Genomic DNA, 72,089 nt, shown 5'->3' with positions numbered 1-72,089 from the left:
TATACCTGCTGAGGAGCCATAATAATGGTGAAGCTGGTCCTGGGTTGGTTGTGTTCCGGTTCAGGGGGGACCTGGCCTGGCAGGTCAGGGTAGAGTACTCCTATGTGGAGTATAATGAAGACTGATTTGGATATGGCTGGATTTAAACTGAGGTGGCATTGTGAGCAAAAAATGATGTATTGGGATGTGGCTCTGAGTGATTGTAAGTGTCTGAGATTAATATAAGCATTCCATCCATTACATTGTTTTTGCATAAGTACATATAAGGCAAACAGATTTTACCACAGTACAGTAAGAGGGCATTTATTTTCTCACACTACCCACAAGTGATACCATGTCTGAAAACTATTGTTGAAAAGCACACACATTTAATTCACATTAAAAACATAACAATAACTTCACTTTACCTGTTATTTTATATGTGAATGTCTAAGTTTTTTTTAAATATGCATTAGTATCAATGAGCTATTAGCTGACGAAATCAAAACCTAGCATTAACAAAGTTTTTTTCTGTACTTGTTTGGTTTATGATGGTATGCTGCATAGTCCTCTTATATAATCTACTTCTGTAGTGCCTGGCTTGGACTACTGTAAGGCTCTGTGACCACCTCCCACTACGGTCTGCTCTTGCTTGAGTATCTGTGAAACCGATCATGTGTGCAGGTCTTTCAGATGTGCATAGTGGGCACTTGAGTTAGGGCTTCACCTTGCACCAGTCACCCTGCCACTGCACCGCACCCCACTATCTTTAGCTGTACAGACCAAGGTCTAGGCAGAAGGTTGACTTCCCTGATCCGGCCCAGGTTCCATAATGCTTATTGCGCATGGCCATTGTGCATGGCTTAGTTGCTACGTGATTTTTTTGGTACATCTTATATTTTAGAAAGCTGTGCACTTCAAAAATACTAAGCCTTACTAGAAATCTAAGCATGTATGATTAACTACATAGACCTTTTGCTTCTTCATTTTCATTTGAAATATACTGTGTAGAAATCATATTTCAAACCAAATTCACATTTCACCCAAAAATGAATCTTTCGTTTGTATGGAGTCAATTAATTGCTGGAAAAACAAACATGCGAAACTTATTATGATTACGACAAATCCCACATTGACTGCAGGGATGACTCACAAAGGTAAACTGTGCATGAGTTCACATAAACTTCACATAAACTTCTCAGGGATGAAATTCACCATTTTCATTTAGATGTTGTCACCTAGATGTTGACTTGCGAGACTCAAGAACCTCATACTAGGGAATGGGTAGTCCTACAAATTAATTTATGAATGAATAGTTACTACTAATAAGCTTTAAGCTGTTTGTAGAGGTCTCTGCCACAAAGATGTAGATCTCCCAACAGAGTGTAAAGATCATTTTAACAAAGCTATTTTGTAATTAAAAATAAATATTATTTGTATTTTAATTAAAACATTTTAATTCACACATCCTAAACTCATGTTTACTTGGACTACTCCAGTAGCAAGGGACAACACACATGTACTAAATCTTAAAATATTATTACATTTTAAATTAAATATTTTTTACTTGTATTTACATTTGTTTCATGAATTTATATTAAGTTAAAGGTTAATTTTCCCTTCTTGTCTCTTTCAGTTTCATGTCTGTTCAATGTAACATAGTCTCAGGTGCTAGTGATGCATTATTTTCATTCTGATTTAATATTTTAATTAAAACGTTTTAATTCACACAACCTAAACTCATGTTTACTTTGGACTACTACAGTAGCAAGGGACATTTTTACTTAAATATTTGTACTTATATTTACATTTGTTTCATGAATTTTCATTAAGTTAAAGGTTAATTTTCACTTCCTGTCTCTTACAGTATCATTTGTGTTCAATGTGACATTGTCTCTTGGGCTAGTTATGCATAATTTTCATTCTGATTTAATATTTTAAAAATAATTTACAATATATTTTATCAAAATATGTTTACAAAAATATGATTGTATAATATTTTATTTTTAAAGATGTTAAATACTGGTTAATTAAAAATGTTATTTAATTTCATTTATTTTATGCTTCCCCACATGTTATTGCGTAGAGTACATTTAAGCCTGTTTTGTCATTAAAACTATGATTGAAGATTTAAATTATGTGAATTGCAATTTTCATACTCTTATATTGGTGTGTGTTTTGTATCTATAAATAGTTCCCTAAACCCTTCCTTCAATTCTGTTCTCAAGTTTCCAACCACTCCCCCTGGTCCCTCCCACATTTACTTCTAAATTGTATTCCTGTAGGTGTGGCTATCTCTTTTACTGAGAAATCTCTGTACAGAAAAGATAGAAGGGGCGGATACGGAGATCTCTGGCCCGAAGTTTGTTAATAAAATTTTAAAGTATGCAAAGTACTGTTACTTGATGCAATCCAAAATATCTTTTATGAACAGGCCTTAATGTTTCTCAAAATGCAAACAAAAGAGGATCAAGTTGTATGTATTGGAATGTCGATCTTTTTGCTACAGTTTATTTAATCTTTGTATAATCTATCTGACAGGCCTTCTACAGTGTCAAAGCCAATTGCTTTGAAAACATGTTTATTTTTTATGCATACTTGAATTTGAATTCTACCATCCAACTACACGTTTTCAAATATTTTGACACTAAGAAGATTTTTACTGTTATAAAAGTTTACCATATTTATATTTTCTCAACTCATTTGTTTATATCTAATGCATGTTATACGTTGCAGCAATTCAAATAACTATGTTCCTTATCAACCTGAAAGCAATAAGAACGGCACACTAACAAAATAAACATTGAATCAGACAAGTCTTCTTAGAGTACATTATTAGGGATGAGCGCACAAGCGCTCTGTCCCTGTTGGTATCTCTCTGTGGGCTTTTAACCACACCCATGTCATGCCCATCACTTTTGTTGGTTCGTGGGCTTGTCTTTTAAAATTAGCTTGATTTCAATAGTTAAAGGCATGCATAAGTCATGCTTTTTTCGGTGTTTGGCCCTCCTCAAGTGCACCGGCCAACTACTGAAAACATACGAGGCTCCATGTTTTCCGTATGTTTTCTGGGCTACTTTTTCTCTTTACTCTGCTGGGCACTAATCGACCGCTTTTCATGACTACCAGTTTAATTCTATTGTTTATCCTAGCGCTCCTTCGCAAATTCAAGGTTTCATAAAGTGCGAACTATGCAAAGGCGAAACCTGACCGGTCTTTTTGTTCTGATTAGTCACCTTCAAGCTCATGGCGTGGTGCTTTAAATCGTCTCCCTTATGTGAAATTGAATTACTTTTCATTTCCAGTTTATGTGTGTAATAGCTCTAACTCGAGCAAACGCGAGACCCATTGCATTGCAAATGCTTGTTGATTTTACATAGTGCAAACTATGGAAAGGTGAAACCCGACCAGTCTTTTTGTTCTGATTAGTCACCTTCAAGCTCATTGCATGGCGCTTAAAATCACCTCCCTTATGTGAAACTGAATTACTTTTCATTTCCAGTTTATGTGTCTAATAGTTCTAACTCAAGCAAACTCGAGACCCATTGTATTGCAAATGCATGTTGATTTTGTTGAGGCTTAAACAAAGGTCGTGCTTACAGTGTCTACTTGTAGTAATTTGACTTTTATTTAAGATGCATCTAAAGGAAGTACCAGTTCACGTTGCATGCTTAAGCAAAGCATTTAGATAGATAGATATTTTTGCACTTCATATCTTCAGTTTGAATACATCAAATAGTGAGGACATGGCAAATACTGTACTGATACCAGGGATATTTTTTAAACTAAAAAGCTAAACTTGTATCCGTTTTGTCCGTGCTGCTCACTAAATTGCATACCTCAATGTTCTAAGAAAAATCATCTTTGTGAATCCATTTTTGTACATATTTATTTATTTACTTATTAATGTATTTATGTTTTCAGTTTGAAAAGCTGTTTTTTACATTTACCTGTCCTCAAGAGTAACATTCTGGCTGCGTTTTCCACATCACTTCAATAGGGATCTCACTTTAGACAACTCCTTTCGGTAGGTCATGACATTTGTAGAGTCAGTTCGGGGCAGTAAAGAACCATCAGGAATTTGAAGTCACAACTACTTAGTGCATTCACATTTTATTGCAATAAAATAATAAACATAATAAACTGGTCACATATATATCCATTTTTGTGCATGTTACTCTAGTTACAGTATCATGATATTGTTTCCATTTCCTGATGACATAGCGATGTGATGGTTGAGATAAGAGGGATAACTATTAGGGTCAGGTAAATTGCTCCTACCTACATATGGACTTATCTTGCTAATAAAACTTGCATATCTAATTTGTTTATGCAGGTCAGCTGTAACATGCAATCAGATGATGAAGGCTGCAAAAAGAACATATTATGGCAGATAAAATGTACTCCACTGATAAATGGAACAAAATCAGCAATCTGAGTATTAAACAGTGTGAGGTAACACTTCACGGATGTGTGTCAAAATTAAAAACAAATTCATTTTGCATTAAAAGTGTTAGATTTATCGCACTTATAGGTATTTTGCAGAGGTTTTATAAAATTTCTCACTGCTGCTTATTGTCTGAATATGATAAAATATGTTTCTAATTACAATTAAAAAGTAAGCAGGGTCTTCAAACCTCGGATTCCTTCAGGTGGAAGTTTTAACATAACTATTTTGACTGAAATATACCTTTTACTAACGTCTGCTAGGAAAAGATACAATCTACATTTTGTACATGTTAGACTTGGCATCCTTGGCGTGTTCTCCTTTAACTTTTTGCCTCTGTTTCCCAGGTTGTTGATGTGTGCTGGACTCTGTTTTTGCTGTTTTTGTTACTCTGAGCACTTTACCACTGCTATCCAGTGCCGAAGTGCAAGTGCTCCTATGTAAAATGTAATTTACAAGAGCGTCTCTAGTACAGTGCACTAGAAGTGCCCAGGGCCTGTAAACCAAATGCTACCAGTGAGCCTGCAGCACTGATTGTGCCACCCACATAAGTAGCCTTGTAAACATGTCTCAGACCTGCCACTGCAGTGTCTGCCTGTGCAGCCTTGTGCTGCCAATTCGACTTAGCAAGTATACCCACTTGCCAGACCTAAACATTCCCTTTTTATACATGTAAGGCACGCCTAAGGTAGGCCCTAGGTATCCCCATAGGCAGGGTGCAGTGTATGTTAAAGGTGGGACATGTACTAATGTGTTTTACATGTCCCAACAGTGAAATACTACCAAATTCGGTTTTCACTGTTGCAAGGCCTATCTCTCACATAGGTTAATATGGGTGCTGCCTTTAAAAGTTATTAAAGTGCAGATTCCCTTTGGGATCAGATAGAAATATGGAGTTTAGGGTCTCTGAGCTCACAATTTAAAAATGCATCTTTTAGTGAAGTTGGTTTTTAGATTGTGTGTTTGAAATTGCCACTTTTAGAAAATAGGCATTTTCTTGCTAAAACCATTCTGTGACTCTGCCTGTTGGTGGATTCCCGGTATGGGTCAGTTTGACAGTTGAGTTGTTTTGCACCTCTCACTAGCCAGTGACACAAAGGGGTCCGGGTGTAGCCTGCATAACCTGATGAGCCATCTGAGCTGGAGGAGAGGGGAGTAGTGGTCACTCACACCTGAATGCGCTGTGCCTGCCCTCACACAATGCAGTCTCCAACCTCCTGGTGTGTGGCTAAGGCCTGGCCTGGACATGAAAGGATTTTACGGACACTTGAGACTTTACTTTGAAGTAGGCCTACTTCAAAGGCAGAAAGGGGTATAAGAAGAGAACCCAACACCCCAGACTTTAGATTAATTCAAGGATTCAAGAGTAACCTCTGCCTGGAGAAGAGCTGAAGAGTTAAGGAGAAGTGCTGCCCTGGCCTGTGACTGTGCTGCATTGGGCTGTCCTGCAGTTTCTGCTTCTGCCTGTGCTAGGGGACAGAGAGTGTACTTTGTTGCCTTCCTGCTTGAGAAGTGACTCCAAAGGCTTGGAGTAGAGCTTGCCTCCTGTTTTGAAGCCTCAGGGACAGAAAAGTCTTCACCAACCAGACCTGAGTCTACTTGTTATGGAATCTAGCTTGCCAGAGGGTGCCATTTCAGGTCCTGGACACCTGGAAGTGAATTCCTGGAGAAAAAACAGTCTAGTGACACCAGACGACACCATGCAACTTCGCAAAGGATGCCGCTGCCCGAAACCGTGACCCCGCTTTCCCCCAATGCCATGGACCTCGCTGAGCGCCAATCTGACAACCCTGTGAGCTGACGCTGCTACCACGGAACCGCGATGCCACCTGTCCCGAGGCCATGACCTTGTAGAAGTCTGACGAACTTGTAGGCCCTGTGTTGCTGCAACCGATGATCCTGCCCGACTTCATTGACACTGGAGTGTCATAAGTCCAGTGTCTGTGATGATCCGATGCCATCGCAGATCTTGCAACCCTGTGATGTCATCGCAAACCCACGAGGTCAACCTGCAGAATCGTGACTCCGCAGGACTTCGCATCTGCTGTAATCAAGGGACCGACTTCGCATCTGACGCCGCTTCACCTCCACCACCCTGTAGACAGGACCCGACACCGCTGAGCGACACCGCAGTCCTTCTGCCCTGTGGCACTGAAACCGACGCCATTTTGGACCCAGCGAAGCCACTCTCCCAAACTCCGTGTACCGGCCTGTTTTCCACTTGTTTCTTAAGGTACTGAACCTGGGGGTCGAACGACTCCATGAACGGCGTCATTGGTGTCACATTGCAGGTGACGACTCCGTTACGATGCCGCATTTTAACAACTTGCAGTGTTTTTACCTCAAAGCCTCAAAGCACTGTTTTCTTCTTTTTAAGTGCTAAATACATATTTTTAACTGTATATTGTGGACTTTTATCGTATTGGGTCTTGTTGATTTAGATAAAATATTTACTATTTTTTTTAACCTGTGTTGTGTCATTTTGTAGGGGTTCACTGTATTACTGTGTGTGTTTGTACAAATACTTAAAACATCATCTCTGAGTTAAGCCTGCCTGCTCGTGCCAATCTACCAAGGGGCTGGGCGGGTGTTAACTGAGTGTGATTCTCCTTTACCTCGACTAGAGTGAGGGTCCTCGCTTGGACAGGGGATAACCTGACTGCCAACCAAAGACCCCAATTCTAGCAGTAGAATGTAAGAACATAAGGGAAAACATTGCATACCTTACATTTTTTATCATCTACACAGCAAAAACCGGAAGCATGTCACGTTTTGACCAGAGGTTTGTCCAGTCGGAACTTAATCCTTTGCATCTTGCATAGGCCCTGTGGGGATCAAGGAAAGTTGCTATTTTTGCACTTTAGCCTTTCTGGTGAATGGTGACCAACTGACCCAATCCAAAACCTATCCTGATCAGAAAAAAAGGTCCTGTTACTAACACACACTGCTAGGTCATATCTGGCTGTCATTAGTCGTTATGCCACTTCTTTCCTTTAGATGATGGGTAGCAAAAGACCTAGAGGTGTCTTTGAGAATATGGAGTGGGAAAAACTTGTTCAGACAGATTGAGATTTCACTTTGATCCTCTGAGTGGCCAAAATGTGTTTTTATGAAAAGGGCTTGATTCAGATACAGGGAAATACCTATGCAAGTCTTAGGACTGGCATTTTTTTTTAATTCTAGAATATGCCACTGTTCTTTTACTTTAAGGAAATGTTGTGGGGAAGAAGTTGGATCACAGTGCAGTAAAACCGAGGCAGAAAATACATATGACATTTAGCTGCATTTTTCTAAAATAGGAATGTTGGCAGCCTGCAACTATCCCCTGATTTTATGGACATGTGAACTGCTCTTTGAGCTGAGGAAGCAAGTCTCTTACTTACCTGCAGGAAATAAGATCCAGGTTCAGCTTAGTGACTCATGCCGACCAGTACTAATGTTTGTTCTAAGTTGGAAGAATGTGGAAGAAATACTGAGGACCCCCAGGGTGGTAACCCTGCTTAGAGGAAACATCAAAATAGTTGTATCTGGAAATGTAGCTATGTGCCTGACTGCAACTAGTGAGAAGGTGTTTCCACCACTTTAACCCAGAGCCTTCTGTCTGAAAATACACCTCTGAAAGTATGGAGACTGTTAACATGCATGGGAAGAAATTATAGTAATTTTTCTGAAAGTTAAATCTTCAAAAATGTTCTCCACTAGATGACTATGACATTTGTGTGCACACCCAACAAGCATGAACCCTCCAAAGTTATATTTTATTCATTGTCCTCCCTTAATCTTTTTGCTGCACAGTTTGAGGCTACAGTGACAATTTAGAATTAAGATGCCTGACCTTGAAAAAAAACGCATCTTGCTTCCTTGGCTTGCTGCCAATTTTCAGAAAAATTAAAAAGCTAGAGATTAACCATTTACAAGGGGTAAAGCTCTAAAGTGTGACAAATCAAAATGGGGCCTCAACCGTTATATTTTCCCTGGTTATCCTGCTACATATTTACCCTCAAATTGCAGGCTCCAGTTGGACTTGGAAACAGCATAGCTACTGCTCTTTGCTTTAACAATGAGTTTCGACTTTCAGAACAATGACAACATCAGAAGGTAAAATGTCATACTGGGATGAACCTTGAAGCTTTGCCCAAAATTGCTACATTGCTGGTCAGCTGCAAAATGAGCCTAGTCCCTTAAAGTGAACCAACATTCTGAATCCATTCTTGCTCCACTGCCAGTCAGCTCCAGTGCGTATACAGGATCTCGTCAACTGAACCCTATTGACTTGCATTGGATTTTTAGTTCCTATTTTCCTTTCTTATCTGTTTTACGGCCATTTATTTAATTGAATGTTGTTATTTTGAACTAAATCGATTTGGGAATTGTTTACTTAATAACTTGTACCACATGTAACATTCTAAGAGCAAGGTATTGCTGCTTTTGCGGTACCACCATAGGTAAGCTCAGGATACTGCACAGTAACATTTTATTTGTTAGGTAAAATAATCTTTTGACTTGTGGGGACTCAGCCACTGATTACATCAAGACTTTCTTCTCTTTACCTTTTAAATAATCTGTTTTCCCATGGTATAAAATAAAATATATGTCACAATAAGGTCAAAAATGGACATACAAGGTTTTAAAACTGAAACATCCGAAAAACATAAAAACAGCCCAATTTGCACAAAAAGTAGTAACTTTCACATATAAATGAAGGTTTACATGTTTTTTAAGATGTATTACTTTTTAGTATTCACCAATATTCCCAGGTTTAAGCCCGAAAAGCTGCACCAAGTTAAGGCCTTCAGTTCACACTTCCCTTGTGCATTTCTTCCCACTATACACATGTCTAAGAGTGAAGACGTAAGTCCACAAAGGGTGAATGGAGCTCCTTTAATATATGGGGAAAACCTATTAGGAGGGCTCTTCTCCTACATCACCACCATATCTGGTTTTGTGGGTTTTTCCAAACGTTCAAGGCAAATCGAGCCTTGTAATGCCCACCTGCCACCTCTTCAGCTGGATGCATGAGTGCAGATTTCTTTGTGGGTCTGGTGGAGATACCCATACTCATAAAATCATTTAAGCCCTGTAGGAACACCTCTGTGGATTTCTGGGAGGTGTAAAACAGGCTAGATTTTGGTTGAAACGAAAAGTTTCTGACCTAATTTACCTTTGTGAATTGGGCCCACAGTATTTGTTAATTTAAATTTTATGCTACTAGTAGGAAGTGTTGAATTTGGAGATAGGAGTGGTATGAAGAAAGTTCTGGCATGAAACCTAGCAAGTCAAAGAAACGGAGCCTGAATCACAAAGATACACTTACATTTTTGTTCAACAGTTTACAAATGTTTGCTATTCACCAAGGTATTTTAATAGTAGTGTCTTTACAACTGAGTCAGTACTATCTTTTTATGCGCAGAGACGCTGCAGTAAAGATAAAATAACTTTGTGCATAGAAAATAATCGTAAACCTACACAAAAGTGTAGGTTTACCTTTGTGAATCAGGTCCTGAGTTTTGAAACACATATAACACGAGCAAGAATGTTATTTATGTAGCATTCTTTTAACATAAAACTAACAAAAGCCTTCATTCTGTCTCATTTGGATCTGGTTTGGCATACCAATAAAGAATTATATTAAAGACAGTCGCTCTAATAGTTGCAAGAAAGCAAGTGGAATTGCAGAAGTGGGAAAAGCTATATCGGAGATAGATTTGACAAATTTAGGTGAAATCAATGAATTTGGCCAATAGAGCTCATACTTTTAAAAATGTGACTTTGAAACATTGCTTCACCTTCCGTTATGGATGTTTCCTCAAGAAGCTCCTAAAGCGTGACCGCCATCATGAAAGAACAAGCATTTACAATGCATCGGGTCTCGCGTTTGCTCATGTTAGAGCTGATCGCGTTGTAAACTCCTAACCCGACTTTTCACCTATCGGGCAAAAGTGCATTTATGTACATAACCCAAAAAAGTGAAATCAAGTAGGTAAAGCGCTCCACTTCTGCCAAGCGAGACCGGGCTCGTAAATTAGAGAAAAAAAAGTCCACGAGCCCGAGGGAAAACAGCGAGCCTCGCATGTTTTCTGTACTTGGTCGGTGCACTCGAGGAGGGCTAGCCACCGGAAAAGGCATGCCATATGCGTGCCTTCCACTAATGAAAGCAAGCAGATTTTATTAGGGAAGCCCACCAACCAATAAAAAACACTGATGTGAAGTTGACAGGGCTCCGAGCCCTTTTATAAATACAAAAGAGTCTCGCTGTGAAACGCATGCGCGAGCGCATGCAACGCAGGCTCGACTCTAAAAATGTGTCAGAGAAGGCAGGAAGAGTACTTTCAAAGCCGAAATGCCATCTTTAATAAGAAATTCCCAGAGCCATTTGAATCCTGTGCCTTCAAAAAGACTGCTACAGGTTGTTGAACAACAAGTCCATAATGCCGTGAGTGGTTATGTTTTAATGACCCATTTTTCAAGGCTAAGCTTTAGTTTACCACAAGTGGCGAGTGGTCTCAATATTGTGACCTGAATGTTGAGGACCAATCCTTCAAATAACTTAAACAGTTGAGTTTTGAATTTCTATCATTTTGTGTGTGTAAATTCAGCACCTGACTATACAACTATAACGCTTTATAATCTTATAATCTTTGGGGATTTTCCAGTGCTTTTAAAAAAAAATTAAATCCTATTTCTTAACTATAACAACCCTGCAACCTTTGGGGTTTTTGAGAAGAGATATATATATATATATTCTTTAATACATGGAAAAGCTGGGACACCATTGTGCTGCTGTGAATTTATTGAGTTTTGTTTGCAGGAAAATCATTCCCCTCCAACATGTTTCGGCCGTAGCCTTGCTCACGGATGGAGTGGGAGTACCATTACATGTTTAAATACCATAGACAGAGGACTATGATTTGTGTACACTGCAGTATACCCCAGAACGATTGCTGACATCTTAGAACTATGTTTCTATTTAGTCTTGTCATATATAATTTGTATTATATATAAATAAAATAATTACTGTAGGATTATGAATTAATGTCCACCTATAATGAGTTGAGTTTTGTTTACATTTAAAATACATTTTTATTGTAAAAAAATCATTGATTAGCTGTAAACTTATTTGAATGTCAGCATTAAATACAATTGTAATTTGTTTAGTTCTTGCATATATCACACACTCCCTGAATTTCTAATAACGCAATTACATTTCTTCCCACTCATGCCCCTGCGGGCAATGCCAATGTTGTTTCCATATATAATTCTTTATATGTGAAATTGCAGAAACAACTACTTTGTGTGATCATGGTTATTTTTTTTTAATTTTTGCGACATTTAGAACAAATAGAAGCCTGGCCCTTTGGAAAAATCTAAATGTTTATCAAGCCCAAGTAGGTATTCCTGACTGGTTGTTGCATGTAAATTGGGTTGGTTAAGGTAATAAGTCTGCAGAGTAGCTGTCCGAATATATAATTGTAATCATATTCGAATCGACTATAAGATATTGGCATGGGTGAATAATTCATTTTGCCCCACAATTATATCCAAAATGCTGACCCTAATGGTCAAATGGTTCATCATGATGTTCAGACCACATATGCTCTTTAATCAAACTCGAAACAGTCCCACCAACTTTCAGATTATCACCACCTGTGTGAAATAAAAAAACATATACTGAAAAACATTCCCGCACTAATACTTTACTTTTTTTTGTTAAAATCTTTAAAAACACTTTCTAAGAAGCTCCATGCATCTCTCAGAATTTATCCCAAATTAATGTTTAATTCCTCATTCGTATTTAATCACAGGGGATCGTTTGTGTCAAAATGTATGATATACTTTAATTTCAATATTCCTAAACCATAATCTCTGACTCCTCCCCGAATATATATCTCCAACTGGTCTATCACTACAATGATAATCATGAAAATGTCTCGCTACCGGATAGCTCTGTTACTAATTCTTTATGTCTCTCTTATGTTCCATCACTCTTTTCTTTGCACAGTGAAGAGTCTTTACCACATACATTTCTTCACATGGACATGTTAGGCAGTATACACAGTAATATGTGTTACAGTTGTAGTGTCCTTTAATGTAATGCTCTTTGTTGTTATTTCCCACTCTTAGTTTTTTGTAGTTCTCACTGTTTTACAGGCACAACATTTCATACAGCAATAAAAACTAGATGGAAGCGTATTACACCTTATCATTTCCCTCTTATGTGTCACTATATTGTGACTGATTTAATCTCTAGGAGATTTGTTCTTACGAAATGTAATGTGGTGTTTTGTGTATATAATTTCTTAGTATTGGGTCAGTTTGTAAAAATGTGCCAACTTTTCTCTAAGATTTTCCTGATGGTATTGGATTGGCTATAATAAGGAGTGATAAATATCACTGTATTGGTTTCCTCCCTGATGTTACTGGTCTTATGTAGTAAGCTTTCTCTAGAGATTTTATCAACTTTCTGTTTGGTTTGCATAAGGGCATTTGTGCTGTAACCTCTTTCTTTGAATCTCTTACACATGATGTTACTCTCTATTTCATAATCCTTTGTAGAGCTACAAATCTGTCTTGCTCTTAGTAGCTCTCCATAAGGAATACTGTTGATTAAACTAGATGGGTATGCACTCTGAGCATTCGGTAAGCTGTTCCCAGCCATCTTTTTTCTGTGCAATTTTGTGGTCAAAGACTCTTTCTCCACCACTCTTTCTCCACCACACCCTCTACATCCAAATATTTAATGTATGAATTACTGTGATTTGCAACAAATATTAAGTTGTAATTTTTATGATTAAGCTTGATCACAAATTCCTGAGCTTCATCACTTCGCCAGATTACAATTATATTGTCTATATAGCGACACCAGAGGACTACTCTTTCTTCGAAGTCTAAAATCTCCACTGATACTTGTTCCTCCCACCAGCCCATACATAAGTTGGTGTAGCTGGGCAAAAACAAGTACCTATTGCAGTGCCCTTTAACTGTGTGTATATTTGATTATCCAAAATGAGAAAGTTGTTATTCAGACAGTAGCTAATCATATCACATAGCATTTTGGAATGGAAAAGCAAAGAGACAGATCTAGCACGCACATAGTGCCTGAGTGCTTTCAGACCTAAATCATGGTGAATGCAGGTAAAAGAAAAATTGGTAGCATCCTATGTCAAAAGCAGGTAATCATCCTCTCACTGTATGTCTTCTACACTTTTTAAATAATGTGTGATGTTTTTCACATATGATGGTAATGTTTCTACAAATGGTCGAGGATAATGGTCAAAATATTTAAAGATGTTTTCTAGCAAGGCACCTATGGCTGACCTAGGAAGGATTCAGGTACCGGGCCAAGACGCATTAGAACATCTGAACAAAACATTGTAAGTAGTGAGTGTACATAACCTAGTAGCACTCACAGCCACGTATTAAGTGGGGTTTAATATGTGCCTGCTGCAAAAGAATCTGTCTTTATAAAACTGAGCCCTACATATCGGGTGAGCATATATAATTTGCCCTACAAATGTACTACACAGGAGATTACTGGATCAATGTAATCTCTAAAGTACATTCCAGTTTGTATACAGTAGATATCCCAGTGACCAAAGAGCTTTTGACAGTGAGTTGCATTAGGTGTAGTGATTGACATAATAATCACAGGACTAATATTTTGATTCATAATGGACCACATGCATGTGAATAAAGAAATTGGAGATTGCTTAGACACCAATATATGGAGACATAACCCTACGATGCCTATATGTGTTGGGGATTTGTGCAAAGGGTACAAATACACAGGCCAAATTGCAAAGGTTTCACTGTCTTTATAAGGTCACTGCACGTTGAATTATACATGGAACTATGTTGTATATGCTAGTATTATGCTTAATACTATTAAAGATAGTATTAAGAGTTTGGGTTTCTGGCTGGATACTCAACTCACTATGGAATGCCATGCTAAGAAACTAACCTCCTCTTGCTTTGGTGCACTAAGAACCTGTAGGAAAATGTTCCCTTTCCTTCCGCTTTTAGCTAAGAGGCTTATTGTTCAGGCCCTAATTCTTTCTCGTTTGGATTATGGCAATGTTCTGTTTATGAGCTCCCTGAAATATGTCCTGAGGAGGCTAAAGGAAATTCAGAACGCCGCTGCCCGCCTTCTGCTTGGAATCCCGATCTATACCTCAGCAAAATCTGCCCTGGCCACCCTTCTTTGGCTACCTGTAGAACAGCGTATAAAGTTTAAAGCAGCCTGTCTGGTTCATCGTGCTCTCCACAACAAAGGTCGTGTTTTTCTTAAACAGATTATCACTTCCTATATCCCCCAACGTTTGCTCAGATCTTCCTCTGCATCCCTGATTAGCGTACCCCGCTATAAAAGAGTGAGATGTACAGCTCTTTAAATATGATGAGAATTTTGATTAAATATGCAACAAAAGATAGGGCAAACATTTTGGAGAATATTGAGAAAATCAAATACGGAACTGTTGACAATGATATCTCAAGAGGCCTATGAGGACTTCATGAAAAATATGGAAAAGAAACTAACCAAACTGGAAGAAGAAATTACAAATAAAGGAAATTTGTGCGTGACTTCAAGGATTATCAAGCAAGAAGAATCCTAACTATCCACCATAAATATGATTACATGTACATGGAGGTCTCAAAGGGACAACTTTGCAGGATAGGTGGGGATAAAGACCTACCATTGAGGGAACAAGATGAAAGTGATGTCTTGGATAGCAATCTCTCTGATGTTTCAGAATCCACATTAGTGAGAGGCCTGGTAATTCAGAAAGCTATAAACAGGTCTAATATTTTAAAGCAGTTCCAACTCTTAAATCAGGGAAGGACAGAACAGCACAAGGAATCATACTTTCAGAGAGGCAGGGGAAGAGGATCGAAAGGAAGAGGGAAAGGAACTGGAAGGCAAAAAGGAGGTGATCAGAGAGGAGATGTGGGGCCCATGGGGATGACAACAAGGGCTCTGAAACCAGTGCAATGAATGTGTTAAATTTGTCTTCTAGGACATTAACAAATTATTAACATAAACACTTGTCTTTGGGTCTTTCATTCTGTCCCATCAATGGTTTTGATTATTCACAGACTAGAATTGACTTGTTTAAATAAACAAAAATGGCATCACAACAAGTTGAGTGAACAAAAACTGATTAGGAGTCTGAAATTAAGTAATTTAGAAATGTAAAAAATGTGAAAATCCTTCATTTGTTCCAACCAATTTGGTTTTTTTTGGAAGTGAGATGGCTATGTACCAACATATCCTTTAAGGATAAAATATTTTCATACATAATCAAGGGGGTGTTCCATATTTTGTCTTTCAGTACTGGGTCCTGTAATGGGACTCCCTACCTACATTTTCTTAAATTTGTCTTAATTTCCCAGACTGATTATTGTATTGGTTATAAACTTCACTGCTTCTCCACCCTCTTGTTTTCTTTCTTAAAGGGATGCTGTGATCCAAACAATACATCTTCTCTTCTCACTTTGTCTGCCCTGTCACTGGCCTGTTTTAATGCTTTGTAGGGTAGTTCCTGTTTTTTTAATATTCTTGACATCTCTTGCTTTACTGCTGAACAAGTTTGTTCCAAACTACATTTCCTTTTTGCTCATAAATATTCGCTATATAGGATACTCCACCTGAAGCTAGGGGATGTAGCTTACAGCATGCAAAATTGAGTTACCTGCCATTTTCTTTTTAAACAACTCAGTTATTAACATTCCATCAATGACAGATACCCATAGGTCTTTACACTCAATTCCTTTCTACCTGTACACTATTGAGAATTTCAATTTGACATCATTTTTGTTTAATTACTCGTGGATAATTTTCAAATCAGTCTCACTTCCCTCCCATACAAAGAACACATCATCTATATATCTGAGCCAAATACTGGCATCCAGTTCACCAAATCACTACTCTGGAGCACCTGTTCCTCCCACCAGCCAACTACCAAGTTGGCATAACTGGGGGGTAAAGCAGGTGCCCATTGAAGTACCTTAGACTTTTTTAAACCATTCATCTTCAAACATGAAAACATTTTCCGTCAAGCAGATTTCAACAATTTTAAGAAGCAAGTGTGTGTGTTCCAACTGGCCCTTAAAAATGGTTACATGCTCTTATAACATCAGTATGTCTAAAGCTTATATAAAGACTTTCTACATTTAAGCAGACCAACCAACACTCTTTCCCCAGTGGAGATTCTGTACCTTCTACAGGAAATCTTTTGTATCTTTCACATAGGAATTCAATTTTTTACAAAGGGAGAAAGAAATGATCTATAAATATGGACATATTTTCAAATACGCTGTTGTTCGAGGAGACAATTGGATGCTACAGTGGATTTACCACACTTTTGTGTACTTTAGGGAGCAGGTAAAAGGTCAGATTCATAGGTGTTTCATTCATTAAAAACTGTTCATCACAATTTAACAAGTGGTCATCATACCATTCTTGTATTAACTCAAAGTAACTCTTTTGTAGGTCACCCAGATGTGTCTTGCTGATTAGCATTAGGAATTTTTTAATTGTCTATGGTGCATCATTCACGTAAGCTGTTTGGTCCATCAGGGCTGCATTCCCTCCCTTGTAAGACGGTTTTAATATTATACTTTGATCCCCCTGTAAGGATAGGACTGCCTCCCATTGGGCTTTTGTCATATTTCTTCTTCATGGGACATCACTGATCAGTCTCAATATGTCATCAGCCACTAACTCACCAAACACATCAATATAGTCCCTAGAAGTTTGTGGGACAAACTTACACTTAGCTTTAAAAGTTGTTTCACAAGTGGCTCCCTTATCTATGCCTAAAGCACCCGGCAATTCCGTTACAAACTGAGGGTCTAATGGATCACCACTGTCACTTGAACATTGTTCCACTTCAAACTCACTCATTCCATCCAACATTTGTAATATTTCTATGTCCCCAATCTCTAATGAAGATGTTCTTTCTACTTTCCTTGAAAGAACCTGAGTAGATTTCATTGATTTTTTTTAAATGTGTTGACTTTAAGCCATTTTAACTTATGTAAAAATGTATACAAATCAATGCATGTCTGTGCACAGTCCAATGGCCTATCTGGGCAAAAGGAAAGACTAAATTTTAGAACCTGCTCCTCAACAACAGTAAGTTCTCTATGTGAGAGATTCATTACCGTAAGCTGTGACACTGTGTCTTCCGTCACTGTTTCCTCTGTCCTTGACCATGTGTTCCCATGCCAGCTTTGTTGCCTTTTCCTGCTTTGTTCTCTTCTGGCTTTGTCTTTTCTGCCTCTGCCCCTTCCTCTTGGTCTCCCTTATAATGAATGTTTGTTGCTTGTTTGTAAGACACAACACTCCTTGGAAAAAGACATCACTTCCATTTGTCGTGTTGGCAGACTTTCAATAGATTTTAAATGGGAAGTCAGATCGATGCTGGATTCTCCTCTTCTTTTCTCCATTGCCCCTAGTTTTGTGTCCTTAGCCAATTCTATTCTAGCTTTGTCAAATTTTCTGCCAAGTGTTAAGATGTGTCCTGCTTTATAATCGTGTTTATCATGTTGAAACTTATGCTGTTTCCTCTCCATCACCTCTTTCTCATTTATCTTACTCCGATCTTCCACCAGTTTCAGTACAGTATTACTTTCTTCTTGATCCGTTTCCTTCATGAATTCATCCATTAAGGTTTGGATTTGTGACATCAGCTTTTTGTGTTCCTCCCACACATTTTTAATTAGAAGCTGTAACATTACTCTTGAGAAGGCATTCGTATGCCCCACACCCTCCTTCAAGAGATGTGGTTTCGGATTGGATAATGTGGGTGTAATCAGAATTCATAAACCACAGGCAGTACATTCAACCTCCAAATAATTCTGTAACAAGGTAACCTCCATAGCCTAGAGCCACTGGCTCACCTTTTTTCATTGGAGTTTCTCCAGTGCATTTCCTCTCTGTTTTATACTGTCACTATTGCTCTTCATTTGTGCATCACTCAAAGCTTTCCCATTAATGCAGTCTATAGCATTAAAGATTAAAGTAGCAGAGGCCTCCCTGTCTTTCAATACTTCCTCAGCCATAGCTTGTTTCACCACTCAATGTCTACAAGCTGTCAATTTGCGTACTCGGAAATTGCTGTACACGTACCCTGCACACACTGCTGTTCATTCATGTTGCACTGTAGGTCAACCCCACAGGCACAGGTCTTAGTGCGAACTTGGCACAATCATGTCCAGCCGCGGGCCTTGTGTTTCATCTGATATTTATCAAGGTTAATTTGGAGAGCCTTCTCCTGTCAGGTTCTGGTCATCGGGCGTCTTGTCGCAGACAGTCCCAAAGAGCACAGCAGTAGTAAAACACCCAGCCAAATGGGTTGAGGCTCAAAGGCAGACGCCGCCGCTGTAATATTTCAAAAGGCAACTCTCCACATTTCCAGGTTCTAGTAACATGCTACACTGGATACAGCTTTGTTTCCATAAATATGTATGTATAAATATATATATATATGTGGATATATACATATATATATGTAAAAAAACAAAGGTTACAGGGACGTTATAGGTAGGTTCAGATTTGAAATGCACAGACCACAGTAATTCAGCTGTCAGAGTTGTTTCAAGTAACTATAACTTGTGCCCTACAGTAACTATTACTTGCCCCCTTGCCATTAACAGTCTTCCCATCAATAATTTTATTGTAAATGTTACAGTGATATTATCAATGATCTCAAAGAAGATGTCATGAGTGATGTAATAACTGGGGTAATTTGAAGTGCATGGTGAGGGCGTGAGTTATAGTTTCCTTAGGAAATGAGTTATGTCCTAATTTTACTTTCTACAGCACTAACCACTATTTTTCTGGCAAAATGAACCCCCTCAATTTGTCCGTTCCTAAATGAAAGTTTTACAAGTTTGATTTAGTCAAGATGGCATAAGGTGTTCCACACCTTTGTCATAAATAAGACTGTTAGGGCCTGATTTATACTTTTTGTTGCACCTCATTAGCGTCATTTTCTCAAGCAATTGCGGTGCAAACTTACAAAATACAATTACATTTTGTAAGTTTGTGCCACTTTTACGTCAAAAAATTATGCTAATGCGGCACAAAAAAAGTATAAATCAGGGCCTTTAGCGCTAGTTATTCTCTAGAAAACTCTGGGAGACTGCAGTAAAGCACAATGGAATGAATTGACAGGCTGCTCCTGTTGGAAGTACACTTTACTTAGAATATCAGACTTCATAATCATTCCGTTGAGAAAGATAGTATTACTTTACAGAAAATATGCTCTCATTTTAGCTTCTGGAGCACCATACATCACCTCTATGGGAAAATCATGAGAAAATAGTTTTCTCTTAAACATTATTTATGAAATCCCGGCAGAAGGCTTTTTCACAGGGTAAAATCACCTTTGAACAGTTTCCAATTCCATTTCTAAAATTAGTATGCTACCATCAACAAATGATTTATATTGCAACTGAAATCTGTTGTCACCCTTTATATGTTCTTCCTTTTGTGACCTTCAAAATCTGCCATTCACTACAACGTATTTCAATGGGGTGTTATCATGTATATTGGACCAAATATGGCTTCGAGCACTTCAATCAGATCTCACCATGAGATTTGTGCTTCGGCTCTGCCCAGTTATACAAATTTTATTTTATTTAAATATCTCAAAAACTCATAAACCGATTTAAACCAAATAACATAAAGGGTGCTTGCAGGACCAAGAGCTACCTTTCTGCCAAATTTAGTGTAATTCCATCCAGTGGTTCGGGCTGTATTTGTGTCTAAAATCTCAGTGGGAGTTTACTTGGGAATCATACTTTTTTGACTCCCCCCTTTTTCTCTGCCCACACTTGATGGATCACTTCGAAACTTTCAAGACAGCAGCTGAAGTGAGTGGAAAACTAGTTTTGGTGTTTGCCACTAGGTAGTGATAGTTAGGACCTAGTTTCTATAGAAAATACATTTTTTTACTTGCCTATATTTTTGATGCCGGTTTAGTGATGTTCACAAACTTTTCCAAAAAAATGTAACTCTCTTATAAGCTGCTTTCTGGAAAGTTTTGAGGTGATCCATAGGGTGAGAGCAGAGTAAAAATGTGGTCTCAAAACGCTTTTTCCCCATTTATTTTTGTATAGGGATTATGAATTGTGCTAGCGCTTGAACCACTGGATGGAATTATGCCAAATTTGCAGAAAGGTAGCTCTTGGTCCATAAAGCAACATTGTTGCTATTTGGTGTAAATCAATTCAGTACTTTTTTAGTAATTAAAGAAAATCTGAATTTGCATATATAAGGACACGAAGGATCCACAAACTCTTCTGATCTCATGCTGAGATATGATTTGCTGCCAACACTTCACAAGGAAGTTTTGGCAGTCATCTTGGGGCTTGGCTGCAGCCAAGTCCCAGAAAATAAAACAAAATAAGAAAATGGGCAAGGGTAGAGTCAGCCTCACCCCTTCGCACAGGTGCTGCTGTCCCAAATGGACCCTCCAGAGCAAAAAGGCATTTTTAGGATTCAAAGCGTATCTCTGAATCTGGTGAAATAAAATTTAAAAAAATGCAGGATTCTGTGAGGCTCCCAGGTGGGCCAGGTCCCGCGGGCATTCATATTTTTTATGTGCCCCCCCCCCCCCTGCAGCCCTGGGGTTTGCCACCTCCCTGGAGCTTCAAAATATTCTAATGCAGAGGCTGCCCAGTCACCCCACTGTCCCAGGGCTTTAGTTTCAAATCTGCTGGGGGCTGCCTGCCCCCCGCCTGCCCGGGGACTGCCACCTATCCTCGGCTAATCTCAATGTAAATGTTGGGGCAGCCAGTCTTGCCCACTGCCCCAGGAACAGCAATGTAGGGGGAGAGCAGCTGGCCCACCAGCCACCCCAGGAACCACCACCACCCTAGTTTCAGTGTAAGTGGGGAGGCCACTTGAACTCCCCGCAGCCCTAATGGCCACCTCCCTGGGGCTTTAGTTTTAATGTAAGCAGGGGGACTGTCACCTCCCCAGGGCTAATCTCAATGTAAACGCAGGAGGGTGCCCAGCCCCGGCCAATCCCCCCGGGGACCACCACCTACCTGGGAGTAGAATAAAAGCGTGAAGGGGTCTGTTTTAGACCCCTGAGCTCCAGGGAATGCCACCTCCCCAGGGTTTTAGATTTATTATAAGCAGGTGAGTCGACCCGCCGCCCCAACAACCCTGTGGACTGCCACCTCCCTGGGGCTAATCTCAATGTAAACACGGGTGTGGCCCGGCCCTGCCTGCCTGCTGCCTCGAGGATCGACACCTTGCTGGGGCTAGAATAAAAGAGTAAAGGGGATCTGTTTTGGACCCCTGCACTCCGGGGACCATCAGTTCCCCTGTGCAATACTCATCGTGTGACCCCCCCCCCCTTCTGGAGCTACAGATGGCTCTTAGTTCTGCCACCCCTCACAGCCGGCTCCTGCTATGTCAGCTGCCGCCAAGTCACAGCAAAGAATGCTCACAGCGAGGGACAGTTGTGAAACAACTCTCTCTCACTGTGAGTAGACATTCCCTCTGACTTCCCACCCGTGAAGATGCAGGAAGAGAGACAGAGGAAACAGTGCTCTCACTCTCTGTGACAGCAAAGCTGGCTCCCACAGGAGGCAGGGAGCCAGTGGTGACCATGGGGGCCTTCAGCCCCCACCCAGTTCCCAACATTGTGACTGGCCGCCCTGGAGGGGCACCCAGACCATATAACCAGGCCACTTAGGGCAGGGGTTCCCGAGGCTCAGATCAGGCTGGGGAGGGGGCTGCATGCCCCCTTCCCCTCCAAAAAATAATTAAGCCACACCACAAGGGATGGGGTCCCAAGGGGCCAAGATCAGCCTGGGGGTGGGGGCCAGGCAGCCCTCCTCCCCTAAAAAAAATAATAATATTAGGCAGGGCCCTGGGGGTGGGGTTACCATGATCGAGATGAGCCTGGAGAGGGGGGCAGCGTGGCCAGGCCTTGAGGACAACCCCTGGTGTGCACGACCATGTGCAGTGCGGAGTTGGGTGGTTATAAGAGTTAGCTGCAGGGTCCGGCCACAGGCCAGGCCCTTTGGCCAACCCCCACCGTGCACAGCCAAATGCCATGCACAGTGGTGGTTGGATTTACGTATAGTTATAAAACTTAGGGGCATATTTATACTTTTTGATGCAAAACTGCACTAACACAGTTTTGCATCAAAAAGTTTAGCACCGGCTTGTGTCATTCCTGAGTGGCAGCTGGGCTCCATATTTATGGAATGGCTCAAGTCAGTGCAAAGGGTGGGCTAGTGTAAAAAAATTACGTTAACCAGGTGGGGTTGGTGGAAGGGGAGAAGGGGGCTTTGCACCAAAAATGACATTAGGCTGGTTTGAGGCAAAGAAAATGCAAAACCATCCATACCACATGACTCCTGTCTTAGAAAGACAGAAGTCATGCCCACCACCTCAATGGGCAGCACAGGGGACCAGTGTCTCCTGGGCACGGCCATTGCACTCTGTGCCATGCAGGGGGCCCCAAGTGGGGGCCCAGATGGCACTTTAATTTAAAAAATAAACTTACCGCTACTCACACTACTTACCTGGGATGGGGTCCCCCATCCTCCAGTGTCCCTCTGATGTGGGTGGGGGGTGTTCCTGGGGCTTGAGGAGAGCACCCACACCAGAGGACCCATTCCATGGCGTTTAACCATAGAAATGGGTCCACAAGTCCCCTAACGCCTGGTCTGACCCAGGCATTAAATAATGGTGCAAAGTGAGCTTTGCATCATTATTTAGCCACTCCTCCCACTTGTGCATCATTTTAGCACAGGGGGATAAATATGGGGCTATGGGGTTAGCACCATTGTTTAGATGGAAACACCTTCCTTGCTTCTCAAGGTAGGTTCACACAAAACATTGTGCAAACTCCAATATTTTGACATTAGACATGTCTAACGTCAAAATATAAAAATGGAGTTAGTTTTCCGCCGAATTTGTGTAAAACAAATGAAGCTAATTTGGCTCAAATGGAGAATAAATATGGACCCTACTTAAGTAAAAATAAAAAAAAACATAGAAATTTACTGAAAAAAACTAAGGTAATAGGGACCTTATAGTTAGGATATAACATTAAAAAAGCTATAGAAATTCACTTTAAAAAAACAAAGGATACCGGTATATTATAGTTAGGCTCACACTTTCAGCATGCCAAACCACAGAAATGTATCCGTTTTAGTTATCTCGCGGAACTAGAACTCATGCCCTAAGATAACTAGAACTCAGGCTATAGCCATGCACTGCTAATTACCGCAGATATTGTGGCACTTATGACATCTTTGATAACATCATTGATAATATCAATGTAATATTTACAGTAAAATGATTGACAAAAAATTGTGCATGGCGGGGACACGAGTTAAATTTACTTGAGATAACTCTATGCTTAAAAAATTAGCCTAAATATAACATCCCTGTAACCTCTGTTTTTTTAAATATATGTATGCATATATATATATATATATATATATATACATATATATGCAAAAAACAAAGGAGAACTCTGGGAAGTTCCCAATTTTAGGTGGAAAGCCGCTCTAGGAAGGAGCACCCTGCAACACCAGCGACACTCTAGATTTGCTCACCTCAAATGTCTGCTTATCTAGAAATGTTTTTAAGCATATGATCAGCACAGTGCTATCCTCGCCGAGCTACGTAGTGGCAAAGTCTTTTGCCATTTGTACAGCAAAATCTTTAAGGATAGGATTGACACAGTGTCATCCTCGCTAAGCTGTAAAATGACAAAAGCCATTTACCACTCCAGGCACAGTAGTATAGCTTTGGACTGGTCAAATACCGTCCAAGCCACCCTGGAATGAGTAAAGCAACCCCTGACACGTGTTTCGCTCTCATTAGAGCTCTTCAGAGGGGTTAAGCTTTGTCACTCTAACCCTGAAAGGGCCTTGATTATACATATATATATATATATATATATATATATATATCTATATATATAGATATATATATGTGTGTGTGTGTGTGTGTGTGTGGTCGTCAGTAGGTAGGTATAGTTAGGACCTAGTTTTCATAGGGAAAGCGTTTTTTGTTTTGCCAGTAATAAGACCAGTATCCTTGGCGCTGTTAGTTGAATCCTCCCAAAATTGTATCCATGGCATAGATCTCGTTTGAATCGCTTTGCTGTTTTTGTTGTCCTAAGGGGAATGATAGCTCTAACAGGTGCTAGTCACCTTTTCTCAGTCCTGCCCAATAGTAATGACTGAGCATCACTCACCTCTTATTTTCCTTTTAATGGGAAAGACGCTTGAAATACGCTTAAGTCCTTCACAGCGAGCTATTCACCAGCCTGTCTGGTAGTGAGAATGGGGATTGTATATTTTCAGTGGCAGAATCTGAAACGGGAATTAAACACAATCCTTGAGCATTAGTACATCAGCAGGTAGGCTGGGAATCATTCCATTTCACCTCTATCCCCATTATTGACGCTATGCTCCTGCTATGCTGTTGCTGATCCGAGTCTATTTTATGAAGTGCTTTATTGACTGTATCAAGGTGTTCCACGATTTTTGTTGTAAATCATTATTTATAGTCTATCTCCAAGTCCAGTTACTTTCAAAAGACTCCAAATGTTGGCCGAAAGAGAAATACCGATGCAAGCAATCTACCTGCATGAATGTAAATGGGACCACGAAGATGCAATGAAGTGTTGTGAAAAACCTTTTTTTATTTTTATTCAAAAAAACATGGAAAAAGGAAGACTCACAGGGGCTACTGAGGTTCCCCTTGGACGCGAGTACTCAAGTGTTCGAACTTTATCATCTACGATGATTACCGCCTGTTAGAAGTGCAGACAGCAAAATGGAGCAATACTTGTGGGGTTTGGTGTTTACTGTGCGAAAATACCACGTAATGCTATTTCCAGGCATTTTTATCGATAGGAATGAGTTTTTATTGCACCTAGGTGCTATAAAATCAAAACATTATTTAACATCAGCATCTTGGTTTTCTCCAGGTTAATTTTCAGGCCATTTTATTCAGAGTATGTTTGGGTTATATCTAGCATAGGTTGGAGCCCAACAGAGGTGCGACTAATGAGTACCAAGTCGTTATACAGGTGATTTGAAATAACTATACCCCCACCAGCATGGGAATTGAAACAATCAAGGTCTGGTGTTAAATCCGCCACAGAAAGGTTGTACAAAGCGGGTGCTAAGACGTACCCCTGCTTCAGACTTTTAGTATTTGGAATGGGTCTGGAAAATGGGTTCTCGCCCCACCCAGCTTCACTTGTACGCAGGTATCCGTGTGCAGCCTAAGTTGTTTCAGAACACTAGTGGTACATTCTAGTTATTCAGCTTCTGCCACTGTTTTTCCTGGTCTATATGGTTGAAGGCAGACCAATAATCGATAAAACAGAGGTACAGAGGTGTCTATGCCCACTTCGTGGCACCCATCAGCAAGGAGAGTGCCAGAATGTTGGTAATACTGCTGGTTTGCTTGCAGAAACCAGTCTGATTAAGAGGAATAATTGAGTTCTTTGTGTTCCAACTCTTCTACGATGACCCCGGTATAATACTTTGCCTGGATGACAATGAGAGCCACCAGTCTGCAGTTTTTCCCAAAGCTTCTATTCCTGCGTCCATAGAAAGGTGATACTGTCGATCCCTCCACAAAACCAACATTGTGCTAGTATTTGCTGGAAGACAGGACCCAAACTGTCTGTCCAGTGTGATGGGTCTTGTTTAAATATGGCTGGAGGAATGCCATATAGTTCAGGGGCCCCTTCTCACCTTTCTTTAGGAACCTGCCCCATACTTATCTATGCAAAGACTGCAAAGATTGATGATAAAGAGTCAGGCTGTGGTTTGTAAGTTGTTGCTACATCGTTGTCTTCCTCTCCTGCATTCTTGCTGTATTTAGTATAGTTGATATTGTCTATCAGGTTCTCCCTTAAGGTCCTTGCTTAGGTATATTTTTCGATCTCACAGTCGAAGTGCAGAATGTAGATGTTCGCTGGGCCAAGTCAGAGGAGTTGAAAGCCTGGTCTTTTCTATCAAACTTTCACCTACTTGCACGTTTTCTGGCATGCTCGTCTATCGTTCCACTGGAGCAGCCTCAGACTTTATTTCCACCATACCATATAATATAGTCCCTCACAACATTCAACTACTTTTATGCTGCTAAGTGATCTCAATATACATTTTGAGGATGAAAGCTGCACACAATTTGCTAACTTATTTCTGGATTTAGATGTACTCTAGAGCCCTCAATTAGCTGAGCATCCTACGCACAATAAAGGCATATTTTAGACCCCATTTTTTCTAATATTCACAAAATAAAAGTTAGGACCCCTTTATCAGTTTACTGGTCAGATCATTTCCTAATCTTGTTTGATATTCCTAAATCAAGAACAGATATTCCCAATAAATTAGACAAAAGGGGACAGAATGACTGGGATGAGTCCTTGTGAAAGTCTGTCCTGTAGCTTAGGGGAAATATTATTGGATTAATACTACTCTAGACCAATTTGTTCCCCTAAATCTATGTAAGAAGCCTCAGTCATGTTTTAATGCACAGTGTTTCTCGGCAGAGTTGGTGGAACTAAAGAAAGTGTGTAAGAGATCTGAGAGAAAGTGGAGAGCCCACTACAGTGACAGCAATAAACAGGCTTATAGACAGGACCTAAAAATATATCAACGGGTGATTCAAAAAGCCTGGTTAAACAATTTTGTTTGTAGGGTCAGCCAGGCAAAGAATTCTGCTAAGGAACTTTACATCATTGTGAACTCCTTAAAACTTGTTATCTTAGACACATGCCCTGCCCCTTCGGAGTCCCGATGTGAGGCACTGGCCAACCATTTTTTGACCAACGTTAGCCTTATCTATAATGCTCTGTCAAAGGAGGCTGCATCTAATAGTGTGATTTCTAAGGTCAGCATGGTTACTCCATTAAATGCCAGGCTCAATATGTTCCCATCAATTGAAAAAAATATATTTCTGTGTTTGCAGGGCAGATTAAATGAGACTTCCTGCTGGATCATTCTCCATTAGACATTTTCCTGCGAGGAGGTGACACCGTTATTTCGGCTATGGTAGGCATTTACAATCCTTGGAAAGTGGGGTGGCTCAAGATGCATGGAAGCTTGCTGCCATACAACCATTATTTAAAAAATCTTCACTGGATCCGGAACAGATATATAACTATAGACCAATCTTTCTGTTCTCAGGGATTAGCAAAATCTTAATAATCACCTCTCCAATTTCTTTGGAGCAAATCATGTTTGGCACCCCACCCAAACAGTCTTTTGTCAACACCACATCACAAAAATTACCCTGCTAATGGCCACTGAGGACCTAAAGCAATCCTTAGATCAGGGAGGATCTGCTGCTCTTATCCTTCACACCCTGTCCTCATTCAAAGATCAGAAAGGTGTGGCATCTCACGTTTGGCACTAAAAAGGGTCATATCTTTTTTAGCCAATAGACAGTTCAATGTTAGAGAATGGTCTTTTCGTTCCAAGATACATCCGTTAAGGTGCGGTGTGCTGCAGGGATCTTCCCTCAACCCCACACTGTTTAAATGTATGTTCGTCCATTAGCAGACATTATATTCTCATTTAACTTCACTATGCTCTCTCATGCTGAGGATACCCAGATCATTGTCTCTCTCTCTCTTTCTGCTAATGGTAAACTTGTATCCCAAAAATGTAATGATTGCCTTAACGATTGCCTAGAGCATGTCACTAAATGAATGATGCCTCAAGTTAAATGGGGAGAAAACAGAAGTCATGGTGGTTGGCAACACCCATTGCTGTGGGATCAGATCACTTTGCCTTCATCTTTAGGGAATTGCCCTTCCCCTAAAACAGAGGTGAAGAATCTGGGTATTATGTTGGACAATCATCTCTCTATGGCCATACAAGCAAAAAGAGTTGCAGCCTCTTGTTTTAGCCTTTTTAGAGCCTTGTGGGAAACCGTTAAATGGCTCCTTATAAAGGTACACAAAGTGGTATAGAGATTAATTGTATCACTCCTCAACTATGGCAATTCTCTATTTTAAGGCACCCTATTTCAGTGATCAATAGGCTGCAATGCATTCAAAATGTGACAGCTTGATTGCTGACGGGTGTACCTAGATCTCAGCCACCCCCCCCCCCACCCCAGCACTTGCCAAACTGCACTGGATGCCGATTGGTAAAAGGGTCCAATTCAAGGTGCTTTGCATGGGGCACTGTGCCAAACATAACTCAGGTCATCAGATTCTGCAGCATCTTGTGAAACCATACTAGTCTTGAAGAGAGCGTAGGTCAATTAAGTTAGGCATACTCATTGTTCCAATACCTAAAAATGCCAGAAGCGGAAGCCAGTCCTTCGCTTACCTGGCTCCTAATCTATGGAACTCGCTGTCAGTCAGCATCAGACTTAATAAAATCTTGCTCAGTTTTAGAAAGCAACTGATAACCCATTTATTTAAAATGTGATAAGGATAGTCTAGCAGAGCTCCCTAGCGCTGGGAAGCCATGAGCTTTATAATAAATAAAAAAATAAATGACTCCTCTTTAAGGTGTGAACGAATGGCCCTTGGAGAGTTTTCGTTGCATGCCAAAAACATACACTGTTATTACTTTTATCGTCAAAGAGCAACTTTGCCCAAAAGGAATCCACTTCTTGTTTGTTTAGGGTCTGATAGAGCGGTCCGTAGTAATATTTTACCTGTGTTCGGACGCTCTTTAGGCCGATGAATCTTTTGACTAAGTGGGAACTCTCTGTACTCTTAATCGATCAATTTCCTCAAACCAATAATCAATAACGAACATAAGCAATACCTTGATCAACATACCACTTAACAATTAGTCCAGAATACATTTCGGCGAACCCTGACCTTTCAGTCAGGAATAACCACACTAGTTTATTGCAAAGTTAGTGAATTTATTTCCCTATATTAACAAAGCTAGCACAATGTAGATGTGTCTCAACACCAAATGATAGACATAAATGAACATTAATAGCTGTCCATAACGTTGAAACAAGTGTAATCTATGTAGCATTTGAATCACAAGGCATTCGATAATGGCAATGCAAAGCACTAATACGATAATCTGTAATGAACTAATTGAATACATTTAGTCAGCATAACAAGATCTCAAATTGCATCGTGCGACATATGGAATCCTCATCTAACCTCAAATTAGCATCGGCATGTGGGACTTCATGCAAAAACAATTTAGCAACATAAATTTAGAAAACTCCTAGCTAGGGCTCTTATCAAAATCAGCAGTTGGTTACCTAAAAGAAACACAATGCAATTTTACAATTTCCTTTCATATTTACCAATTACGATCAGCATACAAGGAAGTCTTCGTCTCACAGGTACCGTTTCTCGATCAGCATGGGACGGGGCAAAGGGGCAAGGGTGGACGGGGCAATTGCCTCACGGCGGCAAGGTAAGACTACTACTTCATGCAAGGGCATTTCAAAGTTAAAGTCTCTAGGGCAAGAATCATTAAAGTCTCTTTCTCTCGATTAGAGAAAGAATCAAAGTCTCTTTCAAAATGGCGTCACAGCAAAGTGGGCCATAATAGCTACGAAGTCTACAAAATGGCGGGTATCCGGGTAATGGCCGCAATGATCCCCTTTCTTCTTGTGCACCTGGTTTTTATAGACAACAGTTCGAATCCAGTAGGGTCTCCATTGGAGGGTTCATAGGTTAGCTTCAAATTGTCCAATCAAAAACGACAGTTCTCAAGCTTTTGCTTAAGCATACATTATCCTTGGAGATGGGTACGCAAGTTGCAACATTGTCTACCAATTAGCTCACTTTCAGAGCCTCCATTGTCCGCACCTGCAAGTCGACCTTGAATTAAAGAGAAAATATGCCAGGCTGGCACGAAACTTTAAGATAAGCATGTGAACAGTTTCTGTGGAAAAGTACAGCTTCAAGCAGAAATACACGTTTAATAGCACATTGGAAAAATACGAACATCTAAACCGTGAGACCAGGCCACTAGGCCAAAGCCTCCGCTAAAGTTATGCTAAGCTAAAGCATTTCAAACAAGCAAATCGTAGCACACGTTTATGATTATGTCGGATTAGTGCAATTCTAATACACCACGTTACATAAAGCACGCTTATAAATGTTGGCAATCTACACATTTTGTCCCCGTACAATCTTTATTAGTTCGGATAAAGTCACACGTGATTATTTCACACTACGTTTATGTGTTAATAAATCAAAACCTTCATTTTCTGCTTCATCAATCCCTCCTCTGATGACTACTTGTCATCACACAAATTAAGCCCACAAATTTTATTCCATTAAAATTCTGTCAGTTCTCTTTTCCTTTTAGTTCCCCTAGTTTGCGCTTTGTATTCTTCTGCCATTCTTTTCATAATTTTCTCCTCCTTTCTTCTTTTTATTCTTTCCATAATCATTATTATTCCCCTTTTTATTCCCCAAATTCCAAATACACAAATTATCACTATTAAAATTCCCTCTATTATTTTTAGCAATATTCCATTCCAAATTCCCCCAATCCAATGTCCCACTGAAGCAAGTCCTTTTCCAACCTTCTCCCACACTCCTGGTTCTTTCAGTTCCTTCAAATCTGCACTTTCTTTTGTTAGATTAGCAAGCATAGTTTTGATTTTCACACTATTGTCAGGTATATAGGTACAACAGTGTCGTGCACCAAGCATTTTGCAAACGCCACCATCCTTTGCTAAAAGAATGTCTAAAGCATGCCTATTTTGAAGAGTCATATCTCTTTCCGCTGCAAGTTCAGCATCTATCAGGATTATAGCACCTGAAAACTTTGTCAACATGTTATCCACTATAGTAGACAACTTTCTTATTTTGATGGAATTCAGCACAACTCCCAATGAAGGAATCATGGCTCCAAATATATCACCTACCACAGCAGCTGCGGTCTCTCTTTTCTGGATACGATGGGATCCAGATGTCTTTTGAATCATCAATAGGTCATCCAGCTGATAAACCTTTGGGAACACTATACCCAAATAACATCTTCCCCACCATTCCTTTGGAAGACGATAATAGGCATTATACCCACAAATGTAATATACACCTGGAATGACAGGGTCAAGTCCGTCCATCATGAATGTCCATTTGGCTTTAAAGATAAACGTGTGTTTACACTCACTCGCTCCTACAAAAATGTTGTCATAATAAGATTCACCTCGATATATACAAAACTTCCCTACATGCCAAGCATCTAAAGCAATTTTCCCTTGTGTCTTTATTGCAGCAAAATCATAATTATCTACTGAAGTCCTCTTATGTAACTCCTTTTCTAATTTCGCCTTCATTTGAGCCCTTCTATCATCTGTGCGATCTAAAAAGCTTATTTCTACTGCAGAGAGCGAGCAGGTAAGATTTTCCCTATGAGCGTGAGCCGTTTCAAAAGGTTGCATTGGCTCGAAAAATTCCCTCATAATTTTTGCATCCCAATCTTTTGCAGTCTGGCTTAGCTGCGCTATTATAGGAACATAAGCAAAGGTAACATCATAATTTGAGTAAAAATACTGTATGTTAGTTTGACCATAAAATCTAGACATTACTATACTACATGTAATCCCGTATGTAAGAGGCATGTGGTGATATGTCACCCCTTCCTTCACTGATGTCGGTATCTGGGTACACACATAACAATCTTTCGCATCCATTGTCTCAACATATTCTGTTAGTAAGCGATAGAAAACATTATACGAAAGCTCTTTCATATCATGCAAGAGTCTTTCATCCAGCGCTAGCCTTTTCAATGCGGTTAGTTCAGTGACAGTAACAGGAGCAAAAGTAGAAGCCTCAATTCTCTCATTCTCAGTTTTACCACGTATTCCAAACATAATCACCATTACTATTAGTACACATGTAATTACCAAGCCTATACACACATATTTACAATATTTCTTTCTATTGTTTTGCGTCATGATCTGTATAGAATCAGAGAGCTAGAAGCACTTATAAATGAAACTTATTTAGCAATTCTGTTACTAAGCTGAGCGAGCGCAATGTTCACACCGTCTTCTTCAAGAGGCCAGTCACTTATCGGTTAGCAGCACTTGTCTCAATTCGGCAATAACTCAGTCTTTATCTGTTTAGCAAATGTCTCATCCGGTTTAGCAATGTCTCAGCTGGTTGTCTATTTCACGTTAGATTGTAGCAAGCAATATCATTTATCACCCCTTCAATCAACACTGTCCATAAAACTTTTCTTTTCTATTGGTATCTCTTCCTCTTCTTCGTTCTCGATGCTTAGAGATACAAACTCGTCAGTCCAATCGTCATTGACTGCATATGCCCATTCTGGACCGGAATACCTTCTGTTCGGTATCCTTTTCCTTTTCAATTTTGCTTCTCTTTTCCATTCTGCCTCGCTGGTACTTTCCTCTTTTGTCAAGTCTTTTTCTTCACTCGAGGTTGGTACCACGACAGACACTTCTTTTCTTTTCTCTTTTACTTTTGGCCTTTCTCCGTCGTTCAAACCTTCTCCGGACCTTTGTTTTACTGGTGATATACTTAGTCTTCTCTTTGCACCATGTCCATTTGATGGACCTGCGACCTTTTCTGTAGAGGTTTGAACTTTTTCGTTCTGTTCTGCCTTGTCCCCTCCCTCTGGGGGATCGATCACGTTCTCTTTTTCTTTTTCTGTATCGTCTGTTTCTGGGAAAGCCCTCCTCTGATCAGGCTCTCCTGCTTTTTCACCTTTTTCGAGCCCTTCGTCACCGTTACTTTTGCCAGGCTCTGTATCACTTTCAGCTGCTTCAGGTTCTTTGTCACCTTCGGCTGCTTCAGGCTTTTTGCTACCCTCAGCTGCTTCAGGCTCTTTGTGACCTTCAGCTTCTTCGTCGCTGTCTGAACTTTCTCCTTGGTCTTCCCTAAGTGAGTAGGACTCTTCGTTCTCCAATAATATCTCTCTCTCTCCTGCTTCTGCCTGTCCGCTTTCAGTTCGGTTTTGTTCTGTCTCAGCACTCGGCACTGTTTTATCAGGCACTGGCAGTTTCAGCGCTTCAACTTCCTCATCTGTGGGACACAACACCTTCTTTGTGTGACTGGCGTGAATCCAGTTGGGAACCCCCGCACACTTCACAGCGGTAGTTGTCGTCAGGATTACTTGGAAAGGGCCTTTCCAACGGGGTTCCAGGCACGACTTCCTCACGTGCTTCTTCACCACGACCCAGTCACCTGCTTTCAGTGCGTGTCCTGGACCTTGGATCGGTGGCAAGGTGGTCGCTTCCACCTGGTGAGAGAAAGAGCGAACCACGTCAGCCAGACCTTTGCAGTAGTCTAACACCATATCATCTGTAATATTCAAAAGCGCGTTTGCGGGAACTGCAGGAAGTCTCATAGCCCTGCCCATGAGAATTTCGTGCGGAGATAATCCAGTCTTTCTATCAGGGGTGTTTCTCATTGACATTAGCACTAAGGGCAATGCGTCAGGCCATTTCAAATTTGTCGATGCACATATTTTCGCCATTCTTTATTTTAATGTACCATTCATCTGCTCCACCAATCCTGATGCTTCAGGGCGATAGCTACAATGCAGTTTCTGCTCAATGTTCAGCGCTTCGCAAAGTAACTTTATCACCTCGTTATTGAAGTGACTTCCCCTATCTGATTCTAAAGAGATCGGGAATCCGAAACGTGGTATTAACTCTCTCAATAATAACTTTGCAACTGTAAGGCTGTCATTTCTACGTGTTGGGTATGCTTCAATCCAGTGACTAAAAATGCACACAATCACCAACACATACTTTAGACCTCCATGCACGGGCATCTCAATGAAGTCCATCTGCATACGACTAAAAGGCCCGCTTGCCCTACCAATGTGGGTCGCGTTCACAACTGTTCCCTTTCCTGGGTTCATCTGCTGGCAAGTGACACATCGATGGCAAACTGCTTCTGCAGCTTGACGAAATCTGGGGTTAAACCAATCAGTTTTGAACAATCTTATCATGGCATCTCTCCCTAGGTGAGCTTGCCCATGATAGAACCGCGCAAGCTGTGATAAGAGACTATTTGGCAAAACAAATTTTCCCTCATGTGAAACCCATAACTCGTCTTGTCTCTTTATACATTGTGATTTAATCCAGGAATCTCTTTCATCCTCCCTGACATTATTTTGTAATGCTTTTAATTCCTCTATTGTATCTATGACCTTCAAGGCAAATGCTTCAGCTGGTTCGAGTTCTGGCTCACTTATTGAATTCCATTCATCTCTGAGTAATATACAGTTCAAGGCACAAAATCTTGCGACTTGATCCGCATATGCATTTCCCAGAGAAACATAGTCCTGTCCTTTCGTGTGAGCACTGCACTTTACCACTGCAACTTCAGCTGGTACTTGAATGGCGTGTAACAATTCCCTTATCCTTTCCCCATTCTTCACTGGGGATCCTGAAGAAGTCAGGAAACCTCTCTGTGACCATAGTTGTCCAAAGTCGTGCACAATCCCAAACCCGTATTGACTATCAGTGTAAATGGTGACTTTCATCAATGCAGACAGTTGACATGCTCTTGTGAGGGCTACAAGTTCTGCTACTTGAGCAGAATAGACTCCTTGAAGCCATCCCGCTTCCAAGACCCCTGTTACAGTACATACAGCGTATCCTGCTTTCAAAATCCCCATCCCGTCTCTTAGACATGAACCATCAACAAAAAGAATTTGGTCATTTTCATCAAGCTTAGTATCTTTAATGTCCGGTCGAGTTTTTGTGCAAAATTCAGTCACGTGAAGGCAGTCATGCTCGACGTCTTCAGCGTTCTCAATTTCAGCGTTTTCTCCAGGAAGCAAGGTTGCTGGATTCAACGTAGTGCACCTTTTCAGCTGCACATTCGGTGAGCCCAGAATAATCTTTTCATACCTTGTGAGTCTAGCTCCAGTCATGTGCTGCGTTCGGGAGCGGGTCAAAAGTATCTCAACTGAGTGAGGGACCATGACTGTTACTGGGTGTCCCATCACTATTCCTTCGCTCTGGGTGAGGCTGATACCAACTGCTGCTACGGCGCGCAAACACCCTGGGAGTGCTGCTGCGACCGGATCCAAAGTAGCTGAAAAATACGCTACTGGTCTGTTTACGCCACCATGGGCTTGAGTCAAGACAGACAAAGAACATGCATCACGTTCATGGCAAAACAATGTGAAAGGCTTTGTGTAATCAGGCATACCTAAAGCTGGAGCCCTGCACATGCACTCTTTCAATTCGACAAAAGCATCCATCTCATCTCCTTTCAGCTCAATTTGATCCAAGGCATCCTTCTGGGTCAGTTTCAGTAAAGGCTTCGCTAGAGTCGAGAAGTTGGGAATCCACTGGCGACAGTAGCCCACGATTCCCAAAAACTTCCTCACCTCCTTTCTCGTCTTGGGCGGACTCATTTGAAGTACACTTGTTATTCTTTCCTTCATTATTCTCCGTGATCCCTTCTCTATCTGGTGACCCAAGTATTTCACTTTCTTCTGACAGAACTGCAATTTGGAAGGAGACACCTTGTGTCCATTCCTTCCCAAATGGTTCAACAGAGCAATGGTATCGGTCGTGCAGTCGCTTTCTGTCTTTGATGCAACCAGTAAGTCGTCAATGTACTGTACTAGGGTTGACTCGAATGGCAATTCTAACTCTTCCAAGTCTTTCTTTAGAATCTGATTGAAGATTGACGGTGACTCAGAAAACCCTTGAGGAATTCGACACCAACTGTACACTCTGTCTAGGAATTTGAAACAAAAGAGAAATTGTCTGTCCTCATGAAGAGGCACAGAAAAGAATGCTTGTGACAAATCGATGCTACCATCTACTGATAGAGCGGTCCGTAGTAATATTTTACCTGTGTTCGGACGCTCTTTAGGCCGATGAATCTTTTGACTAAGTGGGAACTCTCTGTACTCTTAATCGATCAATTTCCTCAAACCAATAATCAATAACGAACATAAGCAATACCTTGATCAACATAACACTTAACAATTAGTCCAGAATACATTTCGGCGAACCCTGACCTTTCAGTCAGGAATAACCACACTAGTTTATTGCAAAGTTAGTGAATTTATTTCCCTATATTAACAAAGCTAGCACAATGTAGATGTGTCTCAACACCAAATGATAAACATAAATGAACATTAATAGCTGTCCATAACGTCGAAACAAGTGTAATCTATGTAGCATTTGAATCACAAGGCATTCGATAATGGCAATGCAAAGCACTAATACGATAATCTGTAATGAACTAATTGACTACATTTAGTCAGCATAACAAGATCTCAAATTGCATCGTGTGACATATGGAATCCTCATCTAACCTCAAATTAGCATCGGCATGTGGGACTTCATGCAAAAACAATTTAGCAACATAAATTTAGAAAACTCCTAGCTAGGGCTCTTATCAAAATCAGCAGTTGGTTACCTAAAAGAAACACAATGCAATTTTACAATTTCCTTTCATATTTACCAATTACGATCAGCATACAAGGAAGTCTTCGTCTCACAGGTACCGTTTCTCGATCAGCATGGGACGGGGCAAAGGGGCAAGGGTGGACGGGGCAATTGCCTCACGGCGGCAAGGTAAGACTACTACTTCATGCAAGGGCATTTCAAAGTTAAAGTCTCTAGGGCAAGAATCATTAAAGTCTCTTTCTCTCGATTAGAGAAAGAATCAAAGTCTCTTTCAAAATGGCGTCGCAGCAAAGTGGGCCATAATAGCTACGAAGTCTACAAAATGGCGGGTATCCGGGTAATGGCCGCAATGATCCCCTTTCTTCTCGTGCACCTGGTTTTTATAGACAACAGTTCGAATCCAATAGGGTCTCCATTGGAGGGTTCATAGGTTAGCTTCAAATTGTCCAATCAAAAACGACAGTTCTCAAGCTTTTGCTTAAGCATACATTATCCTTGGAGATGGGTACGCAAGTTGCAACATTGTCTACCAATTAGCTCACTTTCAGAGCCTCCATTGTCCGCACCTGCAAGTCGACCTTGAATTAAAGAGAAAATATGCCAGGCTGGCACGAAACTTTAAGATAAGCATGTGAACAGTTTCTGTAGAAAAGTACAGCTTCAAGCAGAAATACACGTTTAATAGCACATTGGAAAAATACGAACATCTAAACCGTGAGACCAGGCCACTAGGCCAAAGCCTCCGCTAAAGTTATGCTAAGCTAAAGCATTTCAAACAAGCAAATCGTAGCACACGTTTATGATTATGTCGGATTAGTGCAATTCTAATACACCACGTTACATAAAGCACGCTTATAAATGTTGGCAATCTACACATTTTGTCCCCGTACAATCTTTATTAGTTCGGTTAAAGTCACACGTGATTATTTCACACTACGTTTATGCGTTAATAAATCAAAACCTTCATTTTCTGCTTCATCAGGTCCAGTTACGTTTTTAAGGCATATTTTAAGGTTTGTCTCAAACCTCAATGCAAGTTAGCACCCAGAGGGCAGGGGCAAAGCTTTCTTAGTGTTTTGTTTAATGATTTCCTAAAAAAAATGAATTGCTCTTGTTGAGAGGCAGAGAGTCGCCCTTGTCTAGTTCCTTCCTGAACGGTGGTCATAGGTTTTATCGGGTGTCCCTTGGATGTCTTTCCTTTGTAAAGGCCTGCCATCCAGCAACCAGGTTAATACTCATTTCCTGTTGCCGCAGCAGTAAATCTTTGGCCGGTCCTAGAAAAGTGTCTAACACCAGAGGGCTGTATTTGATTCTTTTATTATCCAAAGCATAGACGGAGCAAGGAGCTTCTATTGGTTGTTGAAAGGTTAAAGGGGTCACATTGAACGTGACTTTTTGTAGAAGATGAAAGGTGACAAAGGAGAAATCTAAAGTTGAGCTAGCCGTTGAAGTGTGGAATGTTGCAGCTGGTGGACAGTTTCCAGGAAGCCGGCTGTTTAATGCTCGGAAGCTGAATTGATCAAGATCCTTTAGGAATTGATTAGCTGTTTTACTTTGCCTACCCATCTGATTGTCTACCTGCAGCGGAATGTCCATTTGTAATGCTTGGGCTTCTAAACAGTTGTCATCTTCTGTTGGTCCCAGTAAATGTAAGTTGAAATCTCCTGTGGGTAACAAGTTTATTGCATGTTCCTCTCATAGGAGCCTTGTAACTTCACCTACTAGTAAATTAAAGCCTTTGACCTTTTCCCTTGGGTGCAGATATACATTTTTTACCACCAGCTACCACTCCTAATTCCCACATCTAACTGAGGCTCTGATGGCGTTCATTGCATTGGTTGTAGAGGCCTTTACATGCAGGTCTTTAACAGTGCTGATACTTGCTATAGATGAATAGATTGAAAGGCCACCTTTAAGGTGGCTAAATCTGGCCCCTCTACAAACCAGGAGATGATGAACTGTATAACCCTGTGTAAGAAATGGGTTGTCTAGCCAAGTCTTCTGTAAGAATATAAAATAAAAAGTTTGTAAATAACATAAAAGCTAGAATTCTGCTGTTTTATTTCCTAGGCCATCTATGTTCCAGGAGTAAAGGCAGGATTTGTCAGTAATTACTTTTCTCACCGCTTACGGTATGCACCAGCCAGGGCCAGACTTGTTCTGCTGCGTCTTCCGTTGGCAGGTTTATGGGTAGCTGGGAATTTGACTTAGTTCTTCCAGATGGGATCACTCAGCGTGCCTTTTAGCAACTTTGGTGCAATTGCGCCCTGGCCTCAATTGGCTTGCACCTAACAGTGACAATGGGTAATCAGAGTATAAAAGGGTGACAGTTTTATCCCTCAGAGTTTCAGTTGAGTGGGTTCATTCAAGACCTTTCTGACTATCTCAGGTGATGATCATGTGGCTTTTGTAGCTTCATTGCCTAGAGGGTTGTTGTCATGTATGAACTCAAATGATAACAAATGTTTTATTTAGGTCCTCCAGAAGGCTGTCAATAGACGCAGTAGGTTCCCTCTGTTTAAAATGTTGCTTCGCCTTTTAGATATGTATTCAGGTAGAAATACAGTGTTGCTTGTTACAACCTGTATTGATCTAGATGTAACTGAGGATGTAATTGCATATGAGTTACCATCTGGGTTGCAGTGCCAGTCGGAGTCAGATCGAATGGTGTGACTTCTGATGGCAGCCAACTTAGTGTGAGTACTGAGTCTTTTGTTCTTCCTAAACTCCCTGGACCTGCTTCCCTCTTTTTTAGCGAGTTTGTTTACCCCGCTTGGTCAGCTCCTATAATTTTTAGGGCCCTCCTTAACCTTTGCGCAAATGCTGAGGCAAGGGCCCCGGAAGTAACAGCTTTGTTGGTCAGAAAAGTCTGGCTTGGAATGACTCTCCACTGGGTAGATTAGCGGCACAGGCAACCAGATACCTGACCCTTTTGTATCCTGAGGGTCAACCCTCGCCTTGTCCTGTGCTGGGGTGACTCCCTTGGTACTGGCTGGCCCAGCATTTGATTCTGTGTGCCTAGCTGAAGAGGTTTGTCCACAATTATTATTGCATAAGGATAGTGTCACTGCTGTAAAAAAGTCCTTTGTGTGGTACTTGAGAGTAGAGAGTACCTGTGTTATGGAGCTTATTCAAAAACAAGCATCAATATCTGACTTCCTTTTCCTTCATTTTCTTTTTTGTTTCCATCGTAGTTTGAGATCTGCTCTGACCCTGTTTGTTGAAGTTGCTCCCTGTAAGAGTTGAATGAGCTTGCAACAATGTGGAAGCGTTCCTCAAGATATTTGCAAATTCCTTGCTTGCTGCTATGACCATGGATTGCATAGCTTGAACCTGGGTGCATTCTGTGATGTTCCTTACCCTTTGGGTCTCCATCAGGTTTAATTATAAATCAGTAACCTCATTCTTTGATGATGGTACATCTTGATGGGTGGGCTTTACCAGCTTGTTTGTTTGCTTTATGCGTGTTAGTAGATCACTCAGAATTGAGTGCAGAGTAGATAGTTTATATACAACTGGAAAGCAATTGCATCTTGTTTGTGGAAGATGGGTATACGCTTGGGCCTGCTTGATGAGATCATTCAAATTGGTAAGTTTCTCATCAATGCTGGAGACAAAAATTGCTAAGGTGTTAAGAAGCGAGAGTTGAATGTCCATTCTATCAGGCTGATATTGTAAAGCATTGACTGCAAGTTGCATAGTGTTCAAAAGTGATGTCCAAATTCTATCTGCCTGATGTTGCTTGTCCTGCTTGTGGCCGGTGGTGGATGTTCATCTACCTTTTCCTAGAGGCGAGCTTTGCAAATACAGGTCTACTAACTCCTCCCATTTCCACATTGTAATGCAAGTAATATCACAATTATGGCCCTGTAAATGGTGTTGGCAACCATAGTTATTAATGGTGCTGAGAGAGTCAAAATTGGAGTCCTGATAGGTGGCCTTGTGTTGTTGACTTCTACTAGTATTAGTGGCAGAGGGCTCTATAGGATGGGGGTGCAGAGTCATAGTTTTAAAGGGCCCTTGTGGGATGTTTGAAAAGTTTGTGCCCTTATGCTTGTCTGAATAAGTTTAAGGGTTGCTTCCTGTTTTCAATTTTTGGGTGTCGCTGCTCATGGAGTTATTAGCCAAGGGGGAAGAATTGATGTCTGTTGGCTCAATTGTTACTCCTAAGCCAGCCCCAGTAGTTGGGGGATCCTGGATGTTCTGGTTTCTTGTTTCTCTGGTCATTCCTCCCATTATTGAGTTGTCATCTCTCCTCAGAGCAGCCATATCTTTATTTGCCCCAGCTTCTTCATTTTTTGTGCAATATCTCTGATTGTTTTGACCATCTCCCTTCTGGCTGCTGTGATGTCCCAAATCTATTTGTCTCTATCAGGGTAAAGCGAGGTGGTTTGTAGGACCACACTTATTACTCTTATAACATCTGCAGTCTGCTTGTTAAAGTACACCTTGATCACTGGTGTTAATGGTGATGGCAGCCCTTCAATCCCTTTGTTGTGTGAGTAGACCATGGACTGTGCATCCTTTAGAAAGGCAAACTTAGTATATATTTTAGGCGGTTGTATGTCGTAACAACAAGTGCTTCAACCACCCATACCTGAACAACGAGGTCGGAACAACGACCTCATTGGTATCACTGATGCCTTTACCACGAATGCCTTAACAACGATTTTTCGTTGTAAAGGCGTTCCTGGTAAAGGCATCAGTGATCAGCATGCATGGTTCCAGCATGCGTCCCCCCTGACCCCCCACCCCTAAAAATTACCGTGACCCCCCACCCCACAACCACCCCAACCCCCACCCACAAAATTACCACAACCCCAACCCCCCTCCCCTGAAACCTAAAGCACCCCAAACCCCATCCCACCCCACCCCTAAAACCTAAACCCTGATCCCCCTCCCTGTCCCTAAACCTTAATCACCCCAAGCCTCCACCCCCAAAAACTAAAAATACCCTGACTCCCCACCCCGTCCCTAAAACAAAAGCACCCCAACCCCCCACCTCACCCCTAAAACCTAAACCCTGACCCCCCTCCCGCCCCTAAACCTTACTCACTGAGCCCCCCTCCCCACTCCCAAAGAAACAGCCCCAGTCCCAGTCCCAGATCAACTTACCTCCTCCTTGATCGCATTGACTCCCTTCTTCTGTGCCTTAACCACGCATGTACGTGGTTCACACATGCATGGTTAAGGACCTGCACAAGGAAGTCATGGAAAACGAAAGCTTTGTTTTGCTTTCGTTTCCACGACTTCTTGATTCATGACTCGTTGTTTGGGATGCTTCTCATTTTAGGCTGCATTGTTGATGTGTGTCTAATCTCCAGGGCTGAAAGTAGGCTCTCCTGATCCTGCGCGACAAACTTTCACAAAGTTGGGACCAGGAGGGCCTCCCCCTTGTGTGCCTTTTTTGTCCTTGTCCCACTCGCTTTACTAATTTCCTTTTGTTGGATATTGCAGAGGTTTGTTTCCTTGCTCTGCCTGACTTCATTGTGCTCAGCTAAGTACTGTATGCCGTATGCCCCTGTGGTTTGAAACCAGTCCACAGGGAGTAATTACCTATGGTACCAGCTGTGGTAGCAGTGTTCCCTTAGTTCCCTTGATTCCCTCTGCTGGTAACAACTTATGAATAAGGCCACAAGTGCTCACAGTTAGAAAAAGGCAAGGAAGGTTGCCTAACAATCCTGGGAAGTACAAGTGGTGTTTGCTGAAGACTGCTTACCAACTTGGTGGTTGCATCTTTTTTCCCTCTAGCTCTTATGTCCGTGCTCAGGACTAAGGAGGGACTGGGCAGCAAGCCATACTGTGACGTAGCACGCCCACTTCCACAGCACCCCGTGACCGCCCGCTGCAAAATCCCTAATGGCAACGGTACCAGGGGATGGCTAAGGGCGAAGGATGATGCTTTGGCAAGAGCGAAGGCCAGAGATGTGATGATGTAGAGACTGTGGGGGTGAAGGCAGTTGAGGCATCAATTAAGATGCAGAGCAAGAGCAAAACACAAGTGTGGCGTAAATGCAGCACCCACTAGGGTGGTTGTGACTCACCAACACAATCCTCTGTTTCTTTTTCTCTCCTGCTAAATTTGGCCCTCCGCCACTCCCTTCTTACAATGTCCGGGCACAGTCTCGAACAGCAAGGCCTGATGCAGAGCTGTTACAGGGAGCTCGACTAGCTATCACAAGGGTGAAGGAATGCAAGCACCCAGAGCCCGAAGCTTGGGACTCCTAGTTCAGGTACAGTTCCAGGATAGTGCAGCTCCAGTGGCCCTATCCTACAATCTGTGGCCTGCAGTCTGCAACAGCAGTGTTGCATCATCAGGAGCACAATGGCCACTGCATTGTGCAGGGAACACCCCTCAGTGTCCTTATATAAGTATGAAAGGGCACCAATGGGTAATCAGTTCACATCAGTGCAGTGAATACCCTGGGTGCCCTTACATAAGAAGATATGCATTTAATGAAATGATACTACATTATAAATATATTATATATAAATGTTTTAGAGATGTATCTTCTATTAGATAAATATAGATGTTGACTTGAGAACATGTGTTTCCATACACAGTAAACTCCTATCAGGTAGATATGCCTCTATGATGTCACATTCAGGCATAGAAGCTGGCGATTACATAAAGTACCTAGGGGCATATTTATATTCTGGTTGCACCAGATTTACATCATCTTTTTTTTTTACTCAAATCAGGCGCAGTCTTAACTCCATATTTATATTTTGGAGTTAAGGTCATTTTTTGCCAGAGGAAAAGTACAATGAGATGCAAGGTAGGCGGTCCCGGGCAAAAAATGACTCTGAGGCCCTAACGCCTTATTTATCCTCCCATGCAAAAATCATGCACGGGGGGGAGGGATCAAAAAATGGTGCAAAGCTTGCTTTGCACCATTTCTTAATGCCTGGGTCAGGGCATGCGTTAGGGGACCTTTAGGCCTATTTCCATGGTGGAACACCAGGGAATAAGCCCACAGGTGCCCTCCACAGGCCCCAGGGACACCCCCACCCACACCAGAGGGACAGTGGAGTATGGGTGACCCCATCCCAGGTAAGTATAGGTAAGTACAGGTAAGTATTATATATTTTTTATAATTTGCCATTGGGGGTCCTGAAATGGTCACCCCTACATGGCACTTGGAGCAATGGCCAAGCCCAGGGGACCCTGGTCCCCTGAGCTGGCCATTGGGGTGGTGGGCATGACTCCTGTCTTTTCTACTACCATTGTGGTATGGATAGTTTTGCGTCAGAAATGACTCTAGGCAGATTAGAGTCATTTTTATTTACTCTAACCTGCCTAGCGTCTTTGGTGCAAAATCCCCTTCTTTCATACCGCCAGCCCCACCTGGTTAATGTCATTTTCTTTTTACTCTAGCCTACCCTTTGCACCGGCTTGCACCATTCCATAAATATGGTGCCTGTCTGGTGCACAGAAATGGTGCAAGCCGGTGCTAAACCTTTTGGTGCAAAACTGTGTTAGTGCAGTTTTGCACCAAAAAGTAGAAATCAGGGCCCTAATGTCCAGCTCCAACTTATATAGACCCAACTCCATCTTAATTCACATAGGCCATCATTTTCCTTAACACAGACAATAGAAATCACCATATTCCCTGATTTATGCAGCATCATTGTCATGTCTACCGTTTAACGCAGATGCTGCCACACCATATTTTTCTAGGAACTGTAATAGCATAAAGTTCTTTGATTATTAGCATAGGAACAATACATAGGGGGTCATTCTGACCCTGGCGGCCGGTGACCGCCAGGGTCACCGACCACGGGAGCACCGCCAACATGCTGAAGCTGATAATGCCAAGTTCAAAAGGAAGACCGACTGACTGCTACCGCAGTGGGTGTTTGCCCTTTGCAGGGAACACTTTCTTTGCACCTCTGCTGACAAAGACAGCCTTTGTTGCAAACAATGTATGCAGTGCATCTCTTGTCCCCAAGAAACTCTCGCTTACATGTAGCTCTGCCTTTCATGCTTTCATAGTATAGCACATAGAAGAAGGTATTAGAGTGTTAGGTTATAGATACCATTTGAATGACATTTTAACAAATATTAATTAAATGTTAATTTTTGGCATGATGTACTAACATTAGAGATACCAATTTCCTAATTGTGATTCTCTCTGGGTCACAGTTAGGAAATCAGTATTCCAAATGAGTGAAACACCTATGAGTTTCACTATCGATTCCTAGTGGGTAACAAATAGACCTACCTCATGCATATTAATGAGGTAGGTAGCAATTTGCAACGCATTAGGGATCTCAGACATCACAGGGATGGTGGTCTGCTGGGCTCAGCAGACTACCATGCAGTGATTGCTTTTTAATAAGGGAATCTTTCTTTTAAATGCAGCCTGTTTGCCTTAAAGGAAAATGTGATACATTTAAAAAGAAAAAATGAAACTTTGCAGTGTCACTTTTTAAGAGTCTGCAGTGGACCTTGGGACCACTGCTAGATCTTAAAAAATATTTTACTATTGGCATTCTCAAATAGGGAGGGATCCGTTGGGGACCCCTTCCCCTTTGCGAATGGGTTACCACCAGTTTGAAAGTGGTGGTAAAGTATAACTGTTTTGAGATAGAAGTATGGTCGCCAAACAGTAATACATACCATACAGATTCAGTATTTTGATGGGACGTCCTAAACATGCCCCTTCCAAACACTAAATAGCAAAAGCAAAATGTGTTACAGTGACAAGATACAAAATCAGATTTTGATCTTTTGTACATTAGAAAAATATTTTTTCTGGTTGCCCTCTGCAACCGGAAAAAGGCTTTGTACATCTGGCCCTTTATTCTTGTTGCTGTTGTATAATATTATGTGTAGTCGTTTTCGATGCACTGAGAAAACAATTGTTTGTGTAGGAATGAATACTTTTAACTTAAAATTGTTCATTCTTCATAGTAGAGTGTGTGACACTGTGAATAATGAAATAGGGTTTGTTGCTGTTTCCAGTGTGCCCCTGATCCATTAATGAGATAGTTGGTAAACCAACAGCAATGTTTCATGGTCAATTACACATTGACTAGTGTAAAGGCTTAACTTATGCAACAGCTCAAAATATCTTCAGTCCTTGGGCATGCCAGTTTAATATTATAGAACATGCTCATCTGTCCATACAAATTCAAGCAAGCAGTATTCATTGTTGGCCCTACCATAGCATATGCTAATATAGTATTGTAGAGGCTATGAAATATCTTTCCATATTGTTACCCCGCTAGGGCACTTCAGCACTTCCTCCCCCTTTCAAATCTCCACACCATGTAATTCACTCTTCCATTTTCCTCTGAGCATACTAAAGGTATCAGTAGTAATATTAGAGGAGTGAAGTGGCTTTCTAAGTCAAACTCCTCCATATAATTTGATTTTCAATGCCTTCGTCTCTGTGTGATCTCTGGTATGTGGAATCAGGCTACCATCCCAACAGCGTTATTCCTGTACTAGCTTTGCATACACCTTCTTAATCCATTCCCACATATCATATTCAATCTGAAGTGCCAGATTTTTGACAGCCCTTTGCATTCACAGCTTCACAATAAAAAGCATAATTTATCAGACTCGTAGTGGCCTTTGCTCCCTATTAGTCGCATCACATGTTCTCTGGTTTTACACTGCTTGGGTGAGCAACCTCACTTAGATGCTTCACTTATTTAGCCGCCTCAACAGTGGCATAATGGTCCTTTTTAGAAATTGAGTTTCTGGTTGGAAGAGGTATGCACCCTGTCCAAGAAGGAGCCACAATCCTAGTCAGGGTAAATCAGATATATGCCATAAAAGAACCTGTGTTCAACCTCTGGTAGCTTGGCACAGACCAGGCAGGCTTAACTTAGGAGGCAATGTGTAAATTATTTATGCAACACTTAAAACAGTAACACAGTGAAAACAACACACAACAACAATCCACACCAGGTTAGACAATAGAGCTTAATTTATTGAACAAAACAAGTCCAAAACAACAAAAATCCAATCAGTAGAAGTTGAGATATGAAATGTTAAACAATATCTGCAAATATAGTACTTAGAGTCTAAAAACGCCAACCAGGGCTATCTGTTTGTGCTAGATTGAATCAAATCTGAAAAGTCAAGCTGACCACAATAGAGTGTGGTTTGGATACCTTGTCCCACTGAAAAAGTACCTTTGGTTGGAGGATGCGCCGACATCAAAGACCTGATGCACGGAACAGAGGAGGTGATGCGCAGGTGATGCATCGGTTCCTATCCTTGCAGTTGGGGATGTGTCATCAGAGAACCCTTGGCAACGAAGATGATGCATTGTCATTGAGCTGCACAGCCAGTGATGCGTCAGGGCTGAGGTTAAAGCGTTGACTCTGAGTGATGAAGTAGGTGCTGAGATGTCCTCAGTGGCAGTGGTGATGCGTTGGTGATGAGAAGAGATGCGACAGTTCCGATCCGCGCACTGACAGTGATGCATGAGTTTTTGTAGAAACAGCTGCTGAACTCACTTCCAAGGGTCCAGGACTGGATTGTCACCAGTTGGCAGGGCAGGACTCATAGCTGGCAGAGCCCATGGGCTGTAGCAGGTGTGAGTGAATTTGTTGATGTCTTTAAGATTTGAGTACAGGAGGCAATCCAGCAAACCCTTGGAGTCACTTTGGTTATCGGGATGTAGAGACGCAGGTGCAGTCCTTCTAACTCCCAGGCAAAGAGTGCAGAAGGCAACAAGGCAGGGAGAGCAAATCAGGAGTCCAGCAAAGTCCAGCAGAGCCCAGTAGAGTGAGAGTCTCTTCAGCAGCACAGCAGTCCTTCTTCCTGGCGGAATGTCCTCAGATCCAGAAGTGTACTGATTTGGTAGGGTTTGAAGCCAAATTCATATACCCAGTGGTGTCTTTAAAGTGACAGAGACTTCAAAGAGAGGCCTTTGAAGTTCAGAAAGTTCCTGCCCTTCCTGCACTAAGGTGTGTCAGCCCCTGCCTCCTATTCTGCCCAGGATGGGCCACCAACATGCAGATGGCCACTCAGTCACACTCAAGCCCTATTTGTGTGTGGCTGTTTGTAGGGAGTGCACAAGAGCCCAGCTCTCACCCACCCAGTTACGTATTCAGGGACTGGCAGAAGGTGCAAGATGATTTAAAGTAAGAAAACAACAACTTTCTGAAAGTGCCATTTTCAGAATTACAAGTTAAAATCAGACTTCACCATAAGTTGTGATTAAAAATGTTGATTCTAGAGAAACCAGTTAGAAATGACACTGAAAAATTGTAATAAGGCAATCACAATGCTAACTATGGGAGAGATAGGGCATATAGTAGTGAAAACAGAATATGAGAATCTTTTAGTACCTGGTCATTTGAAAGTTAAAAGTACATGTCCAACATTTTTAAATACACTGCACCCTGCTCTTGGGGCTGCTCAGGGCCTACCTTAGGTGTGACATATATGTACTAAAACGGAAGGTTTGGGCCTGGCAAAAGGGGTAACTTGCCAGGTTGATATGGTAGTTTGAAACTGCACACACAGGATCTGCAATGGCAGGCCTGAGTCATGTTTGAAGGGCTATTGCTGTGGGTGGCACAATCAGTGCTGCAAGCCCACCAGTAGAGGCCTTGGGCACAGGTAGTGCAGTTTACCGGTGACTTATAAGTAAAATAAGTGCCAACTGTGGGTAAGCCAATGCCCAGAGTCCTAAAGAAAGTAAAAACATAGTCAGCAAACAGGGGGTTAGAGGGCCAAAATGTTTAGGTGAAATCACACCAAGGATTCCAGGTCTAACAGTCCTTATAGTCAAGGAGATGCACAATGATTGCCCTAGCTCTTGTCCTAGGGTTAGATGGTGGTGTGTGTGTGCATGGAGCCCTTTTTATGGAGGAATGGTCTTGTAGGCAGAAGTGAGTCAAGGAACAGGGTTTTGCTTCTTTGTGTTCCGGCACTCTCACTCTGTGAATAATAATATTTACTTTCTACATCCTCTGTCTTTGCAAGCAGGGGACCAGCGTCTTTTAGCAGTTGTTTGGTGTTGTCTTTCATACACTTAAAGTCTTTTGAGTGATCTGTTGCCCACTGTATCTGTGGCATCTTGAAGGTTTGCTCTTATAGAGATTCTATGTTCTAGCGCACATCTAGATTTCTTAACTGTTGCCAATACTCACTTTAGTGAGGGCTCAGAGTGTTCCTCTAATCTATCCTGTCGAGGAGTCATGTTCTGCATCTTCCTGTTCCTCCCTCCAGCATATCCTTCAGGAAGGCATACATGTTCAGTTTGCTCTGCTTAGAGACTCTTTCCACCTACCTCTGATATTTTGTGTTCATTATGACCTAGAGTATCACTACAGTTTTTGAGTTATATTTGTTTAACATAATCCCACGGGGAAACATGCCCTTAAGGGACATACACGGTGATTACACTCCTGCATGCATGATACGATCTATTACATTGTGGGGAACAGCGTTGCAGCAGCTCTGAAAACTCTCTGGAATCCAGCAAAGTTCTACCTCCAGTAAGTGAACCTTAAAGGCTCATTGGAGGGTCCATCTCATATCACCCATGGTCCAACAGAACTGTTTGGTCTCCTCCTGAATATCGGGCAGGGTCTCCAAAACTCACCTCTGCCTGCAAGGGATGCAATTACCCTTCTCATTTTCCCAGGCCCTCCGTAGCAGATCTATGTGGGAAAGGAAACAACAGCTCTGCTTCACCCAAGGCCTATTGGCTGTCTGCTTTCCCACATTTCAGTGAGTCCTCACCGGTGTCACCACCAGATTGGGATCCTCAGGTAGTTGTCTGCTAATCTCTGTCACTGTTGCTTTTCCTTCTTGCTGTGTGAGCTGATGGTCTCCAGGACAGGCCTAGCCTCAGTATTGTTCTTCATTTTCAACACAGACCCATATCACACCCTCCAACAGGTATCTGACAGATGGATGTACACCCCTAAAGGTCTCCTCTGGTTTCTCTATCTTGGTGCACAAATGTGACCACTGTTGCAATCTCAGTTCATGGCCCACACACCTGCTCAGGCCAGAAGGGCAATGTACCAAACCTAAGGGACTCAGGCCATGCATCAAATAAATCTTCAGGGCATACAAAGCAGTTGTTATCATCAGGTAAATACAATTCATTACAACACAGGTAATTATTATGGATGTTTTGTAGGTTTACAATGGAGTACTTTACTGTGCAGGTAAGTAATTTGTAATTGTTTTTAAGTGACAGAAACATATATATAAATAAACTGTTAACAAGGGGTAACTGTACTAAGGGCTGATATTAATATTGAGGGGTTCTGATGACACTTATAAACCACAAGGCCAAATATCACCTGTACCTGAGATGGCAATACAGCACCATAATTCAAGTTACTTGCTATGTACTTTTGATCCTATATGATTTATTGCTTTATGTTATTCCTCTTTGGAGAAATTTGGAGCATATGAGAGTTATCCATTTAGCAGTACTTGTTTCCTGTTTAAGAGTTATGTGCATATTTATAAGCCCCTAGCACCACCTTGCGCCACATTACCATAATTTATTTTGATGTTAATGTGGCCCAACGAGGCCAAAGTCACCACTCATTATTTACAGGGTGGCACAATGCATGCATTACTTCACTCTGTAATCCTTTGTGCTACATTTTGCCAGCGCCAGGCATAATGTATGCGAAGGGGGCGTTTCCCCATTAGGGGATCTGGAAAAATGACGTAAGGAAATCTATGAGATTTCCTTATGCCATTGTTTACAGCACTTTTAATGCCTGCTCAAGAGCAGGCGTTAAAAGGGGGCTTCCATTCTTTAGAATGGGCCCCTATGTGCTCTGCAGGAGTACATCAATAGCGTAATTAAAATTGACACTACTACCCCCTGCCATGCGCCATGGTGCACCCTCATTTTAAATACGGCGCACACATGGTCGTGGTGGGGGGGAACTAAGGGGAGCAGAGAAAGTAGCGCTGCACTCGGTGCAGCGCCACTTTCCATAAATCTGCCCCCATACGCTTTTGTTGGGGCTAATGTCCTGGTATTTAAAATGTTATTTATGCAAAAATATATAATATTACAAACCAAATGTTAAAAGCAAAGCAGGTTGTAAGGAAATTAAAACATGCATCATCAAAATGTGCTTTTCTTTTGTAGCACATTGACAATGTGGAACATGGTTAATGAGATATATATAAAGAAAGAAAATAAAGTGAAACATGAGAAAGCGGTCCTCTTTGCAGTCAAGATTCTGCATTTACAATGCTTATTGTCCAACACATGGGTGGATTCATTTGTGATGCTTGCATGAAGCATGAGTCCACAATAGTGAGCTTGTCAAATGTTTTGTTTAATGGTTTAAGAGCAGTGCTGTCACTGTGAAACATGTTTACTCAATTGTGAAATAAAGACAAAGTGCTGTGTTTAACTTTTTTATTTGATTGCAGAAGCTAAATATCCCGCTCTGTGAATAAAGGGAATCATTCTCATATATATATGTCAGCCCCCCCCCCAAATATTGCAATTTGCAAAACAAATCACAAACTCAGCACTTTTTAAAAAATTCCTTGATTTTTACAAAAGTGCCTATTACATTTGTGTAAAAAAATAACATTGGAATGACCCTCTCTTTACTGGCCCTGGGTTACCGCTGAGCCAGTAAAGTAAGGGCGAAACAGGCTAGCAGGCAGCAGAGGTGTTAACATCCTCTGTTGCCTGCCTTTCAAATGGACAGAGCATCCTGTGCAATTAGCCTGCAGCTCGCTTCACATCTCTGGGTGCATCCTGCAGACTCTGCAGGCCATTGAAATGCTCTCCTACTCCCCACCCTCCACTCCACTCCTCTCCCTTGGTCTCCTGCTTGTTTCCTGTTTATCCCTAACCCCCCGTGTCTCCTTTTTTTGTTGTTGCATTTTTACATGGTCCCAACCTCCAATGCCCTGCTGCCCTGCACACGCAGGTTGTCGATATCAGTAAGAGCAGGTTTCGTACTGTAATCTACTCTGTTTGACATCAGACACCCTAAAAAGTGAGGTGCTGTACTGATGGAGACTCTGCAAGGTTACAGATTGTGACAAAGTCTCCAGCAGTGACAGCACAGGCCTTGCAGTATTTTTGCAGGATGCAGATGCTTAGCCACCGCAAAAATATCATGAGTTTTGAGATCTTGAGCTGCAAATTTTGCTTTTTTGGCTGCAAAATTTGCTATCCAAAGCTATAAAATCCTGGGTGGTCTGATATGTTATAGTAACACCATACTTCGGTATTGAAATGGATGAAAACTAACATTTAAAAACCAACATTCCCTGAAATGTACCAGTTGGAGTTTACTGAACAAACTATAACATGCACTACTTATGGCCTCACATATTATATCACTCATTACATGTTAAATGACATAATTGATGACATCATTGATGACATTAAAAATGACATAATTGATGGCATCACTGAGCCATTATGCAACATAGAGATTCTTAGGACCTCATTATGATTCTGGCGGTCTTAAGAATGCCAGAATTGCGGTGGCAGTCAGACCGCCGCACTCCTGGCTGTCTGACTGCCAGATTACGACCCTAGTGGTCCAATGGTTATCGATGGGGTGGCGGCTGTCGGAGTTGTGGTCAGCCACAGCTGCACTGATCACAAGTCCTCTCTCCGTCAGCCTTTTCATGGCGAGGCCCTGAAAAGGCTGCCGAAAGCCTGTACTGTGGGCCACAGGGAGGCCCCTGCACTGCCCATGCATATAGTATGAGGAGTGCGAGGCCCTTACTGCCAGCAACCTCAGAATGCACACTGTTGGCTCCCCCATCATTGGCAGTATTTTTAAGATAGGATCTTTATGGTAGTCTACCTACTAAGCAGCCAGCGTACTATGTAGCTTGCCATGCCTACCCCGCAGGTAAATCTTTACTAACCCTACATAGGTTATTTTCTTGTACCAAGCCAGTCATTTTGATATCTATGTGTTGACCATTCTCTAGGTAGGGTACCACTGTCGCTTATACAATTTTTATTTTTATAAACCTACTAACTCTTCGCTATAATGATAGTGTCTTAAGAATACTATAACGATTGTGCTCTAAAGACATACAACTTGATCAAGGTGGACTTGGGGGAGTGGCCAGCCGCACAAGATGGTTGGTGGGTTTTACAGCTGCTCCGGCTGGATGCCCGAGATCCTGGAGTGCCTACCGCCATCCCTGGCCGTGTAGCCCGCGCAGTTAAGGAGCCAACAGACGGACATGTTAGAGAGGCCTAGGGTCCAAGATCATGGCCCGAAGTGCACTGTTTCAGCAAAGCAGTGAAAAGGCCCAGTCGGGGCCTAAACTGATGCGTGAGCAGTTGCGTGCAGTGAGAAGCCCGGGGAACTACGCGAGGCCCATTTGCTGTTCATTGCAGACTCGCGGGGATAGCAGCCGTCTCCCTTTACTGCTACGGCTGCTCTTCCCTAAATCGCTGACAGTAGAGAAAGAGACCCGGAGATCGACGCTGTGATTGGGACACCTAGTGCTGAAGTAGCCCGGTGAGTGGAGCTGGAGGAGGGGGGCGGGGGAGTCATACAAGGGACTGCAGCACCCCCTGTCTGCAGTGCTGTGAATTTTCTTCTTTTTTTATCGGGCCTACTGACATGATGAGCAGTGAAACCCCCCTCATTTTTTACATTGTGTTGCTGTGAGGGAGGCAGTTGAGGAGTAGACTGGCAAAGCCTGGCTGGCACGTGCGAAGTAGTGGACTAGTATCATCGGCATCCATTGTCCTGCGGTCAGGTGAAGCTGAGGAGTGGTAGACGGCATGGGGCGGCTAAAGAGACAGGGCAGCCCTGCATTGCTGTAGATGCACGCTAAGGTAACAGTAGCCTACCTCTCCATGGAGTCGGAGTGGATGGAGTGAAAGGGAGCAATTTCCTTTAATCAACGTACCACTAATAAAGAACATCTAGGATACAACCCTACCCGGGAACCTTCAGGTGTGGCATTAGACAGGGGTAGACCCCCAGCACTAGAGAGTGCCCCTCAACAGTACATCTTTTCCTGTGGGTTCAGGACATGTGTGGCAGTCCTGACCCGAGTGGCGCTGGGGTGCCCCTCACTGAGTTTCCCACTACAAGGTCTCAGAATAATGCAGCACCTCGGCTGTGGGTGAGGTCCCACATCAGGAGACCTACACTATATATGAAGAATCGCTAGCCACGTTATACTAGTCCTTGCAGGTGGCATCTTAAAAGGCCCAGTGACATACCGAAAATGGGCCGTAGGGGTGGAACTGAACCTCTAACGCAGAAGACGAGAACTGGGAGTGCCTAGGGCTCAGGGATGTGTGACCCTTACCCCCTCACTCCCTCAGTGGCAGTGTTCACCACTGATGGCAAACTGGACCAAATACTTGGGGGCCATAGCGGACACCAAACAGGAGCTTATGAACATGGTGGATGCTGTGGCTATTGAACTGGGACTGCTCAGAGCTGATCAGTAGAAATTGACAGGTAGGGTTACGAAAGTGCAGAACAAGGTGGTAGAGCTTGAGGAGAGATGGAGGGGCTGGTCCGCTCCATTATCTCTAAGGTACGAGAACTGCAAGCAAAAGCTGAGGATGCAGAGGGACGATCCAGTCAGAATAATATTCACATTGTTGGATTCCAAGAGGGTGTGAAGGGTACAGACCTCACTGCTTTATTTGAGAATTGACTGAGGCAGCAAGTGACATCTGAGCAGTTGTCGGAGATCTTCGTGGTGGAGTATGCCCACAAACTGCTGGTGCAGTGCCAACCACTAAGGTCCCATCAAAGGTCTGCTGTAGCCTGCATCCTGAACTATAGAGACAAGGAGGCCCTCCTGCAGGCAGCACAGGCAGCATCCCCTCTCCTGTACGACAATGCCAGGGTTCAATCGTCCCAAGCTGCACCCTCACTGTGCAACACTGCAGGGCCTCTCTCTTGTGTGTGAAGCGTAGGTTGCACTGTTCCCAGCGAAGCAGATAGTGATACCAGGCAGCAAGACATTCTTCTTAACAGAACCAACACATGCCTGGTACTGGGTGGAACAGCGCTGATATGAGGCCAGGTTACTGCCTCCCTGGAATGGCAGCACAAGAGCATAAACACTACGGGCAGATGACAGCGGGCCGTGTTGCCACCTCAGGGGCTTGTCCCAAGGGACCCCCTCAGCAGAACAGGCCAGGGCGGAAGGTGCATAGGCATTGGCCATGGCGGTGACTATTTGGGCAGACAGGCGCTTGGCGCTTGGATCTTCTCCAGATAAAGTCGGGACTGACTCTGCCTCCGTGCATTCTGAAGACAGTGTAACTTTGCAACCTCTTCCTGATGTCATACCTCAAATGGCGGATGAGCTTCTATGATACCATGACAGGATGCGCACTAGCATTGAGGAATGACGACATTATCTCCCATGGTCCGCAGTCGGGGATGGTGGCTCACAAAAAGTTGTGAGAAGCTGCTGTTTGACAGTCACAGGGTCGTCTGGCTCATAGCTTACTCAAGTACTGCTTATTTAACCTTGGTGTAAAACACTGAGCCTCTGACAACACTGGGCACCCTCCCAAATTGTTTTATTTCAATTGACTCCTGGATGCATTTGAAGCCCATGATGGCCAGCGTGGGAGCACCTCATCAACAGGTTACAATGTTCACTGTTTGAGCGATCGCCCATTCCGGGACTGCCCTGGGTTGGGAGTTCTGGTTGTACAATTGTTTAAAACATATGATGTACTAAGAACTTTTCTTCACAGGTCTGACTTAGGTATTGAGGAATGGGGTGGCAATGTACAGACACAGGACCAGCTGATACAAGGGGTTCATTTTAAAATGTATACAAAATGGCTAAATATAAATTCATGACATGGAATGTCCGAGGTATGGGCTTCACCAGAAAGAGACATTCTGTGCAGTTGTACCTATAGAGAAGGAGTATGTGAATTTCTTCCTTTCAAGAGACACATGTGATGAAAGGGAAGGAAGAATGCTTACAGAGGCTCTGGAGGGGTCATTGCTATTGTACCACATACTTGGGCTTTGTGCTTTGCGCTGGAGTTCCCTTGCAAACACTGAGGACAGACGTTGATCCAGATGGTAGATATGTGGTGGTGGAGGGGCTTCTGGATGGGGAGGCAGTGTTACTAACTAGGTAGTGTATAGGCCTGGGCAGGTTGTCTGCGCTTGTGCTCTGTAGCCCAGGGCTACAGAGAACACCGGGCAAGCTCCGCTAGCAGGGTTGGCAGACTTTTTGGACTAACTCTACACTCCAAGTGGAGCGCATAGTTCCAAAAACTCTGTTAGCTCTGCCAGCGAAGCAGAGGCCCCTGCACACCCCTATAGTATATATGCCCCTAACATGGCACAGCCTGCCCTATTTTCTCAACTAACTACTGTATTAACACAATGGGCTCAAATACCATGAATATTAAGGGGTGACTTTAACTGTATAATTGACCCACCACTTGACCAATCACACACCACCGCCTAGCTCCTCAGTTGATATGGCAGCAGTACTATTTTCTCAGTGGCTCCAACAGGGGCCCCAATTAGACATTTGGAGATCGCTATATCTAGATGAGTTAGATTTCTCACACTACGCAGTGGTGCATAACTTGCATGTTAGTCTGGACCGGATTCTGTGTCACCTGACAACCCAACTCTGAACGGCAGGGGCAGAATATCTGGAAAAGACATTCTTTGATCACAATCCATTGCAGATACATCTAGAGTGGGGTGCTGCCAGACCACTGGTTCCCACTGGTTCCCTCCTGGCGGCTGCACTGGGCAAAAGGCACTATGAGCTGAGACACACAAAATGTTGATGTACTATTTCGCTGAGAACTGGGGCACATCTACCTCCACTGCCTAAGGGGTCATTTTTTATGCACACTAGTGGGAGCTCGGATGACCATACACAGGGACTTGACACTTGGCTTCTCTAAAATCCCTGGAAGCCTCCTTTAAGGACAACCAAACCACACAGGCAGAAATGAACAAAGCATTAGCTGTGCACACAAGCCTAGTGGAGCAATCGCCTTGTGTTGACTTTAGGTTGTCCCAGGCCAAGATGCACACTGACAGCTATAAGGCCAGGCGCCTGTTGGCATGGCTAATATGTAGTGCTGGCTCCCATGCTCCTATTGTGAGGATTCATATATCACCGACAGTTTGCTTGGCAGCAATCCAAGATACATGATGCATTTGCATCACATTACCATACACTTTATAATCCCTTGCAATTGCCCCAGCACAAAAGCATATGAGAGTTCTCGGCTGGGGTGGTACTCCCAACAATAACGCCCGGAGAGAAAGAAGATCTCAATACCCCCTACACGTTAGATGAGTTTAAGAGGGCTCTTAGGGGTGCTGCCACTCACAAAAGACCGGGCTTGAACGGGCTTCCTATTGAATTTTATAAGGCATACATGCATCAACTTGTCCCTAAATTACTTTAATTGTATCAAACAGTGATGGAAAAGGTCCGTTCACAACAGAACATGTGGGAGTCACTACTGGTCTCTCTCCCGAAGTAGGGTAAAGATCCTGGTGAGTTTGCCTCCCACTGACCACTGTCCATGTTAGTATTGGATCACAAGATACTAAACACGGTTTTAGTGAGTCGCCTGTATGGACCCATGAGAAGGTTGGTGCACCCAGATCAAAATCGTTTCATACCCGGAAGATCTACCAAGCTAAACATTCTTCGGTTGCACAGAGTAATGGAACTGGCCCCATCCCGATAGCCATTCACAGCATGCCTGTATTAAATCTAGAAAAGGCACTTGATATGTTGGAATGGGACAATCTCTTCTCAACATTGACAAAGTTTGGATTCAAGCATTGATTTGGTTACTCTATGTGGATCCGATGCCAAGGGTCAAGATTGGCAGGTGTGACTTTCCTCTGTTCCAGATCAAACGTGAGACTCAGCAAGGGTATCAGCTCCCTCTGCTTCTATTTGCTCTCGTCATGGAGCCTTTGGCACAAAGGCTGTGCCAGCTGGGGGATGGATGGAGCATCCCGTTGTTCGAAGAGATGCACGCCATCTCGATGTATGCAGACGGTGTCCTGATTTATGTCTGAGATATTAGGGAAGGCATTGAGCAAATATGGATGCTCCTGCAGGATTTCTATGAGGTGCCAGGGCTGCTGGTGCATTGGGCTAAATCCTGCTTGTTCCCATTGCACCTACATTGCCCTACACAGGAGCTCATCATAGAGGGTTACTGATTGAGATGGGAGTCTCGCACATTTAGATATCTAGGCATTAATGTATATCATGAAAGGTAAGATCTCCTAGATGTCAATTTCTCAAAGGCACTAACATCATTGAAACCTCAGATGGCTGTTTGGAGCATGCTCGCACTCACAGTCCAATGGTGATTCCGTAGCCTGAAGTTAGTGCCACGTATGCCACTTTATTCACCTGCAATCCCTTTGGAGTTGATACTTAGTTTTACTAGAATGCTGGTAGAGACAGGCATGCATACATGGTTGGAGGTTGGGGCAGATACCCTGGGGACACTGTTTTGAGAGGGTTTGCTGCTTACTTACGAGCAGCTCCGAGAAGAATATCACCTACCTGAAGGACATTTCCTGGTGCACCACATCTCTTGGCGGAGGTGGTCCCTCTCTGGGGCATCATAGACACAGAGCCCGACTCCCACCCAATAATTCACTTATTATACACCATGGGTGAGGGGCGCAAATTGGTAATATGGTTTGTCCTTCGATTTGCTCAAGCTGTGCAGAATCTGCTTGTTGCAACTCATAGAGAATGGGAGGGTGATTTGGATAGAAGGATTGCTATGAAGGATTGGGCAAAAATCTCTGAGTACCCAAGACTGGTGCCCCAAAATGCAAAATTTCTATATATTCGACATAATATATTGCACAGGGAGTATCGTATGTCTGCTTCTCTCTCCCGAATGTTCGGTTCCCTATCCACATGCCCATGATGTCAACAAGCAGAAGCAGTTATCAAACATATGTGCTGAGTCTGTCCAGTTGTGGCGTTGTACTGGACTCAGATTATAGCAGAAATAGAGAGATTATTGAGCCGCACAGCCCTACGTATGATGGAGGGGGCACTGTTTGGCCTTTTCCACAGGCCATTAGCTGCTAAAGCCAGCAATAGGTTTATAGATCTGGCACTACTTCTGGCCCACAGGCTTATCACAATGCACTGGAAATCACAGATGTTACCCAGCACGGTGTATTGGTGGGCAGCAACACTTAAATCGGGTCAGGCTCTAAGGTGGTGGTCCTAAATCATGAAGAGATAAGGGGATTACAGAAATATCCCATAGCCACGGCCTGGGAAGAATTGCTCAATGGCTTCCATCCCTACCCAGAGACACCTAACAATTCACAGTCGGATACATGAGATCAATTTTACACATCCCTCCCCCATCCCAATCTCATTCCCCCCTTACATCTCACACTTTACACCACAGCCAGAACATACATTCTTCAACTAGTGCGACAAACCGGAAGGAATCTCTGGTACTACTCATAAATTGACCCTAGAGATCAGGCCTATGTAGACAGAATACATAAACATAGGGAAGACGAAGTTGGAGCATCACAAGTTGGTTTTATGTGAAGCCACGTTATAATTGTATGGTAAAGCACAAATTGTTGCTCCTGCAATGTAGTGGGTGTTTCATGCGACATGCTTGAGAATGATGAGCGAACGTTCCTATGGATTTTGTACATATTGCTCTATTGTATGAAATTGTACTTTTGTACTACAATAAAAATTGTTAAATAAACACAACTTGCTCACGGTGGTATTTTAGTGAAGGGCTGTCGAAGTTGTTTGTTTTCATTTAAGAATGCCAGGAGTTATTGCTGTATGGGTGGACTAGAGAATGGGGACAGAATGACAAAAACACTGACAAGCCTCATACAACAACCTTTTTAGCACACATTATTTAGAGTGAGTTTATTTCATGAATACAGTGCGATGAAATAATCTTACACATATCAAGGTCGAGGTGTGGAGCAAAACGCTGTTTCTTGATAAACTTATAGATTGATGAGCGGCAAACATGGCTTTATAAATGGCTTGGAAAGTTATGCATCACCTGTACTGGGTATTCAGATGTGTTGGTAAGTTGGATCAGTTAGAAGGAGCTGGCTCCCTGTTTCTCCCCTAATGATTTATGCAATAATTACATTCCACCTGAAGCAAAAGATAGATATGCACTCTGGATGTATTTCTTGAAATTAAAAATTAACCCGGGGGTTTGCTTAGACAAGATATATATAGTTTATTGCTCAATTTATCTTTCCATGTTCCCCTTAATAGCTCTGCATCCTATAACTATAATTTCGCACCTAAAGCCATTTCCAAATTGTGTCGTGCGCATTTTAAAATGAACAAGTATAGCGAGTTTCTTTTGCATAGCAAATTGGAAAAAAGTGCAGCTCAAACTGCAAGGTAAAATAACTGGTGCCCAATACACCTTTAGCATTTTTTTTCAAGTAAGGGATCACAACATGTAACACATTATAAGATGTGTTAATTTGTTAGGTTTTTTCATGTCACACTTTTGCAGATTTGCAGGTTTGATTTTAAAAAAGAGGTAATTCAACATAGCGTCTTTGAAAAGGTCAGATTTTGTTTTCGAATTTAGGGGCACATTTAAGCGCCCCTAGCACCACAGGAGCGTCACAAAAAGTGGCACTTTGCCCTGCACCGTATTTAGAAGGTGGCATCAAACCCACCTACTATGTGGCTTAATGCCACCTTGTAACTACGGTCCCTTCACATGCAGCACTTTGCGTGGAAGGGGCGTGCAATGAGTGTTGCTATGGGCGTGCTACAGCATTTTGACACTGCCCCAGATTTATGAGTTTTTGTACACCTGAGGCAGTGCCAAAATCTAACGCCACCCCAGGGGTGGCTTTAGCAGGGCACAACGAGGAGAAATACTTCAGCATTTAAGATTGTTTTTGTGTAGGAAGGTGTCCATTCCTGCACAAAAACAATCTCCCCCTCAAAGCAGCTATCCTTGCACAATGGCACAAGGGTGGCTGCGTTGGCACTCGGCTGCAAATGTAGCGCCGGCGCAAGGGACAACACAAGGATGCCACATATTCAATTTATTACTGGGCATCCCTGCATTGTGAAAATGATGGAGCGTGACATTGCCAATTTTGGCACAGCTTCGCACTCCATCATTTTCTGTTAGATATGGGCCTTACTCTTTATCATCCTGCCAAATTCAAAACTTTGGACAGTATGAATGCCCCTACATTTTGAGAGAGGTATTTTAACTGACATGGTTGACTCTTTTATACATGAGAGAAAGTATTCTATAAATAATAAAGCCTGATTTAAGGTTAATGAAAGTTTATTGCACCCATGACTAAGACCAATATGGAAGCCCAAATACACATATGCATTTAAAAATATGCAGGGGGCGTAACTCGACTGAGTTATGTCTTTGTACGGACATATTGGGACATATTAATTGGCACTGAAGTGAAAGGGAATTTTAAAAGGGAAAAGGATAAACGAAAACAATTCTTGACCCACACTGACAATGAGCTGTCACACCTATGTCAACACGGTTCGCCACACATCGTAGTGTAAACTTATCACATTCACATTCAAAGCACATGATTTTCAAGACAGATACTCTACATCAACTCCAACCTAGACTCAGATAACAGTTTCTTTACACTTTTGTGAAAAGTCCTCAGCGCAACCAACATTAGATCAACATTAGACTCTCTGACCTTGCCCTTGTAATACGATTGCTCAGTTCTTCTAATGTTTGTTTGTCTAAATCTCTTTCATCGATTTGGTGAACCCTTGGTGATTCTGTATCTTTATAGCTTTGTTTTGAAGTTTTTTTACATGACTTTGAGCTTGAGTTTGTAATGAAACTCCTTAAATTTATTCTTAACTGTAGTTTTCCTTGGGTGACTACATTGGTCATACTTTGCAATTCACTTGACATGTATTGAAATTGTATCTTGTGTTCTCTACAACCTTATGCTGGGTCCAAAGCTTCTTTGACCAAATCAAGCATTAATTCCTGCGAAGGAAGAAATGCGTTAGCATCAGGAATCATGCCTACATGCATTCTAATCCAAACTGCAAGCAAGTAAGCTTTCAGAAATTCAGGATGGTCATAGTTCGCAACAACCATATTCCAAGCCAGTGACAGTAGCCTGCTGGCGTTCAAAAAACTAAGCACTGCTGACCACACCAACCCTGTCTCCTACCGACCCACAGCAACCACTTTATCCCCTGACACATACCATTCACCATAGCATCACTACTAGTCAGAATGGCCTACAGTGTCCTTAGTACTTTTTTTGCGCTCAACCACATCCTAGTCACTCATATGTACATTGGTTCACCCCTTTTGTGATGGACCCCCCACCAACTGCATCCAAACTCTACTGCCCTCATCGTGCCCCTTGCACTGCACCTCTAACTGCCCAGTCACTGCCCCCACTGAGCCCAAAATACCCTCTCCAAACCCTGAGCCCTCATGTGAAGCCTGGCCTAATGAAAACCAGTTCAGCTTTGGCACATTAACATGATATCCTCAACCTTAGACACAAATTTTATGATCAATTAGTTTACGTTGGATAAAACAGCATAATAGAAACCCTCAGTGGCCTTCTCCATTGGAGCTATTAAATCAATCAAAAGAACAGATTGGCCAACAGAGAAGTAAGGTTGAGCTTAGCAGTAGCTCGGACTGTCATGTAGTGAAATTTGTGATGTCAAATACCTATGCTTCCGATACATAGCTGCACCGTCATTGCAGCTGTTGTCTACAGGTCCCAGGAAAAAACCCTCCTACATGTAAGCCTTTCTTTAATCCATTCTTCACCTGCAGGATAGAGTGAAAACATGTTGGTCAATGGAAACTTTAACCTATGTCCTGATAGGCTTCATTTTAAATCTGTCATTGTCCTTCACAACATTCATGATTCAAAAAGGTAGTGAGCACCCATGCTGACCAAGGCACTCAAATATTTCCACACAAATCTAAATGAGGAAAGTCATTTTGTAGCTGCTTAGCAGGGCCTTTAATCAATTAGTTAATTCCTGTTATTGTAACTCTTGTGATTGATATTGCTCTAAATGTTCAGTCCCTTTTCAAAAACAATAATGGAACTCATCGTTCAAACGATGTAACCTTTAGTTCTCCATTAGGCCAGGAATTCATTGATCTAAAACTTCAGGTTTGGAGACTGATGGAGCAAGCATTAAAGAAGCTGACAGCATGCATACCTCTCAACTTATTCCGAACATGACTGAAGGAAATGTAACAACTGCTATTTTGGGTGCTGTGAAGAGGTCATCAATTTCTGTAAAGGATCAACTCCATTTGTACCAGTCAGTAGGGATTCTGCACTGAGCCACTAAATCGTCCAGAATAAATACTTGCACAATGCAGGATGAAATTACTGCGCTATTCATTTCTTTAAGACTAGGTTGAGCAAAACGTGTTGAACATAACAGTGGTCTCAGAGGATTCTGAAACTGATAGTACAAAATTTCAGGGTGACTTAGACCCTGAGAAAGCTGCTAAAATTAATGCAAATGTTATGTACACCCGGTTTAGCACCAGCGCTACTCACAAGCTCTGAACAAATAGTGCATACTTTCCATTTGTACACCCTCTTAAAAACAGCTTTTAGTTTGGCTTCCCCACAAATCCTGAGGGAGGAATTAATGCTGCATCCCCGGCAAACAGATTATTCCACAGTGTGTTGCAGGGAAAATGTAGATGTGACAAGACAAATAAATGTATTTCTGACCACCTGGTGGTACAAACATATAATTATTTATCACAAAGCAAATGTTTTTGCGCTGGACAAATTAATCCAGGTGTTTCTTCTAATCTAATGTTTGTGGAAGGTATTCGTATGCAAAATCTTCAAGATTAGTTAGAATCTTTGCTATATGTCTGAACTAGCTCACCCATTCCACCTGATATAACAAATGAAAATATCTCAGTTAGGAATCTTGGGAAATAATGAGGTTAGGTAGGCAGCACTGAATACACTGGTTAAGGACAGGAACTGGATATCAAATCAGGACCTACATACAAACGTAGCACGTGCTCATTGAAAAATAACATAGCAAATACAAGGTTAGATTTATCAAAACTGCCACTGTGCTGCATCTGCATTATGTGAAAAAAGGATAGCACTGCATTGGGCACTTTTCTTTTCCATGGGCAGTGCCGTGTTTAAGTTGCATTGTGATGTAAACAATGTTTGTGATGATGCAAAACACTTCGGCCCATGTTTATACTTTTTTAGCGCTGCATTTGCGGCATTTTTTTACGCAAAAGCGGGCAATCTTACAAAATACAATAGTATTTTGTAAGTTTACGATGCTTTTGCGTTAAAAAGCTGCGCAAATGCAGCGCTAATAAAGTATCAATATGGGCCTTCATGTCATCGGTGTTTATATAGTATGCTTATCACTGTGAATTTATTCAGGCACTTTGTAACAGGTGTGAGAGGTCAGCCTAGGAGGGCATATTGAGAAAGTCAGGACTTCAGATTGTTGCAAAAGTCAAGAAGAGAGGAGTGCTGTTGGATGATGTTCGGGTTTTAAGGGGTCCGGTACGAGAAAGCATACCCCCCGTTCTGCTTGTAAGTAGCATGAAATGTGTGCTAGTAAGAGACTGGCAGAGCGGAGGTGTCTGGAAGATTGGTGGAAGTGAAAGCATCTCTTCAGATAGGCATGGCCTGTGTTGGGGCATGACACAAAAAATCATTGAGCGGCACAAAGCATCAGTCCGCCTTACTTCACTTTAGAAAAATAATGCCAATAGTGGTGCAGATTCCTGGATAATTTGAAGATAGCAAGCCAGAATGAGCAGAGAAGGCAGGACATCACGCAGCAAGGAGGAGGTGGTTCTCTGGAGAATACTAGACAGAGAAAGTTAACATTTACCCAGGAGGATGTCGACATTTAGATTAGTGAAGTAAAAAGACAAGAAAAATATTCGTCTAATGAAAACACTCCCACTGTCAAGAGACTGCTTTGTGGAGGGGAATCCTTGAGAAAGACAACACACAGTATTGTAGAAGAGTGTAAGACAAAGTCAGGTGACTACAAGGATAAAGCTAAGAAGACTGCTAAGAACCTGAAGCTTGCAATGGCAACTTATGAAGGACCAGCCATCTAAATGGAGTTGATTCCCATGGAGGAGGGGGGAAGCAGTCATTGGCCTCGAGGTGGCTGGAGGAGTTGAGGACGACAACAACACCAACCCTGAGGACACCATCACATCTCAGGATAAGTTAACTCTATAATCCAAATATCTTTATTACTATTTGTGTACATGCACTGGTCATGCTTTTCATAGCAACAATACAAGGATAATTATTTTTATGAGACAACAGATATGTAGCTTATAATATTTCTAAACAGACTTTATTCTAAATTTTTCACAGTGGATGTCTAACAGCGCAATAATTCCCTTTTAAGTCATTATGGGCCAGATGTAGGCAGCTAAAAAATTGTGAGTCGGAAATAGCGAGTCGTTGCGACTCGCAATTTCCGTCTTGCAAAATGGTATCCAACAAGAAAAAGCAACTTCATTTTGCGACTCGCAAATGAAGTCGCACCGCAGATAGCGAGTCCGCTGTTTGCGAGGTCGCTTTTTGTTACCTCGTTAAAAACGGACACGCAAATTGTGAGTGGGTGTCGCAAATTGCGACTGTGCCGCAAATTGCATGCAGGTGCAGCAGAACAGTTTGGAAAACACTACCTGGCTCATGCTGATGACATCACAGCCAGGAAGTTAACAAATACACCTGGGAGGAGGGAGGACCACACCCTTTTCTAACTGCTGAGCAACCACCTGGAGGAACAGCAGCAAGAATGGAAGACTCTGGCAGGAAGAGAAAACTGAAGTTTTCAGAAAAGGAACTTGAGGTGCTGACATACGAATGCTGCCAGCACCATGACCAGCTATTCGAAAGGGCTGCCCTGAGTGTGACAGAGACGGAAAAAAGGAGGATCTGGAATATAGAATATAGAGGAGATAAAAAAGAGATGGTATGACCTGCGCTCCAGGACCAAGGAGAGGGTGGCAGAGCGCCTCCAGGAGATGAGGGGCACAGGAAAAGGCCCATCCACTGTCCCACCACCCACACCCATGGAGGAACTTGTGGAACAGACCCTTGAGCCTGAGTCAGTGGCTGGAATGGGAGTGCTGGACACGTCAGCGCCAGGGACATCAACAAGTGAGTACCATGAAACATGCATGTACACCCATATCTGCCATACCCCCACCCACCCAGTACACAGCAGCATGCACAACCAAACTAGCTCCATTCCAGACTTGCAACCACCAGAATGGTGCATTATGGGCAATGTAGTTCAGTAGTCAGCTGATAGGCAACAGTTTATTAGGAGGCATACAACAGATGTTAGATACTGACAGTGTGTTCCATATGTCCCACAGGTCTCCCACAAGACACTCCCACCAGCCAGTCCGTCCAGGGTGCAGAGAGCAGCCAACAGGCAGCACAGGAGTCTGAAGCAGCCACTACAGGGCCCAGCACCACCCAACCACAGTCCCCTCCATCTGCACCAATGGATATTGTGGAAATCGACACAGCACCTGGTCCCAGCCACAGTGTCATACAGCAGGACCCTGAAGCTCCACCGCGTCGCAGACGCAGAGTCCTTGTCCCAGCAGTGTCCCAGGAGGATGTAGGTGACTTATCTATGTCCGCCGTGGAGGCAGCCCTCATAACTGGTCAGCGCCTGCAGGCAAGGCAGATGAGAGTAATATCTGGGGCAATGCAACGTATGGAGCATAATTTCACCACAGGGCTGGCACAGGTGAACACACAGTTCACATTGTCTGAACGAGAATGTCGGTAACCTTGCACTCTCCATCCGTCAAATCGTAACAGAACTAGTGTCAGAGAGAGAGAGTGCAAGGCGCCGTGAGTGGCAACTCGTACACCGGTTGGACCGCATGGCTGCATCCATCGTCCACCTGGCAGTCAACACCACAGGGTGTCACGCCGTACAGTTAGTTTGCAGGTGGACTTGGGCCACTTTGCAGGGGATGTGGCTCGGGGACTGGGTCGGATTAGCCACGCTGTGGACATGATGGAGGCTAGACAGGTGGCTAGGGGCACGGTAGAGACACCTCAGGATAGTGAGGAGGGGCCAACAGTCAGCAGCGCATCTGCCACGGACACACAAGTCTTGAGGAGTGGCAATGTACGTCAGGGGTCTGCTGACACACCAAGCACTAGCCATGCTGGGCGTCCCAGGCGAAGGTGTTGAGCCTATGCACTGCAGGACACTTGAGGCACATGAGGTGAATGTGTCCTCATTGCAGGTGGACATTTACAGCCCCTTCACAAAAGTTCAGTTCATCATTACTTAGGTTCACTTAATAAAAGTTCTTGTTTGTTCCACTTCACAACTGGGCTCTTTGTGTGTGACATTAGTGTGTGTTGCCACGTACCTTCCAAAGTATTGGTTTGCAATGTAGTCCTGTCTCTGTCTGCCTTGATTTGCAATTCTTCTATCCCCATGATGGTGATGTGGTAGCTCTTGCTCGTCATCCTCAGAATCTGGGTCTTCAGGGGTGAGATGTAGCCCATGTCCTGTGGCAATGTTGTGCAGTATAGCGCATGCGCCAACTGTCTTGAATGCTGTTATTGGGTCATACTGGAGCGCACCTCCACTTCTGTGGAGGCATCGGAATCTTGCCTTTAACAGTTCAAAGGTCCTCTCTATGACATTTCTGGTCCTCCTATGTGCAATGTTATATCGCCTCTCATGCTCATTGCTGGGTGTTAGGTACGGGGTAAGTATCCATGGTCGTAGCGCATATGCACTGTCACCTGTTTGGCTTAAATGGACAATGTTAGCAGGGCATGGATGGTTTCTACAGTGACCTGTGTGTATGGCTTCAGGGTGTATTCAGAAATACCTAAGAGATATCCGTCTCCAAACTCCCCACGTTCTAGGCATTGGTGTATCCCACTGTGACTGAAAATGTAAGAGTCATGTGTAGTCCCTGGAAATTTGGCTACCATATCAGTGATGACATAATGGGTGTCACATACCACCTGGATGTTCAGTGATTGGGTATACTTCCGGTTGCGGAACAGATATTCCAGATTTGCAGGAGGGCATATTTGTATATGTGTCCCATCTACACACCCTGTTACATGAGGGAAGTTGGCAATCCTGTAGAATTCCAACTTGGTGCTGTTAATTTCCTGGGTAGGTATATGTATCTGGACATGTGTGTGAGTATGGCATCTAAGAAACATCTGAAGAACCGTGAGAGTGCACTTTGGGATACCCCACCTGCCACAGCAATGACCCCCTGATAGCTACCCGAGGCCAAGAGGTACAGTGAGCATAGCACTCGCACATGTGTGGGGATGGCGCTGCCGTGCACAGTCTGGCGTTGCAGCTGCGGATTGAGTAGATCTATTAATTCTAATATTGCAGCACTGCTGAGTCTGTATTTATCATATATCCCCTCCTCTGTTTGTTGGAAAAGTGTCTGCCTAGTTATGTATATCCTCTCCTGTCTCTGGCTCCTCCTCCTCCTCTGCTGTGCGGCGTGGACTCTCCTCCTCCTTGCTATCACATATATCTCCGCCATCTTGAGTAACCCAGATGCCTTCTGGTTCTCCTTTTATACTTTGGTTCCGGTTACCACCTGCTCTGAGTTAGTGGTAAATTGGGTGTGCAAAATGGGCTTTTTGCGACTAGTCACAATTTGCGAGTGGCTTTTTCATATGGTTTGCGACTCGCAAATTGCAACTTCCTATTTGCGGGTCGCACAATGGGGTCGCAAATTTTGTGAGTCGGTAATGGCTCGCGTCGCAATTTGCGATTCGGAAATGGGGGTTTTGCGTCCCATTTCAGATTTTGCGGGGTTGCAAATTGCGATTCGGGCCATTTCCGACTCGCAAATGTTTGCTACATCTGGTCCTATGCTATCTAAAATATGTCAAGCACAGGAAATATATTCCACAAGGACATGGGGTATGGTGTCATTTACAAAAATGTCAGATATTTCTTATTATGTATTGATTAACTGTATTATATACTGTATTTTTTATATTTTAGCTACCTCAATATCAAAGTATGTCTATGACAATCTATGGAATCTTACCAAAAATACAACCATTCTGTAAGGATTAAAATGTTTATTTCAATGTCCACATTGTCACACATTCACACATATTTTAAATAAGAATACCATATCGGAATCACAATGTATTTATAAATACATATTCAAAGTTCACCCACTTTGAATGCTGTGGAAAGGATTGAATATAAATTAAATGTTTAACTATATTCAATGGCTATATATATACATTTATTAACTATAAAAAAGGGTTACAAAGAAGTTATAGTTAAGTTCACATTTTGCACGAACAAAATCATAGAAATTCAGCAGATAGAGCTATCTTAAGTAACTATTACATGTGCCCTAAGGTAATTATAACTTTCAGCCCCAGAATGCACAGCTTTCCCATCAATAATTTTACAGCAAATGTTGCAGCGATATTATCAAAGATGTTATAGAAGATGTCTTGAGTGATGTGTTATATGGGTAAATGGCAGTGCATGGTGAAGGCGTGAGTTATAGTTATCTAAGGGCCTGAGTTATAGTTACTTAAGGTAACTCAACTGTAACTGTTGAATTTCTATGGTTTTGTTTGTGTAAAATGTGAATCTAACTACAACATCCCTGTTACTTAAAGTTTTTTTTAATGAATTAAGTTTTTTTTTAAACTCAGGGTTTTATTACGACCTTGACGGAGGGGTTTCCGCCATTACAAATGTGGCAGCTATCCCGTTCGCTGTATTATCATTTCATTACATTCAATGGAGCTAATAATATGGCGGACGGAATAGCGGCCACATTTGTGATGGAGGAAACCCCTCTGTCAAGGTCGTAATAAGGACCTTAGTTGCTAACTTCAACGTCCCTGTAACCTTTATTTTCTTCAGTGAATTTCTATGTTTTTTTTTTGAATGTAAGTAATACTTCTGCACCCACTCACAGAATCTCTTGGACACTCAAGCACCCACTCAACGACCAACTGACACCCTCACGCACCTACTCACAGACCCACGCACACACTGATGCACTCACTAAAACACAGACATACGCATTCTCACACCCCGACAGATAATTTGACAGCCACTCTCACCCCCAGATACACCCTCTCAAACCTATTCCCACACCCAGAGAAGCAGTGGCCAACTCCAGCCGTGCACAGCCAAAGGGCTGTGCACAGCATGGGTTCTGGTGGTTGGGGGTGTTAGCCACAGGGTCTGGCTGAAGGCCAGGTAATGCCGGCGCATGGGTGAAGGATGTGCACAGTGCAAGGTTGGGTGCCTATGGGGGTTGGCCTAAGGCCCTGTGGCCAACTGCTGACGCATAAGTCAGAAGACTATGCACGGCGGTGGTTGGATTAATGAATAGTAATTAAAATAACTATATGTTAAAAAATCATAGAAATTCACTAAAATAAATCAAAGGTTACACGGCCGTTATAGTTAGGAAAGAGAATTTGAAAAACAAACATAGAAATTCACTTAAAAAACCAAGGCTGCTTCCTCCAGGTGACGTGGGTGCTCAGTGCAGCTTGCGTCTGCTTATTCTTCTAAAACAGTCACACTCAGGTTATGATTTCCTGCACAGAAAGGAACATCTGGCACACCAAATCTTCGCAATATCAGGATTTAATGGAGTAAACCACACAATGGGCCTGATTACAACTTTGGCAGAGGGGGTAAATCCGTCCCAAATGTGATGGATATCCCGCCCGCCGTATTACGAGTTCCATAGGATATAATGATCTTGTAATACGGCGGGAGGGATATCCATCACATTAGGGACGGATTAACCCCCTCCGCCAAAGTTGTAATCAGGCCCAATGTGTTTCGGCTATGCTGCAGCCTTTGTCAAGTTACTGGCTACACCCACGCTCCCTTGATATAGCCCAGCATGTTAACAAATATAGAAGACATACTGTTGAATCCTCCGATACTTATGAATCAAAAATTCATTGCCTCAAAATAATCATAATCAATCAATCAATCATGGATTTGTGAAGCACAGCGAATCACCCATAGCGTCTCAAGGTGCTGAATGTAGGTGTGCTGCTCAGTCTAAGAGCCAGATCTTGAGGTCCTTCCTGAACTGCTGCAGTGATGCAGTCTGCCTGTGCTTGAGGGGAAGTGTGCTCCATGTCCCAGCTGCTCGATAGGAAAAGGATCTTTCTCCTGCTGTACTTGTCTGGATCTTGGGGATGGCTGCACGGGTGAGCTGGGAGGAGCGGAGACTTCTGTTGGATACTGTTAGAAATAAGGGCTTTGGTTGGTAGTCAGTTTACTCGCTGTCCAAGCAAGGACCGTCACACTAGTCAGGGTAAGTCACACACAATCCAAATTATCCTGTGCCCACCCTCTGGTAGCTTGGCACTGAGCAGTCAGGCTTAACTTAGAAGGAAGTGTGTAAAGTATTTGTGCAATAAATCATGCAATAACACAGTAGAACACCACAAAAACACACCACACAGTGGCTAGGAAAATATATAATATTTATCTGATAGAATGCGTGTCAAAACGATAAAAATGCAATAAGCATATGTTGAGATATCACTGGAAAAATGATGCAAAGTGTCTTTAGACTCTTAAAAGCAACAAATGTCTCTTGCAAGCACAAAGTACTTGGTTTGCGTTCAAAATCTCTGCCAAGAACCACAGAGGAGGAGATGTGTGTAAAACAGGGAGGTGTATGTCAATTTCTCGGGACGCACACACCGATGCGTCGTTTTTTTTCCACACAGGGATGGCTGTGCATCGATTTCCGCCTCTCGGCCGTGGATCCCCTTTGAGTTGCGGGGTTTTCAGACACCCTAGGGATGATGCGTTGAAATCCGGCGCTGACAGGACAAAGTCACAGGGGCTGCATCGATCCGGTGGGCTTTGCGTGGAAAGTTCTACCACACAGCAAACTGTGCATCAATTCCTCTCTGGAAGTCGGCTATGCGTCGATCCAATGGGCCGTGCGTTGAATTTCCTGTTGCTACGCTGGCATTGCATCGATCTTCTCCTTGCGAAGTTGGGCTGAGTCGTTCAGGTTTGGCGTGCAGTGAATTTTTAATCGCGATGCAGGCTGTGCGTCAATTTTCACCACGCAAGGAGTTCTTCTTGCAGAGATGAAGTCTTTTTGGACCTGAGGCTTCAGGGAACAGGAGGCAAGCTCTATCCAAGCTCTTGGAGAGCAGTACTCTCACCACAGCCAGAGAGCAACAAGGCACCAGGGCAACAGCAAGGCAGCAGTTCTTCCCAGAAAG

The sequence above is a fragment of the Pleurodeles waltl genome, chromosome 4_1, assembly GCF_031143425.1.
Source record: "Pleurodeles waltl isolate 20211129_DDA chromosome 4_1, aPleWal1.hap1.20221129, whole genome shotgun sequence".
In the NCBI taxonomy this organism is placed as follows: Eukaryota; Metazoa; Chordata; class Amphibia; order Caudata; family Salamandridae; genus Pleurodeles; species Pleurodeles waltl.
Note: the sequence above shows the minus strand (reverse complement) of the source record.